At 44.4% G+C, this 72,089-nt stretch overlaps 2 protein-coding genes across 2 annotated transcripts; both read right to left on the bottom strand.

The window, feature by feature from the left end:
• Window positions 1-18,876: 18,876 nt before the first annotated feature.
• On the bottom strand, window positions 18,877-22,479 carry LOC138666576 (oocyte zinc finger protein XlCOF7.1-like). Its single transcript, XM_069754779.1, has 5 exons — window positions 22,449-22,479; window positions 21,935-22,039; window positions 19,933-20,145; window positions 19,765-19,869; window positions 18,877-19,655 (listed from the first exon to the last, which is right to left on the bottom strand). Exons 1-5 carry the CDS (start codon window positions 22,477-22,479, stop codon window positions 18,877-18,879), a joined length of 1,233 nt encoding a protein of 410 aa, XP_069610880.1.
• A 6,726-nt stretch (window positions 22,480-29,205) lies between these two features.
• On the bottom strand, window positions 29,206-69,381 carry LOC138663844 (zinc finger protein 665-like). Its single transcript, XM_069750196.1, has 6 exons — window positions 69,248-69,381; window positions 68,939-69,118; window positions 68,735-68,858; window positions 68,554-68,651; window positions 51,737-51,827; window positions 29,206-31,983 (listed from the first exon to the last, which is right to left on the bottom strand). The coding sequence occupies exons 1-6, from the start codon at window positions 69,311-69,313 to the stop codon at window positions 30,215-30,217; spliced, it is 2,328 nt and encodes a 775-aa protein (XP_069606297.1). The 5' UTR covers window positions 69,314-69,381; the 3' UTR covers window positions 29,206-30,214.
• Window positions 69,382-72,089: the final 2,708 nt, after the last annotated feature.

Below are 72,089 nucleotides of genomic sequence, written 5' to 3'. Positions count from 1 at the left end.
CATCCTGGTCGGCCTGGGGGCTCTGGTGAGGGTTCGGTGACCCCTCCTCCAGGGGAGGGTACTGTTGTGAATTCTGTGGCAGAGTTCACTCCTGTGGTCACAAGTGGTACTTCGGCTGATTCTCTCTGGGATCTTCCGTTTGTGGAGGAAAGTGGTACTGCAGCTTCTGAGTTTCCTCCCTCAGGTGATCTGGTGAGCTCATTAGCTTCTTCTCTACTTAACTCCACCTGATGCTTTGATCTATGCTTCCTGTCAATGTTTCAGTGTGGGACTTGTTTTTTCCCTGGATCATTCCTGTGGCCTGCTGCTCTGCAAAGCTAAGTTTTGCTTATGTTATTTTGTTGCTATTTTTCTGTCCAGCTTGCTTTGTTTTTCTCGCCTGCTGGAAGCTCTGAGACGCAGAGGGACCACCTCCGTACCGTTAGTCGGTGCGGAGGGTCTTTTTGGTCCCCTCTGCGTGGTTTTTTATAGGTTTTTGTGCTGACCGCTAAGTTATCTTCCCTATCCTCGTTCTGTTCAGCTAGTCGGGCCTCACTTTGCTAAATCTGTTTCATCTCTATGTTTGTGTTTTCATCTTACTCACAGTCATTATATGTGGGGGACTGCCTTTTCCTTTGGGGAATTTCTCTGAGGCAAGGTAGGCTTATTTTTCTATCTTCAGGATTAGCTAGTTTCTCAGGCAGTGACGAGGCGCCTAGGTTCTGGTCAGGAAAGCTCCACGGCTACCTTTAGTGTGGTTTGATAGGCTTAGGGATTGCGGTCTGCAGAGTTCCCACGTCTCAGAGCTCGTTCTATTATTTTGGGTTATTGTCAGTTCACTATATGTGCTCTGACCTCCATGTCCATTGTGATTCTGAATTGCCTTTCATAACAGATAGGACAGGATGGAATACTGTGCGGTCAGTATAAAACACTACAAAAATCCACGCAGAGTTTACAAAAAATCTCCACACCTGACTAAAGGTGTGGAGAGCAAATCTGCCTCCCAGAGCTTCCAGCAAGACAGAAATAATTCACACTGATAAGCTGGACAAACACAGAAAGCACAGAAATGATAAGTCCACAATCTATGGACAGAAAAGAGCAAGCAAAAACTTAGCTTTGCTGAACTGGTCAGGATAACAGGGAACTCCAAAGAGATGTGAATCCAACCAGGAACCATTTACAAGTGGCACTGACTGAAGAAAGAGCCAGGCCTAAATAGCCGAGCAGAAGAGACGATAAGTGGAGGCAGCTGAAGACAGCTAACTCCAAGGAGCAGCCATACCACTAGAAACCACAAGAGGGAGCCCAAGAGCAGAACTCACAAAAGTGCCACTTACAACCACCGGAGGGAGCCCAAGAGCGGAATTCACAACACTGTCCCTCGCAGGGGCATCTGTTATGATCCGGTGACCTTGGAGCCGCATGAAACTTTCTCTGGAATAGGTGGAAACTGTACTGACCGCAAATCCTGAACTGACATTGCAACTAGAAGTAGCCGTGGGGTGTGCCTAACAAACCCTAGACACCTCGACACAGCCGGAGGACTAAATACCCCTATAGATGGAAATAGGAATTCTACCTTGCCCCCCACAAATATTGACTGTGAGAAGGAGAGGAAAGACACACGCAGGCAGAAAACAGGATTTAGCAAAAGAGGCCACTCTAGCTAAATAGGAAAGGATAGGACAGAATACTAAGCGGTCAGTATTAAAACCCTTCCAAAAATATTCACAGCAGATAATAGAAAAAATTCCACCATCTAACTAAAGACGTGGAACGTATATCTGCAACTCCTGAGAATCCAACAAGACTGAGAAAATACTGACACAATCTAAGCTGGACAAGAAAAAACAAATAAATAGCACTGAATTATCAAGCACACAGCCTGTGTGCCACAGAAACAAAACCAGACACTTATCTTTGCTGATTTGACAGCAAGGCAGGAGGAACCAGACAAAGGTCCAAAACCTCCCAACAACCATGGACAACTGGCAAGGACTAATGAATCCTGCACACCTAAATACCCCAGTCAGAACTGCAATCAGCAGATACACCTGACCAGAACTGCAATCCAGGGACAACTGCATTACCACCTACAACCACCGGAGGGAGCCCAAAAGCAGAATTCACAACAGGCATCGTCTCATGATGTTAAGAGTCTGTAAATGATGTCGATGTTCATGGACCCGAGTGAACACCCCTGTCCATGGGTAGTCCTCCTCTGGGTCCCAGTCCAGCTCAGTGATCTCTCACCCTTTTCGGCTGAACAGTAGGGTGTATGGCGTGTATCCAGTTGTGCTATGCACCTGGTTGTTGTACACCCAAACAAATTCAGCCACATACTCAGGCCAACAGACTTTCCTGTCCTTCTCCAGTTTTCTCAGCATCTGAATCAGCGTCTGATTGAAACGCTCACAGGCTTCATTTTCTTGTGGATGGTAGGGTGTCGTTCTGGACTTCTCAATCTGATATAGGAGAGGCAGTTCTTTCATCACTCGTCCTTGGAAACAGGCGCCTTGGTCAGAGTGGATTCTCTTTGGACAACCGTATACTCGGATGAAGTCTCTGCAAATGGCCTGTGCCGCCAATTCGGCAGTCTGATCCCGGGTCAGAGTTACCACAGCAAATTTGGTAAAATGATCGGTCATCATCAGTGTTCATATCCTAGATGAGCTGGACCCACAGTCAAGTAGTCGATCATCAATATCTCTAGGGGAACAGAAGTCATGATGGTCTGCGTAGGGGCCCTCTGTTCCGTTGGCTTGGCTAGTTCACAGTTCCTGCATCTGTGACAAGCTTCATCTACTGCAGTCTTTAGCTGAAGATGGTAGACCAACTTCTGCAGCCACTGGAATGTCTTCTCTGGGCTAAAGTGGGCCCCTCTCTCATGAGCTTTGGTGGACACCTCACTGATCAGCTTTTCAGGGGGCACCACTTGCCAGGTGACTCCCAGCTCTCATGCTAACTGCACGCTCCGATACAAGCCATATTTCAACTGGAGCCTCTCCCACTGCTGGAGGATCTGCAGTGTTCCTGGGGACAGGGACTTTCTCTCCCTTTGGCTGGGAAGTTGGTTCAAACCCACTCATTGCCTCATCTGAGCGAGTTCCCTATTCTCCTGCTGAAGCCGTACCCAGTCATCACAGGATCATACCAGGTGTGTGTTCTCCAGATGCCTCCCCGATCTGTGCCTACATGGCCGCCAATGTCCTGGCGGGGTTCTGAAATCCAGCGATCTTTTCAGCCTCCAGCTCTTCATCCCAGTTACGCCCAGGTCACTCGTGAGTTACTCTGGATAGAGCATCGGCATGTGTATTCTCAGCTCCTCTCCGATATGCGATCTTGTATCGGTACTTTGCCATACGGGCCACCCATCTCTGCTCTAGGGCCCCCAGTTTTGCTTTTTTTAGGTGAGCCAGAGGATTGTTGGTGTGTACCAAGACTTCAGACCTGGACAGGTACTCAGTGAATTTCTCAGTCATTGTCCACACTAATGCCAGCAGTTCCAGCTTGAAAGAGCTGTAATTATCTGGATTTCATTCGGAGTCATGGAGAGACCTGCTCGCATAAGCAATCACTCACTCTTTTCCATCCTGCATCTGAGACACTACAGCTCCTAGTCCCTGTAGACTTCCATCGGTATGGAGAAGGAAAGGTTGAGAGAAGTCTGCATAGGCCAGTATGAGTGCTTCAGTCAGGGCCATTTTCAGGACTCGGAATGCTTCTTCCTGGCTATCTCCCCACTGGATGGTCTGATTCTTTACACCAGACAAACTCCCTTCAACAATTCCAGCAGTGGATTACCAAGTGAAGTTTTTTATGAACCGTCGATAGTATCTGGTAAGTCCCAGAAAGGCCCGGACATCCTTCACAGTCTTCGTAGTGGGCCACTGCTGCTATCTTCTCACGTGCCAGCCTCACCCCTTCAGCGGATACGACATGTCCTAGATATTCAATCTGCTCGTGGAAGATATGACACTTCCGAGATTTCACTTTCAGGCCGACTCAACACCTGTTCCAGCCATTGCAGGTGCTCATCAAAGGTGGTGGCATAAACGATGATGTCATCTAAATAGATAAGGGTAGCTTCAAAGTTCAGGTCCCCCAAACATCTCTCCAATCGCTGAAAGGTCCCGGGTGCATTGGTAAGGCCAAAAGGCATCCGATTGAATTCGAACAATCCCATGGGCAGTATGAATGCTGTCTTCGCCCGGTCTTGCTCAGACATGGGCACTTGCCAATAACCACTGGCCAGATCCAACGACGAGAAGAACGTTGCTTTTCCCAGGGCAGACAATGACTCTTCAATTCTTGGTAGCGGGTACGAGTCTCGCACAGTGCAGGTATTCAGCTTCCAGTAATCTACACAGAAATGCAGGGTCCAGTCCTTCTTTCATACTAAAACAATGGGAGCAGCCCACAGGCTTTGGCTCTTTCGGATGACCCCACTCTGTACCATATGCGTCAACATCTCTTTCACCTCCTGGTACATCTGTGGTGGGATTTGTTGATATTGTTCCCGAATGGGTGTGGTGTTTCCTGTTGGAATCTCATGGCTGTGGTGCAGCTGAAATCATCATCATGGTGGGCAAAAACGTCCTGGTATCGCTCTAGCACTGCTTCCATCTGTTGTACCTGTTGTGGTGAGAGTTGCGTTAGTTCAGCCCGCATCTGCTCTAGGATTTGGAGTCCTTCCTTAAAGTGATTAGGTGGTGGCTCAAAGGACACCGCTATCGCCATTGTCCAGGGATCCCCGTTTTACCATCAATTAAACGCGCTCTGGTAATGTCAACTCTTCCGGCATACCCATTATCTGTGCTACTTCCCTTTTGGGCGGGAGCATAAAATTGTCCTCTTCTAGGTTGACACATCGCACCGGCACATTACCATCATGAACAGTGGCTAACATCCGTGCAATGAGTAGCCCTGGAGGTAGTTGTTGCATCAGTGCTGGCTCTATCTGGACTTCTACTGCTTCAAGAGGGGTGCAGGCTCGGATGGGCAGAGTGAGCAGTCTGTCCTGGTGGTAAAATGAGGTTGGCAGCAGCTGGAATGACCACCTTCCCCAATGTTTTTCCTTCACTCGATGTCTCTTGGGCCTGGGCCACCTGTATCAACTGTTGAAACACTTTTTTCTTGGGGTGTGAGGGCTCCATCGATTCAGGAACACATCTGCTGACTCATTGACCAGGTTGCTTCCAACTTCTTTCAACACGTTCATTCCAAGAGTTACAGTGGGAACATTGCCAGGGTCCCCAGCGGTTAACACGACTCCTTTCCGGCCCACAACTTTGGTGCACACAGTGATTTGCATCCAGGCCACCCCAGCGACCGGGATGGGCAATTGATTGGCCGCTGTTAATTTGATCACTGGGCCCCATTCAGGCCGTATCACCTCGGGAAAATGACGTCTGAAATAAGTCTCGGGCATAGTGGTTACTTGAGAGCCGGTATCAACTAAACATCCATTTTAGCCCATAAGAGAGGACTCAGAGAAATTAAATTTATGGGACTTCCTCTTCTCCTTTTTGACTGCTCAGGCTCCGGGCGGCGGCCCCCAGCCATGGAGCCCACTAGTTTAATGTATGGCGGTTGAGGGATCTTACCCGGCATGTGCATCTTCGGGCATAATGTTCAATGTCTCCACATATGAAACAGATCGGCTGTCTTTCTGTGCAAGGTTGTCTCTTCTCCTGGTGAGGCTCGGGAGCAGTTCTGCCTCCGGAGGGGTCCAGGGTTATGTGAAGTTTCTTCCTTAAGTCGGACCATTCTTCTCACATGTTCTGGATTTCCTTCCAGATTTCACTCACCCAACTTGGTTCAGTTGCAAGCAGAACAGATACCGCACCGCTCCGGACATTCAATGCCGGGGCTGTCACCCCCTGCTCTTGCTCATGTGCGTGCACCTTCGCCCCCAACCTCCAGAAAGGACATACATGGATTAACATGTAAGCACTCCTGCAGAGCCTGTTTAAGCAGCGCATCTCTAAAGCCTGCCACTAGCTGGTCTATCAGAATTATATCAAGAGCTCCTACGCCTGTCATCCCGCTTAGCGATCGCAGTGTGGAACTCCTGCAGTGCATTCATGTATTGGATCACTGACTCCTTCTTCCTTTGGACATGACTAAACAAGCGTATGAGCAATTCCCTGATGTCTGCAGGGTCCTCATGCATTTCCTCTAGGATTTGTAACACCTTGGTGAAGGTGTTTCGCTCATGCAGGAGCCAAAACATGAGAGCACCTTGCTTCTCCGTCCATGGCCATCAAGGCAATCTTCCATCTGCATCGTGGGGGTCATGGGTGTTGTGAATTCTGTGGCTGAATTCACTTCTGTGGTCACAAGTGGTATTGCAGTCTCTGGGCTTCCTCCCTCAGGTGTTTTGGTGAGCTCGTTGGCTGCCTTGCTATTTAGCTCCACCTGAGTCTGTCTTCCTTGCTCCTTGTCAATGTTCCAGTGTTGGATCTGAGCTACTGCATCTTTCCTTGGGCCTGCTGCTCTGCTAGATAAGTGCTTCTAGTTTGTTTTCTGTTTTTTCTGTCCAGCTTGCTATTAACTTTTGCTGGAAGCTCTGAGAAGCAAAGGAGTGCACCGCCGTGCTGTTAGTTCGGCACGGTGGGTCTTTTTGCCCCTTTGCGTGGTTTTCGTTTTAGGGTTTTTTGTAGACTGCATAGTTCTCTTTGCTATCCTCGCTCTGTCTAGAATATCGGGCCTCACTTTGCTGAATCTATTTCATTCCTACGTTTGTCTTTTCATCTTGCTAACAGTCATTATATGTGGGGGGCTGCCTATTCCTTTGGGGTATTTCTCTGAGGTAAGTCAGGCTTGTATTTCTATCTTCAGGCTAGTCAGCTCCTCAGGCAGTGTCGAGTTGCATAGGTAGTGATAGGCGCAATCCACTGCTGTTTATAGTTGTGTGAGGATAGATCAGGTACTGCAGTCTACAGAGATTCCACGTCTCAGAGCTCGTCCTATTGTTTTTGGTTATTGCCAGATCTCTGTATGTGCGCTGATTACTGCACGCTGTGTTGCCTGATTGCCAGCCATAACAGTACAAGGAGCCACACCAATGATTCCCAATAGAGGGAAAAAAGAAATCCTGACATCATTTTTTTTTCTTAGCTCTGTCTTCAGTCTTTTTTTTCCCCTAGACATTAGAGTGCTTCAGGACACAGCTGTGGACATGGATATTCAGGCTCTGTGCTCCTCAATGGATAATCTCGTTGTAAATGTACAAAAGATTCAAGATACTATTGATCAGAAATCGATGCTAGAACCAAGAATTCCGATTCCTGATTTGTTTTTTGGTGACAGAACTAAGTTCCTGAGCTTCAGAAATAATTGTAAGCTATTTTTGGCCTTGAAACCTCATTCTTCTGGTAATCCTATTCAACAGGTTTTGATTATTATTTCTTTTTTGCGCGGCGACCCACAGGACTGGGCGTTTTCTCTTGCACCAGGAGATTCTGCATTGAGTAATGTTGATGCATTTTTCCAGGCGCTGGGATTGCTTTACGATGAGCCTAATTCAGTGGATCAGGCTGAGAAAAATCTGCTGGCTTTATGCCAGGGTCAGGATGATGTAGAAGTATATTGTCAGAAATTTAGGAAGTGGTCAGTACTCACTCTGTGGAATGAATCTGCACTAGCGGCTTTGTTCAGAAAGGGTCTCTCTGAAGCTCTTAAGGATGTAATGGTGGGATTTCCTATGCCTGCTGGTTTGAATGAGTCTATGTCCTTGGCCATTCAGATCGGTCGTCGCTTGCGCGAGCGTAAATCTGTGCACCATCTGGCGGTATTGTCTGAGAGTAAACCTGAGCCTATGCAGTGCGACAGGACTATGACTAAAGTAGAACGGCAAGAACACAGACGTCTGAACAGACTGTGTTTCTATTGTGGTGATTCTACTCATGCTATTTCTAATTGTCCTAAACGCACTAGGCGGTTCGATAGCTCTGCCGTTATTGGTACTGTACAGTCCAAATTCCTTTTGTCCATTACCTTAATGTGCTCTTTGTCATCGTATTCTGTCATGGCGTTTGTGGATTCAGGCGCTGCCCTGAATCTGATGGATTTGGATTATGCTAAACGTTGTGGATTTTTCTTGGAGCCTTTGCGGTGTCCTATTCCATTGAGAGGAATTGATGCTACACCTTTGGCCAAGAATAAGCCTCAGTACTGGGCCCAGCTGACCATGTGCATGGCTCCTGCACATCAGGAAGTTATTCGCTTTCTGGTACTGCATAATTTGCATGATGTGGTCGTGTTGGGGTTGCCATGGCTACAAACCCATAATCCAGTATTGGATTGGAACTCTATGTCGGTAACCAGCTGGGGTTGTCAGGGAGTACATGGTGATGTTCCATTTTTGTCTATTTCGTCATCCATTCCTTCTGACATCCCAGAGTTCTTGTCGGACTTTCAGGATGTATTTGAAGAGTCCAAGTCTGATGCCCTACCTCCGCATAGGAATTGTGATTGTGCTATCGATTTGATTCCTGGTAGTAAATTCCCTAAGGGTCGTTTATTTAATTTGTCCGTACCTGAACACACCGCTATGCGCAGTTATGTGAAGGAGTCCCTGGAGAAGGGACATATTCGCCCATCGTCGTCACCATTGGGAGCAGGGTTCTTTTTTGTAGCCAAGAAGGATGGTTCGCTAAGACCGTGTATTGATTACCGCCTTCTTAATAAGATCACTGTTAAGTTTCAGTATCCCTTGCCATTGATTTCTGACTTGTTTGCTCGGATTAAGGGGGCTAGTTGGTTTACTAAGATTGATCTTCGTGGTGCGTATAATCTGGTGAGAATCAGGCAGGGAGATGAATGGTAAACGGCATTTAATACGCCCGAGGGTCATTTTGAGTATCTGGTGATGCCGTTCGGACTTGCCAATGCTCCATCTGTTTTTCAGTCTTTTATGCATGACATTTTCCGTGAGTATCTAGATAAATTCTTGATTGTTTACTTGGATGACATTTTGATCTTCTCAGATGATTGGGAGTCTCATGTGAAGCAAGTCAGAATGGTTTTCCAGGTACTGCGTGCTAATTCCTTGTTCGTGAAGGGATCAAAGTGTCTCTTCGGTGTGCAGAAAGTTTCATTTTTGGGGTTCATCTTTTCCCCTTCTACTGTCGAGATGGATCCGGTTAAGGTTCAGGCCATCCAGGATTGGACTCAGCCGACATCTCTAAAAAGTCTGCAGAAATTCCTGGGCTTTGCTAATTTTTATCGTCGCTTCATCTGTAATTTTTCTAGCATTGCCAGACCATTGACCGATTTGACCAAGAAGGGTGCTGATTTGGTTAATTGGTCTTCTGCTGCCGTGGAAGCTTTTCAGGAGTTGAAGCGTCGTTTTTGCTGTGCCCCTGTGTTGTGTCAACCTGATGTTTCTCTTCCGTTCCAGGTCGAGGTTGATGCTTCTGAGATTGGTGCAGGGGCGGTTTTGTCACAGAGAGGTTCTGGTTGCTCAGTGTTCAAACCATGTGCTTTCTTTTCCAGGAAATTTTCTGCTGCTGAGCGTAATTATGATGTGGGCAACCGAGAGTTGCTGGCCATGAAGTGGGCATTCGAGGAGTGGCGTCATTGGCTTGAGGGTGCTAAGCATCGCGTGGTGGTTTTGACTGATCATAAGAACCTTACTTATCTTGAGTCTGCCAAGCGCTTGAATCCTAGACAGGCCCGTTGGTCGTTATTTTTTGCTCGTTTTGATTTTGTGATTTCATACCTTCCGGGCTCTAAAAATGTGAAGGCGGATGCTCTGTCTAGGAGTTTTGTGCCCGACTCTCCGGGGTTATCTGAGCCGGCGAGTATCCTCAAGGAAGGAGTCATTGTGTCTGCCATCTCCCCTGATTTGCGGAGAGTGTTGCAGAAATTTCAGGCTAATAAACCTGATCGTTGTCCGGCCGAGAAACTGTTCGTCCCTGATAGGTGGACTAGTAAAGTTATCTCTGAACTTCATTGTTCGGTGCTGGCCGGTCATCCAGGAATCTTTGGTACCAGGGAGTTGGTTGCTAGATCCTTCTGGTGGCCATCTCTGTCGCGGGATGTGCGTGCTTTTGTGCAGTCCTGTGGAATTTGTGCTAGGGCTAAGCCCTGCTGTTCACGTGCCAGTGGGTTGCTTTTGCCCTTGCCGGTCCCGAAGAGGCCTTGGACACATATTTCGATGGATTTCATTTCTGACCTTCCCGTTTCTCAAAAAATGTCGGTCATTTGGGTGGTCTGTGATCGCTTTTCTAAAATGGTCCATCTGGTGCCCTTGGTTAAATTGCCTTCCTCCTCTGATTTGGTGCCTTTGTTCTTCCAGCATGTGGTTCGTTTACATGGCATTCCTGAGAATATTGTTTCTGACAGAGGTTCCCAGTTTGTCTCGAGGTTCTGGCGAGCCTTTTGTGGTAGGATGGGCATTGACCTATCTTTCTCCTCGGCCTTCCATCCTCAGACTAATGGCCAGACCGAACGAACCAATCAGACCTTGGAAACATATCTGAGATGTTTTGTTTCCGCTGACCAGGATGATTGGGTGTCATTTTTGCCGTTGGCTGAGTTCGCCCTTAATAATCGGGCCAGCTCGGCTACCTTGGTCTCTCCATTTTTCTGCAATTCTGGGTTCCATCCTCGTTTCTCTTCAGGACAGGTTGAGTCTTCGGACTGTCCTGGTGTGGATTCTGTGGTGGACAGGTTGCAGCAGATCTGGACTCAGGTAGTGGACAATTTGACCTTGTCCCAGGAGAAGGCTCAGCTTTTCGCTAATCGCAGACGCCGTGTGGGACCCCGACTTCGTGTTGGGGATCTGGTTTGGTTATCTTCTCGTCATATTCCTATGAAGGTTTCCTCTCCTAAATTTAAACCTCGTTTTATTGGTCCGTATAGGATTTCTGAGATTCTCAATCCGGTGTCTTTTCGTCTGATCCTCCCAGACTCCTTTTCCATACATAATGTATTCCATAGGTCGTTGTTGAGGAGATACGTGGCACCTATGGTTCCATCTGTGGAGCCTCCTGCCCCTGTTTTGGTGGAGGGGGAATTGGAGTATATTGTGGAGAAGATTTTGGATTCTCGTGTCTCTAGACGGAAACTCCAGTATCTGGTCAAATGCAAGGGTTATGCTCAGGAAGATAATTCCTGGGTTTTTGCCTCTGATGTCCATGCCCCAGATCTTGTTCGTGCCTTTCATGTGGCTCATTCTGGTCGGCCTGGGGGTTCTGGTGAGGGTTCGGTGACCCCTCCTCAAGGGGGGGGTACTGTTGTGAATTCTGTGGCTGAATTCACTTCTGTGGTCACAAGTGGTATTGCAGTCTCTGGGCTTCCTCCCTCAGGTGTTTTGGTGAGCTCGTTGGCTGCCTTGCTATTTAGCTCCACCTGAGTCTGTCTTCCTTGCTCCTTGTCAATGTTCCAGTGTTGGATCTGAGCTACTGCATCTTTCCTTGGGCCTGCTGCTCTGCTAGATAAGTGCTTCTAGTTTGTTTTCTGTTTTTTCTGTCCAGCTTGCTATTAACTTTTGCTGGAAGCTCTGAGAAGCAAAGGAGTGCACCGCCGTGCTGTTAGTTCGGCACGGTGGGTCTTTTTGCCCCTTTGCGTGGTTTTCGTTTTAGGGTTTTTTGTAGACTGCATAGTTCTCTTTGCTATCCTCGCTCTGTCTAGAATATCGGGCCTCACTTTGCTGAATCTATTTCATTCCTACGTTTGTCTTTTCATCTTGCTAACAGTCATTATATGTGGGGGGCTGCCTATTCCTTTGGGGTATTTCTCTGAGGTAAGTCAGGCTTGTATTTCTATCTTCAGGCTAGTCAGCTCCTCAGGCAGTGTCGAGTTGCATAGGTAGTGATAGGCGCAATCCACTGCTGCTTATAGTTGTGTGAGGATAGATCAGGTACTGCAGTCTACAGAGATTCCACGTCTCAGAGCTCGTCCTATTGTTTTTGGTTATTGCCAGATCTCTGTATGTGCGCTGATTACTGCACGCTGTGTTGCCTGATTGCCAGCCATAACACATGGGGTGCATCCTCAACATGCCCTTGACCCGCTCAGTCCAGTCCCATAATAAAGTGTTGCTCCCTGTGAACTTTGGAAGGTTGCTCAGCATGGCTCACAGTGGTATGCTGGCCCTTGGGGCACCCATGGCCGCTTGGTCTGTCTCTTTCAAGCCTGTGGACTGCATCGTGCTAACTACACCAAGTGTGAGCAGGGTCGGAATGCAGTGACAGACAGGAGGCAGAGCAAGGTTTAACAATTTTTTACTGTTTTAATTCAACAGGGTGTTCACTCCTCGCAGGGATATGAAGGGTTAAACAAGGGAATAAACAGTCAAATTGCAAAGGATATGCAGAGTTAATGAACAAGGTAACGGCAGTTATTTTTGGTACACTTATCGTGTCAGAAGTTCCTCAGACTGCAGATACTACTTGGGGGTTAGTAGCGCCAACGACGGCTGGCATGGTGCTTGTCCAAGAAGGTTGTTAGTAACAGTGGTCCGTCTTATGGTGGCAGTGGTCAGTCCCCGGGATCTTCTGCTGAGCCCCTGGTCCATAAGTATATGCGGCCGGAACAAACAAGGCCACAGCACTATCAGGGTCCAACGTCAGTGGGCAGGTATACACTGGTAAGGTGGGCCGCAGACGTCTGTCCAGTACCCGGATTTCTCTATGCGGCGCATGCGCTGTACTCACGTCGCGAAGTGCACGGCATGGCCAGCTACAAGGCACACTGCACTTCCTTCTCTGGAATCCATGCTGGTGACGGCAGGAGTACACGGATGCAGGTCGGCACAGTTCCCTTGCTCCAGGGATGGAGCACCTCTCTCTCTATGCTGCGCGCTGCCTGTTTCCGCCAAGACTGACTGCTTCCGCGCTCACTGTGGCTGCTGCCGCTTAGCCACACCCCCAGCTTTCGAGTGCAAAGGTCTGTCTGGTCTCCTACTCTTTCCCCCGGGACAACAGAGGAGACAGTCCCGACATTTCCAGACCCGGCACAGGACAGGTACCCACGGCTCGCTTCTCTTCCTTGCATATACACATACCCATTCAGAGATATCTACACATGCAGGCATATTTGAAGACTTACATACAAAAAATTCAAATCAACAGACACATATATGTACACATATTAGGAGAGATGGTTTTTTTACTTTCCTCCTACTTGTCTCCCACATGACCCACATGCCCCTTTGAGGCTCCTCTCTAGTGGGAAGATGACATTGCAGAGCACACTGCATGATATCACTTTAGCAGACACAGCTGCGCCCAGGGCCGTTTCTGCTAGTTGTGATGCGGACGGGCCATCACACAAACAAGATTTAAAGGCGTGCTGGGCTGCCTGAAGAAGTAGCCAGTCTTGTGGACCTGCAGAGCTCCTGAGAGAGCAGCTCAGGAGGGCATAGGGCCCTCTACCCCCAACCCAGCTTACCGCTGCTGTTTAGGTATGAATGGATCTCCTCCAGCATGCACTGTCATTGCTGCTGCACTGCGTGCTTGTGTCTTGCTAACCTAAAGCACTCATCAGCGTGGTCATTAGCTCTGCTGCTAAGTTACCACAGGAGAGTGCCATCGGTTGTGGCAACTCTGAGCTCTGCTTGGTGCCACATAAATCCTGATCACCCACATCAAGCACGCCATAGACCAACTGCTGAACACTGCTTCAGAAGAGAAGCAGTGTTCAGCAGTCAGTCTGAGCCCGATGCAGGTGCTCAGGACATGAGCGGCGCAAAAAATAGCTCGGAGTTGCCACGATGGGGCACTCAATAGATTGGTTTGGAAAGCTTTACGAGCTGACAGTGCACTAGCATAAGTCAGCATTATTACCAGTTGATCGCTACACTCATCAGGAGGGCGTTAAACTAGAAGAAGAGGGGACAGGAAGAAAAACATTAGACTCAAACAAAGAAAACCCAGGAAAACATACTCAGAAGGGAGGTAAGAACATTTCTAAAACAATCCACAGCGAGGAGATTGGAACAAAACAAAATCCTCTAAACTGCATGCTCGCAAACGCCAGAAGCCTGACAAACAAGATGGAAGAACTAGAAGCAGAAATATCTACAGGTAACTTTGACATAGTGGGAATAACCGAGACATGGTTAGATGAAAGCTATGACTGGGCAGTTAACTTACAGGGTTACAGTCTGTTTAGAAAGGATCATAAAAATCGGAGAGGAGGAGGGGTTTGTCTCTATGTAAAGTCTTGTCTAAAGTCCACTTTAAGGGAGGATATTAGCGAAGGGAATGAGGATGTCGAGTCCATATGGGTCGAAATTCATGGAGGGAAAAATGGTAACAAAATTCTCATTGGGGTCTGTTACAAACCCCCAAATATAACAGAAACCATGGAAAGTCTACTTCTAAAGCAGATAGATGAAGCTGCAACCCATAATGAGGTCCTGGTTATGGGGGACTTTAACTACCCGGATATTAACTGGGAAACAGTTCACAATTGGTGCAGAATCCAACCAGAGGAGCAGCACTTTTAGACCTAATACTATCTAATAGACCTGACAGAATAACAAATCTGCAGGTGGTTGGGCATCTAGGAAATAGCGACCACAATATTGTACAGTTTCACCTGTCTTTCACTAGGGGGACTTGTCAGGGAGTCACAAAAACACTGAACTTTAGGAAGGCAAAGTTTGACCAGCTTAGAGATGCCCTTAATCTGGTAGACTGGGACAATATCCTCAGAAATAAGAATACAGATAATAAATGGAAAATGTTTAAGAACATCCTAAATAGGCACTGTAAGCGGTTTATACCTTGTGGGAATAAAAGGACTAGAAATAGGAAAAACCCAATGTGGCTAAACAAAGAAGTAAGACAGGCAATTAACAGTAAAAAGAAAGCATTTGCACTACTAAAGCAGGATGGCACCATTGAAGCTCTAAAAAAACTATAGGGAGAAAAATACTTTATCTAAAAAACTAATTAAAGCTGCCAAAAAGGAAACAGAGAAGTGCATTGCTAAGGAGAGTAAAACTAATCCCAAACTGTTCTTCAACTATATCAATAGTAAAAGAATAAAAACTGAAAATGTAGGCCCCTTAAAAAATAGTGAGGAAAGAATGGTTATACATGATGAGGAAAAAGCTAACATATTAAACACCTTCTTCTCCACGGTATTCACGGTGGAAAATTAAATGCTAGGTGAAATCCCAAGAAACAATGAAAACCCTATATTAAGGGTCACCAATCTAACCCAAGAAGCGGTGCGAAACCGGCTAAATAAGATTAAAATAGATAAATCTCCGGGTCCGGATGGCATACACCCACGAGTACTAAGTAATGTAATAGATAAACCATTATTTATTATTTTTAGGGACTCTATAGCGACGGGGTCTGTTCCGCAGGACTGGCGCATAGCAAATGTGGTACCAATATTCAAAAAGGGCTCTAAAAGTGAACCTGGAAATTATAGGCCAGTAAGTCTAACCTCTATTGTTGGTAAAATATTTGAAGGGTTTCTGAGGGATGTTATTCTGGATTATCTCAATGAGAATAACTGTTTAACTCCATATCAGCATGGGTTTATGAGAAATCGCTCCTGTCAAACCAATCTAATCAGTTTTTATGAAGAGGTAAGCTATAGGCTGGACCACGGTGAGTCATTGGACGATTTTTCCAAAGCGTTTGATACCGTGCCGCACAAGAGGTTGGTACACAAAATGAGAATGCTTGGTCTGGGGGAAAATGTGTGTAAATGGGTTAGTAACTGGCTTAGTGATAGAAAGCAGAGGGTGGTTATAAATGGTATAGTCTCTAACTTGGTCGCTGTGACCAGTGGGGTACCGCAGGGGTCGGTATTGGGACCTGTTCTCTTCAACATATTCATTAATGATTTGGTAGAAGGTTTACACAGTAAAATATCGATATTTGCAGATGATACAAAACTATGTAAAGCAGTTAATACAAGAGAAGATAGTATTCTGCTACAGATGGATCTGGATAAGTTGGAAACTTGGGCTGAAAGGTGGCAGATGAGGTTTAACAATGATAAATGTAAGGTTATACACATGGGAAGAAGGAATCAATGTCACCACTACACACTGAACGGGAAACCACTGGGTAAATCTGACAGGGAGAAGGACTTGGGGATCCTAGTTAATGATAAACTTACCTGGAGCAGCCAGTGCCAGGCAGCAGCTGCCAAGGCAAACAGGATCATGGGGTGCATTAAAAGAGGTCTGGATACACATGATGAGAGCATTATACTGCCTTTGTACAAATCCCTAGTTAGACCGCACATGGAGTACTGTGTCCAGTTTTGGGCACCGGTGCTCAGGAAGGATACAATGGAACTAGAGAGAGTACAAAGGAGGGCAAAAAAATTAATAAAGGGGATGGGAGAACTACAATACCCAGATAGATTAGCGAAATTAGGATTATTTAGTCTAGAAAAAAGACGACTGAGGGGCGATCTAATAACCATGTATAAGTATATAAGGGGACAATACAAATATCTCGCTGAGGATCTGTTTATACCAAGGAAGCTGATGGGCACAAGGGGGCATTCTTTGCGTCTGGAGGAGAGGTTTTTCCACCAACATAGAAGAGGATTCTTTACTGTTAGGGTAGTGAGAATCTGGAATTGCTTGCCTGAGGAGGTGGTGATGGCGAACTCAGTCGAGAGGTTCAAGAGAGGCCTGGATGTCTTCCTGGAGCAGAACAATATTGTATCATACAATTATTAGGTTCTGTAGAAGGACGTAGATCTGGGGATTTATTATGATGGAATATAGGCTGAACTGGATGGACAAATGTCTTTTTTCGGCCTTACTAACTATGTTACAATGTTACTATGTAACAGAGGTGGGGAATCTCCGGCCCCTCAATGACAATTTAACTGGCCCCCTAGCAGATTCCTGAAAACCACGGTACTTGGGCCGGCAGCTGTATTTTGATATCCGGCCATACATTAATTTCTTCTTGCTCTGGGATCACGCAATGTTCACTACTGAGCGCTGAGGCACAAGCAATGAAAGATCATTTCCTGACACCAATGCTAGCATCAAATCATACTTTGTGGGCAGAGGTAGCGGGCAATTTGTCCAACTTCCTAAGCATTGTATAAATATACAACTGGCCCTTGGCAGAAAAAAAACGATGCCCCACCCATGGGTTAGAACTTCTTTTACTGATGTTTAGTGCTCACACCGAGTGCGAACAACAATATAGATATCTAGGGAATGAGGTCAGTAGATTCCCATTACACTTTGAGGACTTGAACCTACAACAGTTGTTACAAAGGCTAAAACAATGAATCATTACAAGGAAGAAATAATGTGTATCTGTAGTGGGAAGGCTGAACCTGATAAAATGGTGATAATGCCACAGGTACTGCACATAGAACATAATGCTCCTATTTGGCTCCCACTTAATCGTCTTCACCATGCCATGCCTTTATACGAATGCATATAATCAGTTTTGCTATGCTTTGTATTGAACTGTGGTGTATTGTGATAACTTATCCAACAGCGCCATCTATTGACAACGTTCTCATTACAGTTTACTTTCTGTTTCATTGCTTACTGTTCAATTTAATCTTTAAGACTCATCAATGCTTCCGTAGTTTCCCTTCAGTCTTTGCATTAGCCTTGCCCCCTACTTCTCCAGCAGCCATTTTGGCCTCATAGATACAGACATGCTGATTATAACCCAATAGATAGATACAGAGTATCTTAACACACCACTCAGAAAGAGAGGTAAAAAAGTAACAAATTTTATTGAAATACAATTATTACAAATTTATATAAGACTACAAATGAAGAGGAAAGCATTTTTACCCAAGTATAGTGCACAAAATAGGATAGAGGTGATAAGTAACTCAGGCTCTGGGATTATGTGAATATGTGGGAACATCAACATAATAACATGCATAAAGAGCATAGCCAAACTGGCCTTAAAGTGCATAGTGCAAATGCATGAAGAGTTAATAGCCGCATAATAACCAAAACATACACATATAGTACGCCTGTCCTCAGTCACAAAAGGCCCCGAAGCGCATTTCGCGTACCGCTTTATCAGGGGGAAACGCGCGTCGGGGCTCTTTGTGACTGAGGACAGGCGTACTATATGGGTATGTGTCGGTTATTATGCGGCTATTAACTCGGTATAATGAGACTCTGATCTTGTTCATAAAAAGAGCATTTGAGAATAATATAAGCTGCCTAAATATAAGGACCTTGTCTGATCTATATGTCCTTGTATAAAGAACTATGGCGATAGAGCTATTCTTCTGTATAAAATATGTGATGTTGCTGTAGCCCTAATATTTCTGTACAGGGATCTCTGAATAAATCATCTTGCCCCAGAGTTACAAATTGAGATAATGGAGACAAGGAGAAGGAAACATTACATTTTAATTGCAATGGATCACAATAGACGTTCCAAAAAAGAAGGAATAGATCATATATGTAATTAGTAATTTACAATATAAACATGTTTATTATCGCAGTACAGAGATTGATGAATGGCAGATTGCTGAAATTGGGGGTTAGGAAGAAGAGGGAGGAAGAAATGTTGGGTATTTTGGGGAAGTTTAAGGGGAGGTGTAGCAATACTCTTATCCAATTAGTGAAAATATAAATATATAACTGAGAAATATTCAATGAATATGGAATATTGCATTTAATTTGCATATTAGGGTATCACTCCTAGAATACTTCTGTCATCATTGGACAGAAAAGTATTCACATCGATTTGCATATTAGATAACAGATGTTTGTTGGTAACTGCATATGTTTTAATTCAAATGTAAGTTCTCAATTGCTTTCTCATTTACATATTTGTTATTACTTTAACTCTGTTATGTGTTTTCTTGTACAGTTTGTCAAAAATATATGATTCTGCCCTGTGTGACTTTTCTGGTTAACAAAATGTGATTTTTCAGTAAAATATGTCCAAAATTCTAAATATGACTTATCTCTATGTGAGATATTTGATGTTTAGAAAGACTCCTTTTGTTGGTAAAACATTTCTCACATTCTGAACATGAAAATGGCTTCTCCCCTATGTGAGTTCTCGGAAGTGACACAAGAGCTGATTTATCTGAAAAACATTTCTCACACTCTGAACATGAAAATGGCTTTTCCCATGTGAAATCTCTGATGGGCAATTGTGATTTTATTGCAAAACATTTCCCACATTCTGAACATGAAAATGGCTTCTCCCCTGTGTGAGTTCTCTCATGTCTATCAAAATGTGATTTCCGTGCAAAACATGTTCTATATTCTGAACATGAAAAGGGCTTCTCCACCATGTGTATTCTCTGATGTCTAACATAATTTGATTTATCTGTAAAACATTTTCCACATTCTGAACATGAAAAGGGCTTCTCCCCTGTGTGAGTTCTCTGATGTGAAACAAGCGATGATTTATCTGAAAAACATTTCTCACACTCTGAACATGAAAATGGCTTTTCCCCTGTGTGAAATCTCTGATAGGCAACAAATTGTGATTTTATTGCAAAACACTTCCCACATTCTGAACATGAAAATGGCTTCTCCCCTGTGTGAGCTCTCTGATGCATAACAAAACGTGATTTATTTGCAAAACATTTCTCACATTCTGAACATGAAAATGGCTTCTCCCCTGTGTGACTTCTCTGATGTGTAACAAGATTTGACTTACTTGTAAAAGATTTCTCACATTCTGAACATGAAAATGGCTTCTCCCCGTGTGAGTTCTCTGATGTATTAAAAGATTTGATTTCTCTAAAAAAAATCTCCCACATTCTGAACATGAAAATGGCTTCTCCCCGTGTGACTTCTGTGATGTGTAACAAGAATTGGCTTACTTGCAAAACATTTACCACATTCTGAACATGAAAATGGCTTATCTCCTGAGTGAGTTCTCTGATGCATAACAAAATGTGATTTATTTGCAAAACCTTTCTCACATTCTGAACATGAAAATGGATTCTCCCCTGTGTGACTTCCCTGATGTGTAACAAGATTTGACTTACTTGCAAAACATTTCCCACATTCTGAACATAAAAATGGCTTCTCCCCTGTGTGAACTATTTTTTGGCTAACATGCTCTAATTTCTGGTTTAAATTTTTCCCATACTCTGAAGAAGAAAATCTTTTCTCCTCTATGTGAATTTTTGGATGTGTAACAAAAGACGTTTTGAGGGAAAAACTTTTTTCACATTCTAAACTTGAAAATTGCTTGTTTGCTGTAAGAACAGTTAGTTTTTTAATGCCTCTTTTGTGACTTATTTTTCTTAATACAACCCCTGGCAAAAATTATGTAATTTCCGGCCTTGGATGATGTTCATTCAGTTGTTTAATTTTGTAGAAAAAAAGCAGATCACAGACATGGCACAAAACTAAAATCATTTCAAATTGCAACTTTCTGGTTTAAGAAGCACTAAAAAAAATCAAGAACAAAAAATGTGGTAATCAGTAATGGTTACTTTTTTAACCAAGCATAGGGGAAAAATTATGGAATCACCTTGTAAATTTTCATACCCAAAAATAACACCTGCATCAAATTAGATCTGCTCATTAGTCTGCATCTAAAAAAGAGTGATCACACCTTGGAGGGCTGTTGCACCAAGTGGACTGACATGAATCATGGCTCCAACATGAGAGATGTCAGTTGAAACAAAGGAGAGGATTATCAACCTCTTAAGAGAGGGTAAATCATCACACAATGTTGCAAAAGATGTTCGTTATTCACAGTCAGCTGTGTCTAAAACCGGGACCAAATACAAACAACATGGGAAGGTTGTTAAAGGCAAAAATACTGGTAGACAAAGGAAGACATCAAAGCTTCAAGACTGGAAACTTAAAGCAATGTCTCCAAAACAGGAAATGCACAACAAAACAAATGAGGAACGAATGGGTGGAAACTGGAGTGAACGTCTGTGACCGAACTGTAAGAAACTGCCTAAAGAAAATGGGATTTACATACAGAAAAGCTAAACGAAAGCCTTCATTAACACCTAAACAGAAAAAACAAGGTTACAATGGGCTAAGGAAAAGCAATCATGGACTGTGGATGACTGGATGAAAGTCATATTCAGTGATGAATCACGAATCTGCATTGGGCGAGGTGATGATGCTGAAACTTTTGTTTGGTGCCATTCCAATGAGATTTATAAAGAGGACTGCCTGAAGAGAACATACAAATTTCCACAGTCATTGCTGATATGGGACCGCATGTCAGATAAAGGCACTGGGGAGATGGCTGTCATTACATCTTCAATAAGTGCACAAGTTTATGTTGATATTTTGTACACTTTTCTTATCCCATCAATTGAAAGGATGTTTGGGGATGATGAAATAATTTTTCAAGATGATAATGCATCCTGCCATAGAGCAAAAACTGTGAAAACATTCCTTGAAAAAAGACACATAAGGTCATTGTCATGACCTGCAAATAGTCCGGATCTCAATCCAATTGAAAATCTTTGGTGGAAGTTGAAGAAAATGGTCCATGACAAGGCTCCAACCTGCAAAGCTGATCTGGCAACAGCAATCAGAGAAAGCTGGAGCCAGATTGATGAAGAGACTGATTGATACACATTAAGTCCATACCTCAGAGACTACAAGCTGTTATAAAAAGCCAGAGGCAGTGCAACAAAATACTAGTGTTTTGGAGTGTTTTTTGTTTGTTTGATTTTCATGATTCCACATTTTTTTCCTCAGAATTCAGCGATTCCATAATTTTTCCCCTATGCTTGGTTAAAAAAGTAACCATTACTGACTACCACATTTTTTGTTCTTGATTTCTTTTAGTGTTTTTTAAAGCCAGAAAGTTGCCATTTGAAATCACTTTAATTTTGTGCCATGTCTGTGATCTGCTTTTTTTCTACAAAATTAAACAACCGAATGAACATCCTCCAAGGCCGGTGATTCCATAATTTTTGCCAGGGGTTGTAGTCTGTGATGAATCAGAAGATGGGACTTGTTTAAAAGGATCAGATAATAGATCTTTGCTGTGAAAGGATGATGGTATACCTGAAATAGTGGCATATACATTGGTCATATCTTGATTTACATCAAGGTCATCTAATTTAAAAGTTGAAGATTTCAATTGTTCTTCTGATCTCCTGGTACAGTCATCTGCCAAGAATAAAGATTGTTTTTGAATTAATTATTACATTTTAGTAACATTTCTAAAATACCCATAGATATGGTAAGTTATGAAAAAAAATTCCAATATTTGCTAAAACAAAAACATTTTAAAAATCTAACAGTAAGCCTAGAAAAGCAACATGGCTTCCATAAATAAATCAATCCAGCAAAATCTCCATTCTCAAAGCCAAATGTGCTCCTCGATCCTGAGCCTTACAGTGTGCCTAAAAACTGTTAGCGTTCACATGTTTAGCATTGCAGTAACAGGAAAAACCCACTTAAACATTTACAGTATGCTTGCCTCCAGAAATGGTATATTTGCAATTGTCATTCTCCAACATCCACTGTGTGCTAGTTTGCAGAGAATACCTGTGAAGTCAAAATAGTCACTACCTACCTACTAATATTATGCCTGCATCAACATTCATCGTGTTCAGGGGCACACCTATCATGAGGCAAGTTGAGCACTTTGCCTCATGTGGCAGTGTGTCCCTGAAAGACAGGGGGCGGCAGAGCGGCAGTCAGAACACGTGGTGCCGACTCATTTGCTGACAGAGTGACACTCGTTCGGTGAGCGCAGAGTCATGTCTGGACTGGAAAGTGACTAACGGTGCTGGCCGGGACTTGCAGAGCTGCAGTAGAGTAAGAAAACATTATCTGAGTCCTGCTCGTGTGCTCCCTGCTGCATGGCTCCATCACTCACCGGGGGTCTGCGGGGCTGTGTGTGTGTGTGCAGAGTCTGCCTTTGCAGACCTGTTATCGAGCACTATATGGCCACTTCCCTCCCCCCACTCCACCGTACTGCCTCCCTCATGGACTCGTCTTAGGCGATATTCTTCTCATTCAGCAGCAGTCCTTTTGCTGTACCTTTTTGGGAGGATCTCTGCAGAGCAACTTACAGGCTTTATAAAGATATATCTATGGTTTTGTGGTGGCTCTTTTTGCCATGTGATTTTCATTCATCTGACTCTTGGTGCTGTCTGTGTCACTGGTTGACAGTTGGCTTATGTGTATTTATTCATACTAACACGTGGTCTGTACTATTTTATTACATTTGTTACATGATCATTTATGCTAGTTTATTTCATTATTGTTAGTACTATCTATTTTCTATTAGCATTGGTGCTGTCCATGTTTGCATTACCAGCATGGCGGAAAGGGATTTAGTGTTTTACTTATGTTTTAACCAATTGTTGTCAATAAAGTTCTTTCTTTTTTATATTAATATTACTATGGTGTGCTCTATGTACAGTGATTCCTTTTTTTCTCCCCTCTTTCTGTGTGTGTGTGTGCGCGGCTGTGTGTGTGCAGACATGTGCGTGTCTGTGTGCGGGTGTCTGTGTGCGTCTGTGGTGGTCTGTGGGGCTGTGTGCGTGCGGAGCTGTGTGCGGAGATGTGTGTCTGTGTGCAGATGTCTCACATAGCACAGTCGGTGAGTTATTTTCCCCTTGTTAGAGCTCACCATATTGTATTATGTAGTTACTCTGTTCCATGTTAATTTATATCAACGTAGATTTTTGATATTACAGATAATTATACTACCGCCATGTTGTGTAGTAACACTGTGAATGTACTGTATCATACATAATGCTATGTATTTAGATGTTTTATGCCTTGTACTGAGTACTTTCATTTTTTCTTATAGTTTTACACTATTCTACTAATAAAAGTTGGAAAGGACCCCCTGCATCTACCTCAATGCATCGATAGGAAAGACTTTGGCTGTCTGTCAACTCGCTTTTCTTAAAGGGACACTGTCACCTGAATTTGGAGGGAACAATCTTCAGCCATGGAGGCGGGGTTTTGGGGTTTTTGATTCACCCTTTCCTTACCCGCTCGCTGCATGCTGGCTGCAATATTGGATTGAAGTTCATTCTCTGTCCTCCATAGTACATGCCTGCGCTGTGCAAGATTGCCTTGTGCAGGCATGTACTACGAAGGACAGAGAATGAACTTCAATCCAATATTGCAGCCAGCATGCAGCCAGCGGGTAAGGAAAGGGTGAATCAAAAACCCAAAAACCCCGCCTCCATGGCTGAAGATTGTTCCCTCCAAATTCAGGTGACAGTGTCCCTTTAAGCACAAAGTTGAGGGTGCCAGAACACCATATAAATGTGTATTTCACAGATCTGACTTGGAGCAGAGGTCAGCAGAGACCATAACTATAAGTGTTATGAAGGGCTAAGGATGATAGAGGACTGGCACTTCCAAACCTGTGGCTCTATTACCTTGCAGCAAAAGCCAGAATTTAACCCCTTAATCCCATATGACGTACTATCCCGTCAAGGTGACCTGGGACTTAATTCCCAGTGACGGGATAGTACATCATATGCGATCGGCCGCGCTCTCAGGGGGAGTGTGGCCGAGTGTCAGCTGACTATTGCAGCTGACATCCGGCACTATGTGCCAGGAGCGGTCACGGACCGCCCCGGCACATTAACCCCCGGCACACTGCGATCAAACATGATCGCAGTGTTCCGGCGGTACAGGGAAGCATCGTGCAGGGAGGGGGCTCCCTGCGTGCTTCCCTGAGACGATCGATACAAGGCGATGTGCTCACCTTGTACCATCTCCTCCCTGCAGGTCCCAGATCCAAAATGGCCACGAGGCTACTTCCGGGTCCTGCAGGGAGGTGGCTTACCAAGTGCCTGCTCAGAGCAGGTGCTGGTAAGCCAGGAGCCCTGCATGTCAGATCGCTGATTTGACACAGTGCTCTGCAAAGTGTCAGATCAGCGATCTGTCACTATACAGTGATGTCCCCCCGGGACAAAGTTAAAAATGTAAAAAATAAAATAAAATTAAATGTGTAAAAAAAAATAAAAAATTCCTAAATAAAGAGAAAAAAAACATTGTTCCCATAAATACATTTCTTTATCTAAATAATAAAAAAACAATAAAAGTACACATATTTAGTATTGCCGCATCCGTAATGACCCGACCTATAAAACTGTCCCACTAGTTAACCCCTTCAGTGAACACCGTAAAAAAAAAAAAAAAAAAAAACGAGGTAAAAAACAACACTTTATTATCCTATCGCCGAACAAAAGTGGAATAACACGCAATCAAAAAGACGGATATAAATAAACATGGTACCGCTGAAAACGTCATCTTGTCCCGCAAAAAACAAGCTGCTATACAGCATCATCAGCAAAAAAATAAAAAAGTTATAGTCCTCAGAATAAAGCGATGCAGAAATAATTATTTTTTCTACAAAATAGTTTTTATCGTATAAAAGCGCCAAAACATAAAAAAAATAATGTAAATAAGGTATCGCTGTAATCGTACTGACCTGAAGAATAAAAATGTTTTATCCATTTTACCAAAAGTAGAACGGTATAAACGCCCGCCCTCCCCCCCCAAAGAAATTCATGAATAGCTGGTTTTTGGTCATTCGGCCTCACAAAAATCGGAATAATAAGCGATCAAATAATGTCACATGCCTGAAAATGTTACCAATAAAAACGTCAACTCGTCCCGCAAAAAACAAGACCTCACATGACTCTGTGGACCAAAATATGGAAAAATCATAGGTCTCAAAATGTGGTAACGCAAAAAATATTTTTTGCAATAAAAAGCGTCTTTTAGTGTGACAGCTGCCAATCATAAAAATCCGCTAAAAAACCCGCTATAAAAGTAAATCAAACCCCCCATCATCACCCCTTTAGTTAGGAAAAATAAAAAAAATAAAAAATGTATTTATTTCCATTTTCCCATTAGGGTTAGGGCTAGGACTAAAGTTAGGGCTAGGGCTGGGGTTAGGGCTAGGGTTGGGGTGGGGCTAGGGTTAGAGTTAGGGCTAGAGTTAGGGTTAGGGTTGGGGCTAAAGTTAGAGTTAGGGTTGGGGCTAAAGTTAGGGTTTGGATTACATTTAGGGTTGGGATTAGGGTTAGGGGTGTGTCAGGGTTAGGGGTGTGGTTGGGGTTATGGTTCGGATTAGGGTTAGGGGTATGATTGGGATAGGGTTTCAGTTAGAATTGGGGGTTTCCACTGTTTAGGCACATCAGGGCTCTCGAAACGCAACATGGCGTCCAATCTCAATTCCAGCCAATTCTGCGTTGAAAAAGTAAAACAGTGCTCCTTCCCTTCCGAGCTCTTCCTGTAGTGGAACACTTGGGGGTTCAAAGTTCTCACAACACATCTAGATAAGTTCCTTGGGGGGGTCTAGTTTCCAATATGGGGTCACTTGTGGGGGATTTCTACTAGGTGCATCAGGGGCTCTGCAAATGTAATGTGATGCCTGCAGACCAATCCATCGAAGTCTGCATTCCAAATGGCGCTCCTTCCCTTCCGAGCTCTGCCATGCGCCCAAACGGTGGTTCCCCTCACAAATTGGGTATCAGCGTACTCAGGACAAATTGGACAACAACTTTTGGAGTCCAATTTCTCCTGTTACCCTTGGAAAAATACAAAACAGGGGGCTAAAAAATAATTTTTGTGTGGAAAAAATGATTTTTTATTTTCACGGCTCTGCGTTATAAACTTTACAATCCACAATAAGTCTCAAATTGCCATAAAACGCAACCAGACTCATTACACAATGCACCACGATGCTTAGATTCAATAATATTTATTAATAATTCACATAAAATTTGACAACGGTAATTATATATGAGAAAACCTCCAAATGTAATGGAGCGGATTTATTCACATAACATCTACAAGAAAACCAATATGAGAAATCAATAGCCAAAAAAGCCCACATACAGAAAAAACTGCATTGTCAGAGACCTGAACCTAGCCGAACGATAAGGTTTGTATACAATAAAGGCTCCATGAATGCCAGGTGACCCAATCAATGGGACTTTTTAATTATCACTGCCACATGGCATGTATATATACTGGCGCTTACCACCTTTAAAGATACACTTATAAAAATACCATGGCCGGTCCAAACAAATAATCATAAGGTATGGACAAGCTGACAATAACTTACATGTGGTAAGATGTCTGTGTCTCCGTTCCTTTACCCCGACGCGCGTTTCGTAACATTTCCTCAGGGGGCGTCATAAACTGCGTTATAAACTGTAGTGAAACACTTGGGGGTTCAAAGTTCTCACAACACATCTAGATAAGTTCCTTGGGGATTCTAGTTTCCAAAATGGTGTCACTTGTGGGGGGTTTCTACTGTTTAGGTGCATCAGGGGCTCTGCAAATGCAATGTGACGCCTGCAGACCAATCCATTGAAGTCTGCATTCCAAATGGCGCTCCTTCCCTTCCGAGCTATGCCATGCGCCCAAACGGTGGTTCCCCCCAACATATGGGGTATCAGTGTACTCAGGACAATTTTTTTAACAACTTTTGTGGTCGAATTTCTCCTGTTACCCTTGGGAAAATACAAAACTGGGGGCTAAAAAATAATTTTGTGGAAAAAAAAAAGAATTTTTATTTTTACGGCTCTGTGTTATAAACTGTAGTGAAATACTTGGGGGTTCAAAGCTGTCAAAACACATCTAGATAAGTTCCTTAGGGGGTCTACTTTCCAAAATGGTGTCACTTGTGGGGGGTTTCAATGTTTAAGCACATCAGGAGCTCTCCAAATGTGACATGATGTCCCATCTCAATTCCAGTCAATTTTGCATTGAAAAGTAAAATGGCCCTCCTTCCCTTCCGAGCCCTGCCATGCACCCAATCAGTGGTTTACCCCCACATATGGGGTATCAGCGTACTCAGAACAAATTGTACAACAACTTTTGTGGTCCATTTTCTCCTATTACCCTTGGTAAAATAAAACAAATTGGAGCTGAAGTAAATTTTTTGTGAAAAAAAGTTAAATGTTCATTTTTTTTAAGCATTCCAAAAATTCCTCACGAGAAAACAATGTCAGAATCGCCAAGATCCGTTGAAGCGTGCCAGAGTTATAACCTCATAAAGGGACAGTGGTCAGAATTGTAAAAATTGGCCCAGTCATTAACGTGCAAACCACCCTTGGGGCTTAAGGGGTTAAAGGGGTATTCCAGGTAAAGTATTCTCCTGAACAAACCATCATGAGCTATAGAACTGATATCCATAGCGCTGTTTCTAATTCTGACAGTATCTGCTTTTCACAGCGATGGCTCTCCATTCTGGGACGTTATGTCACAGATCAGTGGGCATGGCCTCCTCCTGTAAGAGGCAGCCTACTGACATTTAGCATGAGATCAGGGTGTGTGGTCGGCCTCTGACCAGCCACAGTCATTTGTCTGTGCTTTGGTTGCCCTCCCCTTTCCGGATGAATTTTACCTCCCTCATAGATGTTTTTATCAAAATATCCAGGTCCAGACCAACTTTGATACACAGAACAGGATTTTGTGGAGCAAAGTTATTACAATAGTAAAATCATAATCAGCAGGTTTAGCTGGAGATTCCATGTGTCTTTTTTTTATTAGGCAACATAGAGGAACTGACACTGGACACACACGGTAAAACTGTGGTAGGACGTTTATTGTTTTTCGCACATAAATTTTTAACATTTAGATGGATTTAGACAAACTCTCCTACAAAACATAACAAAGTCATTACTACAGGACTGCATGATAAAGTGATTTATTCTAAAAGAAATGCTAGAGCTAAAAATGAGAGAATCCTGGCCCTGTGGCTGGAGACTCCGGGCCTGGCCTTCAGCTTGTTAGTACAAGACAGGATCTTTGTCCCTGGAGCTTATCTACTCTGTATAAAGGTACCGTCACACTAAGCGACGCTGCAGCGATACCGACAACGATGTTGATCGCTGCAGCGTCGCTGTTTGGTCGCTGGAGAGCTGTCACACAGACAGCTCTCCAGCGACAAACGATCCCGAGGTCCCCGGTAACCAGGGTAAACATCGAGTTACTAAGCGCAGGGCCGCGCTTAGTAACCCGATGTTTACCCTGGTTACCAGCGTAAACGTTAAAAAAACAAACACTACATACTTACCTTCAGCTGTCTGTCCTCCGGCACTCTGCTTTCCTCTGCACTGTCAGCGTTGGTCAGCCGAAAAGCAGAGCGGTGACGTCACCGCTGTGCTTTCTGGCTGGCTGGCGCTGACACAGGATGCAGGAGGAGTGCAGAGAAGCACAGCGTCGGGGACAGACAGCTGAAGGTAAGTATGTACTGTTTGTTTTTTTAACGTTTACGCTGGTTACCAGGGTAAACATCGGGTTACTAAGCGCGGCCCTGCGCTTAGTAACCCGATGTTTACCCTGGTTACCAGTGAAGACATCGCTGGATCGGTGTCATACACGCCGATCCAGCGATGGCAGCGGGAAGTCCAGTGACAAAATAAAGTTCTGGACTTTTCTCAGCGACCAACGATCTCCCAGCAGGGGCCTGATCGTTGGTCGCTGTCACACATAACGATTTCCTTAACGATATCGTTGCTACGTCACAAAAAGCAACGATATCGTTAACGATATCGTTATGTGTGACGGTACCTTAATGAGACTCTGATCTTGTTCATAAAAAGAGCATTTGAGAATAATAAAAGCTGCCTAAATATAAGGACCTTGTCTGATCCATATGTCCTTGTATAAAGAACTGTGGAGATAGCTATATTCTTCTGTATAAAATATGTGATGTTGCTGTAGCCCTAATATTTCTGTACAGGGGTCTCTGAATAAATCATCTTGCCCCAGAGTTACAAAATGAGATAATGGAGACAAAGAGGAGACATTATATTTTGATTGGAATATATCACAGCAGATATTCCAAAAAAGAAGAAATTGATCATATATGTAATTAGTAATTTACAATATAAACATGTTTATTATCGCAGTACAGAAAAGTGAAAGATGTTTGTTGACAGTCGCGGATTGTGAATTGAAAGAGATTGATGAATGGCAGATTGCGGAAATTGGGGGTTAGGAAGAAGAGGGAGGAAGAAATGTTGGGTATTTTGGGGAAGTTTAAGGGGAGGTGTAGCAATACTCTTATCCAATTAGTGAAATATAAATATATAACTGAGAAATATTCAATGAAAAGGGAAAATTGTATTTAATTTACATATTAGATAGCAGATGTTTGTTGGGAACTGCATATGTTTTAATTCAAATGTAAGTTCTCACTTGCTTTCTCATTTACTTATTTGACATTACTTTAACTCCGTGTGTTTTCTTGTACAGTTTGTCAAAAATATATGAATCTGCCCTGTGTGACTTTTCTTTTCTGGTTAACAAAATGTTATTTTTCACTAAAATATGTCCCAAATTCTAAATATGACTTATCTCTATATGAGATATTTGATGCTTAGAAAGACTCTTTTTGTGGGTAAAACATTTCTCACATTCTGAACATGAAAATGGCTTCTCCCCTGTGTGAGTTCTCTCATGTGTATCAAAATGTGATTTCCGTGCAAAACATTTTCCACATTCTGAACATGAAAAGGGCTTCTCCACCATGTGGGTTATCTGATGTCTAGAGAGACCTGATTTATCTGTAAAACATTTTCCACATTCTGAACATGAAAATGGCTTCTCCCCTGTGTGAGCTCTCTGATGTGAAAAAAGATGTGATTTCTGTAAAAAGCATCTCCCACATTCTGAACATGAAAATGGCTTCTGCCCTGTGTGAGTTCTCTCATGTCTATCAAAATGTGATTTCCGTGCAAAACATTTTCCACATTCTGAACATGAAAAGGGCTTCTCCCCCATGTGTATTCTCTTATGTCTAACATAACTTGATCTACGTGAAAAACAATTTCCACATTCTGAACAAGAAAAGGGCTTCTCCCCTGTGTGAGTTCTCTGATGTGAAACAAGAGATGATTTATCTGAAAAACATTTCCCACACTCTGAACATGAAAATGGCTTTTTCCCTGTGTGAAATCTCTGATGTGCAACAAATTGTGATTTTATTACAAAACATTTCCCACATTCTGAACATGAAAATGGCTCCTCCCCTGTGTGAGTTCTCTGATGCATAACAAAACGTGATTTATCTGCAAAACATTTCTCACATTCTGAACATGAAAATGGCTTCTCCCCTGTGTGAGTTCTCTGATGTATAACAAAACGTGATTTATTTGCAAAACATCTCCCACATTCTGAACATGAAAATGGCTTCTCCCCTGTGTGGCTTCTCTGATGTGTAACAAGATGTGACTTAGTTGCAAAACATTTCTCACATTCTGAACATGAAAATGGCTTCTCACCTGTGTGACTTCTCTGATGTGTAACAAGATTTGACTTACTTGCAAAACATTTCTCACATTCTGAACATGAAAATGGCTTCTCCCCCGTGTGACTTCTCTGATGTTTAACAAGAATTGTCTTACTTGCAAAACATTTCTCACATTCTGAACATGAAAATGGATTCTCCCCTGTGTGGATTCTCTGATGTGTAACAAGATGTGACTTAGTTGCAAAACATTTCTCACATTCTGAACATGAAAATGGCTTCTCACCTGTGTGACATCTCTGATGTGTAACAAGAATTGGCTTACTTGCAAAACATTTCCCACATTCTGAACATGAAAATGGCTTCTCCCCTGTGTGACTTCTCTGATGCATAACAAGATTTGACTTATTTGCAAAACATTTCCCACATTCTGAACATGAATATGACTTCTTCCCTGTGTGAACTATTTTTTGGCTAACATGCTCTAATTTCTGGTTAAAATTTTTCCCATACTCTGAAGAAGAAAATCTTTTCTCCTCTATGTGCATTTTTGGATGTGTAACAAAAGACGTTTTGAGGGAAAAACTTTTTTCATATTCTAAACTTGAAAATTGCTTGTTTTCTGTAAGAACAATTAGATTTTTAATGCCTCTTTTGTGACTTTTATTTTTCTTAATAGTCTGTGATGAATCAGAAAATGGGACTTGTTTAAAAGGATCAGATAATAGATCTTTGCTGTGAAAGGATGATGGTATATCTGAAATAATGGCATATACACTAGTCATATCTTGATTTACATCAAGGTCATCTAATTTAAAAGTTGAAGATTTCAATTGTTCCTCTGATCTCCTGGTACAGTCATCTGCCAAGAATAAAGATTATTTTGGAATCAATTACATTTTTATAACATTTCTAAAATACCCAAAGATATGGTAAGTTATGAAGAAAAATTCCATTATTTACTAACACAAAAACATTTTAAAAATCTAACAGTAAACCTTGACAAGCAACATGGCTTACATAAATAAATCAATCCAGTAAAATCTGCATGCCCAAAGCCAAATGTGCCCCTTGATCCTGAGCCTTACAGTGTGCCCAAAAACTGTTAGCATCCGCATATTTACAATTGCAGTAACAGGAAGAACTTGCTTAAACATTCACGGTATGCGTGCCCCCAGAAGCAGTAGTTGGGCACCACTTATTGGATGCAAAAATGGTATATTTGCGATTGTCATTCTCCAACATCTACTGTGTGCTAGTTTGCAGAGAATACCTGTGGAGTCAAAATAGTCACTACCCCTAAAGATAAATTCACTGAGGGAGAATTAATCAATTTTCCACTGCTTTATCTGCCATCCTGACACCTTAAGTGATCTGCAAATTGTTAATCACAAAAGTCCAAAAGAGGTTATTCAAAATGGCACTTCTCAAATAATTACAAAACAAGTTTTAGCCAAAGATTTGAGGCCAGAAAAGAGACACATCAAAATAAAGAAAAACATAGTTATAAGGTGCTATCAGTGATTAGAACCCTTGTCAGTAGTGAAGTCATACCTTCTGATGCCGAGGAGTGAACTCCCAGATATAGCGCTTGTAGATGCCCAGTGTAGGGGTTGATCACTCCTTAGCATCAGAAGGTATGACTTCCTACTGACGGGGGTCCTAATCACTGATATGGCCAAAACTTGTTTGAATCTGCAAATGGTGCCTGAAACTATTCATGCAAAGTCTGTATTCTCACAGCCAAATGGCAATCCCTTCCTTCTGAGCCCTGCCATGTGCCCAAGCAGTATAATACTGTCTGATCTAGGAGAAGTAGGTAAATATATAGTGGTGTCCGTTTTCTTTTTTTTCTCGCAAAATTGTAAAAACTGGGCCTGCATCAACATTCGTAATGATCAGGGGTGCACCTATCATGAGGCATGTTGAGCACTTTGCCTCATGCGGCAGTGCGTCCCTGAAAGACACGGGGCGGAAGAGCGGCGGTCAGAACACGTGGTGCCGACTCATTTTCTGACAGAGTGACACTCGTTCGGTGAGCGCAGAGTCGTGTCTGGACCGGAAGGTGACTAACGGTGCTGGCCAGGACTCGCAGAGCTGCAGTAGAGTAAGTAAACATTATCTGAGTCCTGCCTGTGCGCTGCCCATGGGGTCTGCGGGGCTGTGTGTGTGTGTGCAGAGTCTGCCTTTGCAGTCCTGTTATCTGAGCACTATATGGCCACTTCCCTCCCACGCCTCCACCGCACTGCCACCCTCATGGACTCGTCTTAGGTGATATTCTTCTCATTCCGCAGCAGTCCTTTTTCTGTACCTTTTTGGGAGGATCTCTGCAGGGCACCTTACAGGCTTTATACAGATACAGTATATCTATGCTTTTGTGGTGGCTCTTTTTGCCATGTGATTTTCATTCATCTGACTCTTGGTGCTGCCTGTGTCACTGGTTGTCTGTTGGGTTATGTGTATTTATTTATACTAGCACGTGTTCTGTACAATTTTATTACATTTGGTACATGGTTATTTATGTTCGTTTATTTCATTATTGTTAGTACTATCTGTATTGGACATGTCTATACTGTACATATGTATATTATTTTCTACAGTATTCGCATTGGTGCTGTCCATGTTTGCATTACCAGCATGGGGAAAGGCATTTAGTGTTTTACTTATGTTTTAACCCATTGTTGTCAATAAAGTTCTTTCTTTTTTATATTAATACTAGCTGTACTACTCGGCTTCGCCCGGGTTAATAACTGCTGTTAGCAAAATAGAATGTGTTAACAAAAATTTATTCTGCACACAAAAACCACAAAACAAATAGATAGAAATGTAATTATTAAAAGGCAAAAACTAAGCTAATAGAAGCACTTCACAACATACATTTCAAATACCAGAGATATTCCACACAGATTTAACTAAATTGGCCAAGTAATGTGAAGTAATCTTCTACTACTTATTTCGAGCGCCTTTTGATAAACGACATTCTTAGTTTTTTCTTCAGGTGCAAAGACGAACAGATTTTTGGCTGTTCCAACTCTTGAACAGGCCACATAAAGTTGACGATGAGAAAAGCATGGAGATTGTAAATCGATTCCAACTACTTTCAAGGGCTGTCCCTGAGCCTTGTTGATGGACATAGCAAATGTCAGTCAAACAGGAAACTGGAGGCGTTTACAATCAAAAGGCAAATCAGATGGAATGAGAAGAATTGTTGGAATGAAAACATCTTCTCCTGTGGCACATCCTGTGAAAATGGTTGCCTCAATTACATGTGGAAACAGGTTCTTAATCAAGAGTCTTGTTCCATTACACAGCTTTGGTGGATCCAAATTTCTCAATAGCAGAATAGGTGCTCCAGGTTTTAGAAAGAGGTTGTGAGGAGCAATTCCTTGTGGCTCCAAGGAATTGAGAGACTCAGTTGGATAAAATAATTCTTGAGCAGGGTCTATTACTGTATCCACGGACTTGTAGGTTGTGCACACACCTGGAAGGAGATTTATAATTTGAAGATTGATCTTGTTGACACTGTCATTTTTGGGAGCTAGAATAGCCCTTTCACACAGCCAGCCAGAATTTTTGAAGTGGAGTTGAATGTTTGGAAAAACGTTTGTTTTCAACTCAATGGAAGTCACAATGCAACAAAAGTTGCTTGGGAACGTGATCTGTCCAGTGGTTGAGTTTACTGGTGCCTTGCCATCTCCAATAGTCAACAGCTGGCTCGAAAAGTCCAGCAGAAACATCGCCTGTCATGTAGACCCTCAAGTTTGTGTTCAGGGACTTTTTTTTACTTTTCTCCAAAGGTACGATGCTTTGAGACAGGCATTGAGTTTGTCTGCAGTGGTTGATCTTGGAATAACAGATAGTGTTATGATATATTTGTTGCTACACAGGTCTTGCAGCAGTCTGACCACTGCTTCCAGAGCCCTTTTTTTGTGACATGGTGCATTCATCCCAAATGATGGCATTGCTTTTTTGAAGCAATTTGGCCAGTCCTGATCCCTTGGCAATATTACACACGGGGCTGTCACTATGAGACAGTTTAAGTGGTAGTTTCAATGTCGAATGTGCTGTCCTGCCACCTTCTAAAAGCGTAGCTGCAATTCCAGAAGATGCCACTGCAAGTGCAATCTTTTTTTGTTGTCGAAATTTTGCCAGGAACAAGTTGATTACAAATGTCTTTCCTGTTCCACCTGGAGCATCAAGGAAGACAATCCCACCTTTGTTGGTTTCACTGAAACTTAAAATGTAGTTATAGGCGTCACTTTGATCTGGTACCAATATTGGCTTGTTCTGAGACAGAAATGCGGTCAGTTCATCAATATTGTAGTTTGTTTCTATGAAAATCTCCCTACACATTTGGATGCCTTCAGGATTTCTTATTGGAGTAGGCAAACCAAGCAACTGAAAGGCTTTTCCTGACATTGCTATGCACTGATCTTCAAGGAGCATTAAAGTTTCATTGAACATTTCCTCAGTGAAGTTGATGAGTTGCTGAGGATTTTCCCTTCTAATTTGCATGAGGATGTCCTCACTGAGATCAGTTTTGTACTTTGTCCAAATCTCAAGAGGATTTGAAATGCTACAGGTTGTTAGAATAATAGCAAAGAGATGTCTTCGTCACTTTGGGGTTTGTGTGGCTGCTGCTTCACTGAGGGTCATGTCCCAGTGTCCATCATTTTCCAGAAGTCCTTGTCTTTGGCAAGCTTCCCTGAATGTTTCACACACATGGCCTCCGACGGTCTTCAGGTCAGAAAATGATGTAGGGCCTTTGACAACATGAAGTGACATGCGCAGGTAGAAGCACTCTGCATTTGACGGATGAACAGTGTAGACGCTACCAAGAGTATCAGTTGCTTTCACCCCTGGATAGCCTTCAATATCAAGCCCCATTTCCTCCGTTCCAGTGTTTTTCTGGAGGCATTCCAAGTGTAGTAGTTTGGTAAATCACAGTAGAGAATTGTTTTTGCAAAAGGGTCTTGTTGACACAGCTCAAAAAATGCCAAGAGGATGGTCGTAAGGTACCGTCACACTTAGCGACGCTGCAGCGATACCGACAACGATCCGGATCGCTGCAGCGTCGCTGTTTGGTCACTGGAGAGCTGTCACACAGACCGCTCTCCAGCGACCAACAATGCCGGAAACCAGGGTAAACTTCGGGTAACTAAGCGCAGGGCCGCGCTTAGTAACCCGATGTTTACCCTGGTTACCATCCTAAAAGTAAAAAAAAACAAACACTACATACTTACCTACAGCCGTCTGTCCTCCAGCGCTGTGCTCTGCACTCCTCCTGTACTGTTTGTGTGAGCACAGCGGCCGGAAAGCAGAGCGGTGACGTCACCGCTCTGCTTTCCGGCTGACCGACGCTCACAGCCAGTACAGGAGGAGTGCAGAGCACAGCGCTGGAGGACAGACAGCGGTAGGTAAGTATGTAGTGTTTGTTTTTTTTACTTTTAGGATGGTAACCAGGGTAAACATCGGGTTACTAAGCGCGGCCCTGCGCTTAGTTACCTGATGTTTACCCTGGTTACCAGTGAAGACATCGCTGAATCGGTGTCACACACGCCGATTCAGCGATGTCTGCGGGGAGTCCAGCGACCAAATAAAGTTCTGGACTTTCTTCCCCGACCAGCGACAGCACAGCAGGGGCCTGATCGCTGCTGCCTGTCACACTGGACGATATCGCTAGCGAGGACACTGCAACGTCACGGATCGCTAGCGATATCGTCTAGTGTGACGGTACCTTTAGGTGGTGTTAGGAGCTGCTGCTGCAAGTTTGCTGGGTTACACTAAATTCTCTGTCCATTTTCCAAGTGCACACTCAGATGCAAAACTGGTGGGTAGCGCTCATGAATGGAGAATCCTAGTATTCTCCAAACAGCTTCATTGCTGCTTATGTACCTGGCCATCTGGAATGCCTCCACTTCATCAATAATAGGTCCTTTTTTCTGGATTTCAAAAACTGGTTGATCACTTCCTTTGTGGACATATTTGCTGACATACTTGATTGACTTCACAGAGTGGCAAGATTCGACATTTACAGTACAGACCAAAATATTGGACACACCTTCTCATTCAAAGATTTTTCTGTATTTTCATGACTATGAAAATTGTACATTCACACTGAAGGCATCAAAACTATGAATTAACACATGTGGAATTATATACTTAACAAATAAGTGTGAAACAACTGAAAATATGTCTTATATTCTAGGTTCTTCAAAGTAGCCACCTTTTGCTTTGATTACTGCTTTGCACATTCTTGGCATTCTCTTGATGAGCTTCAAGAGGTAGTCACCGGAAATGGTCTTCCAACAGTCTTGAAGGAGTTCCCAGAGATGCTTAGCACTTATTGGCCCTTTTGCCTTCACTCTGCGGTCCAGCTCACCCCAAACCATCTCGATTGGGTTCAGGTCCGGTGACTGTCGATGCCATGTCATCTGGCGTAGCACCCCATCACTCTCCTTATTGGTCAAATAGCCCTTACACAGCCTGGAGGTGTGTTTGGGGTCATTGTCCTGTGGAAAAATAAATGATGGTCCAACTAAACACAAACCGGATGGAATAGGATGCCGCTGCAAGATGCTGTGGTAGCCATGCTGGTTCAGTATGCCTTCAATTTTGAATAAATAGTGTCACCAGCAAAGCACCCCCACATCATCTCACCTCCTCCTCCATGCTTCACGGTGGGAACCAGGCATGCAGAGTCCATCCGTTCACCTTTTCTGCGTCACACAAAGACACGGTCGTTGGAACCAAAGATCACAAATTTGGACTCATCAGACCAAAGCACAGATTTCCACTGGTCTAATGTCCATTCCTTGTGTTCTCTAGCCCAAACAAGTCTCTTCTGCTTGTTGCCTGTCCTTAGCAGTGGTTTCCTAGCAGCTATTTTACCATGAAGGCCTGCTGCACAAAGTCTCCTCTTAACAATTGTTGTAGAGATGAGTCTACTGCTAGAACTCTTGAAGCTCATCAAGAGGATGTCAACAGTGTGCAAAGCAGTAATCAAAGCAAAAGGTGGCTACTGTGAAGAACCTAGAATATAAGACATATTTTCAGTTGTTTACAATTTTTTTGTTAAGTATATAATTCCACATGTGTTAATTCATAGTTTTGATGCCTTCAGTGTGAATGTACAATTTTCATAGTCATGAAAATACAGAAAAATCTTTGATTGAGAAGGTGTGTCCAAACTTTTTGTCTGTACTGTAAATGTCGAATCTTGCCACTCTGTGAAATCAATCAAGTATATCTACAAATATGTCCACAAAGGAAGTGATCAAGCAGTTTTTGAACTCCAGAAAAATGGACCTATTATTGATGAAGTGGAGGCATTCCAGATGGGCAGGTACATAAGCAGCAATGAAGCTGTTTGGAGAATACTAGGATTCTCCATCCATGAGCGCTACCCACTAGTTGTGCATCTGAGTGTGCACATGGAAAATGGACAAGGAATTTACTTTAACCCAGTAAACTTGCAGCAGCAGCTCCTAACACCACCCTCTTGGCATTTTTTGAGCTGTGTCAACAAGACCGTTTTGCAAAAACAATTCTCTACTGTGATTTACCAAAGTCATGAAAATACAGAAAAATCTTTGACTGAGAAGGTGTGTCCAAACTTTTGGTTTGTACGGTATGTTTGCCTGAAAGATTTTTGAGAGCAAAGGGTTGTAAGGCACTACCCACCTGTTGTCAATTTCTATCTCTTGGAATGATGATCCAACACGCATTTTGAGCTTTGCTGTGAAACCACCATCCCCTGGCTTTCTTCTTCGGTAGACTGGATATCCATCTTGTCCTGTTTGGGACTCTTGGACCAGGGAATGTGGGGTAATGCTTTGAACACCTGCCATCAATCATACAGGGAGAATTTTTGTTGAGACTCCCACACGGACCATGGATCATGTTTTTTGTGATGGTGTCAAACAACAATGGGTCAATCTGAAGGTCTGGCAATTCGACACTGATGATATTGTCAATTTCGGTAGGCTGTATTTTTTGCTTCAGCCAGATCAAGATGTGGGCGTGAGGAAGGCCTCTTTTTTGTCATTCAACTGAATGCAGCACTGCTTCTCATCATAAATATGTGATTTTGTGATCAGAATAGTCATTTTTGAAAGTTTTTGCTTGAAAACCCGAGCAATAAGGTCATGGCGATTCACTGTTTTTTGGCCCGGCAACAGGTGCCTTCCAATTTCCTCCCAGGCAGGATTGCAAGTAAAGGTGATGAAAAGATCTGGACGGCCATACTTTCTCACATAAGTCATTGCATCCTGTGTGTATTCATGCATGTGTTGTGGGCTTCCAGTGACAGTTGATGGAAGAAAAAACATTTTCCCCAACTCTTTTGGATCAGCATCATTTGCAACAGCATCTCTAAGGTGAATATATTCCTCGGCCCTGAGCTTCTTTTGATTTAGTCAGATATATAAAAGATGTTCACTCTCAATCTTTGCATACATGTCAATAATAAATTGATGGAAGAGGTGTTTGCATTTCAAGATGTGATGTTCCCCTGCAAATCTTGTCATGATCCTATATGCATAGAAGTCTGTTGTGAATTCTGTGATCAAGCTCCCTCCTGTGGTCACGAGTGGTACTGCGGCTTCTGAGTTTCCTTCCTCAGGTAACGAGGTTAAGTCGTTAGGTGCTGCTCTATTTAACTCCACCTAGTGCTTTGATCCTGGCCTCCAGTCAATGTTCTAGTATTGGTCTTGCTTCCTCCTGGATCGTTCCTGTGGCCAGTCTGCTCAGCATAAGCTAAGTTCTGCTTGTGTTACTTTGTTGCTATATTTTCTGTCCAGCTTGCTATATTGGTTTTGCTTGCTTGCTGGAAGCTCTGAGACGCAGAGGGAGCACCTCCGTACCGTTAGTCGGTGCGGAGGGTCTTTTTGCCCCTCTGCGTGGTTGTTTGTAGGTTTTTGTGCTGACCGCAAAGCTATCTTTCCTATCCTCGGTCTATTCAGTAAGTCAGGCCTCACTTTGCTAAATCTATTTCATCTCTGTGTTTGTATTTTCATCTTAACTCACAGTCATTATATGTGGGGGGCTGCCTTTTCCTTTGGGGAATTTCTCTGAGGCAAGGTAGGCTTATTTTTCTATCTTCAGGACTAGCTAGTTTCTCAGGCTGTGCCGAGTTGCATAGGGAGCGTTAGGCGCAATCCACGGCTACCTCTAATGTGGTTTGATAGGTTTAGGGATTGCGGTCAGCAGAGTTTCCACGTCTCAGAGCTCGTCCTATGTTTTGTGGTTTTTGTCAGGTCACTTGTGTGCTCTGAACTTCAAGGTCCATTGTGGTTCTGAATTACCTATTCATAACAGAAGTCCACGGCAGACACTTTTTTCCTGAAGGGTTGCCTGTTGTAGGATCTGTCTGAGGTATTCCAAAGTGATAGCCATCCTGTCCCTGCCAAAAGATGATTGCATATTGCAGACCATCATAGGACCTGTGATTTTCTGCTACTCGTTGCAAACTATTGTTCCTTTTCTGAAGCACAATGTCACGGCTTTGAAAATCATTACCTACAATCAAGATGGCTACCTCATCAAACGTGGGAGCATTGAAACGTCGCTGATGTTCACCTTGTGGTGTTTTCTCAGCTCGAATGACAACCTTGTAATCGTCATTTGGCATGCATTCAAGTGCAGTCTTGAAAAGTTGAAAAGTTGAACATATGGATTGTTGGAGTGAAGAAACTGCTGCAAAATAGTGACAATATCAAGGCAAGTGTTAGGAATTAAAGAGCATCTCCGCTGAGCCTCTGCTTCTGCATTTCCCATGAAGAAGAGTTGAAGAAATTAAGGTTCTTCCCCTTGTAATGGAAGCAGTGAGCCAATTTAGTGGTAAACCTGTCCTTGAACTTTAAATGTCGGCATAAATCCTGTTGTAAACATTTCTTTTGTTGCACCAAATGATGCCATTTGGAAGCAGGAGTTGTACTTCTTGATGTTGTCCAAGAAATGCTTTGATATTGTACTGGTACCTGTCATGAGAGACTTTAGGGGATATGGTGGTGACAGGAGAGGTGGAAGTTTTATCTTGCCATTTGCACAGCATAAACCTGGCCGTTCATCTTTCCATTTCAGGGCACTGCAGTACATGCAGACCACATCCATTTTTCCTATCTGAACTTTAGGATTATCCTGATAGTTTATGTCTGACTGATAACAAAAGGCAGCATGTTTCAAATCTCCAACCATTTCCTGTGCCCTGGTGGAAGAAATAACAATTCTCTTAGGGTACCGTCACACTAAGCGACGCTGCAGCATACCGACAACGATGTCCATCGCTGCAGCGTCGCTGTTTGGTCGCTGGAGAGCTGTCATACAGACAGCTCCCCAGCAACCAACGATCCCGAGGTCCCCTGATAACCAGGGTAAACATCGGGTTACTAAGCGCAGGGCTGCGCTTAGTAACCCGATGTTTACCCTGGTTACCAGCGTAAACGTAAAAAAAAAAAAAACACTACATACTTACCTTCAGCTGTCTGTCCTCCCGCGCTCTGCTTTTCCTCTGCACTCTGTAAGCACAGCGGCCGGAAAGCAGAGCGGTGACGTCACCGCTGTACTTTCCGGCCGGCTGGCGCTCACAGCCAGTGCAGGGAAGCACAGCGCCGGGGACAGACACCGGAATGTAAGTATGTAGTGTTTGTTTTTTTACATTTACGTTGGTAACCAGGGTAAACATCGGGTTACTAAGCGCGGCCCTGCGCTTAGTAACCGGATGTTTACCCTGGTTACCAGTGAAGACATCGCTGGATCTGCGTCACACACGCCGATCCAGCGATGTCAGCGGGAAGTCCAGCGACAAAATAAAGTTCTGGACTTTCCTCAGCGACCAACGATCTTCCAGCAGGAGCCTGATCGTTGGTCGCTGTCACACATAACGATTTCCTTAACTATATCGTTGCAACGTCACCAAAAGCAACGATATCGTTAACGATATCGTTATGTGTAGTGCTTAGTAATCTGATGTTTACCCTGGTTACCAGCGTAAACGTAAAAAAAAAAACACTACATACTTACCTTCAGCTGTCTGTCCTCCCGCACTCTGCTTTTCCTCTGCACTCTGTAAGCACAGCGGCCGGAAAGCAGAGCGGTCACGTCACCGCTGTGCTTTCCGGCCGGCTGGCGCTCACAGCCAGTGCAGGGAAGCACAGCGCCGGGGACAGACACCGGAATGTAAGTATGTAGTGTTTGTTTTTTTACATTTACGTTGGTAACCAGGGTAAACATCGGGTTACTAAGCGCGGCCCTGCGCTTAGTAACCGGATATTTACCCTGGTTACCAGTGAAGACATCGCTGGATCGGCGTCACACACGCCGATCCAGCGATGTCAGCGGGAAGTCCAGCGACAAAATAAAGTTCTGGACTTTCCTCAGCGACCAACGATCTCCCAGCAGGAGCCTGATCGTTGGTCGCTGTCACACATAACGATTTCCTTAACTATATCGTTGCAGCGTCACCAAAAGCAACGATATCGTTAACGATATCGTTAAGTGTGAAGGTATTTTTAGTGGCAAGTCAGCCTTTTCTCTGCTGAGATGACTCATTGGCCCTTGAGGAAGCAGTTCTTGTTCTCTTATCTGCAAGCCTCGCTTCCCTCTCCTCAGAAAGTTCATTGGCCCTTGAGGAAGCAGCTCTTGTTTTCATGTCTGCAAGCCTCGCTTCCCTCTCCTCAGAAAGTTAATTGGCCCTTGAGGAAGCAGCTCTTGTTTTCATGTCTGCAAGCCTCGCTTCCCTCTCCTCAGAAAGTTCATTGGCCCTTGAGGAAGCAGCTCTTGTTTTCATGTCTGCAAGCATCGCTTCCCTCTCCTCAGAAAGATCATTGGCTATTGAGGAAGCAGCTTGTGTTTTCATGTCTGCAAGCCTCGCTTTCCTCTCCTCAGAAAGTTCATTGGCTCTTGAGGAAGCAGCTCGTTTTCATGTCTGCAAGCCTCGCTTCCCTCTCCTCAGAAAGTTCATTGGCCCTTGAGGAAGCAGCTCTTGTTTTCTTGTCTGCAAGCCTCGCTTCCCTCTGCTCAGAAAGTTAATTGGCTCTTGAAGAAGCAGCTGCTGTTCTCATGTGTGTCAGCCTTGTTTCCCGGTCTTCACATTTTTCAGTGGCCCATAATGCAGCTTTTCTTTTCGCATCAGCTGACATTCGTGCCATGGAGGTCCGTCCCTCACTAGCGCAGATCGGGGATCTCCGCTAGCGGGGACGGCGAACGCGGACCAAAAAGAAACATTGCGTTAGCGCAATGTTATGAACTGGTGATTCAGAAACACAATAGACCTGGTGGTTAAGAGCACACAAAGTGACCTGATAGTTAATAATAACATAGGACGAGCTCTGGGACGTGGGAACTCTGCTGACCGCAATCCCTAATCCTATCACACAACACTAGAGGTAGCCGTGGAGCGCTCCTGACCAGACCTAGGCGCCTCGGGCACAGCCTGAGAAACTAGCTAGCCCTGAAGATAGAAAAATAAGCCTACCTTGCCTCAGAGAAATTCCCCAAAGGAAAAGGCAGCCCCCCACATATAATGACTGTGAGTAAAGATGAAAATACAAACACAGAGATGAAATAGGTTTTAGCAAAGTGAGGCCCGACTTACTGAATAGACCGAGGATAGGAAAGATAGCTTTGCGGTCAGCACAAAAACCTACAAACAACCACGCAGAGGGCGCAAAAAGACCCTCCGTACCGACTAACGGTACGGAGGTGCTTCCTCTGCGTCCCAGAGCTTCCAGCAAGCAAGAAAAACCAATATAGCAAGCTGGACAGAAAAAATAGCAAACAAAAGTAACACAAGCAGAACTTAGCTTATGCAGTGAAGACAGGCCACAAGAACGATCCAGGAGAGAGCAAGACCAATACTGGAACATTGACTGGAGGCCAGGAACAAAGAACTAGGTGGAGTTAAATAGAACAGCACCTAACGACTTAACCTCGTCACCTGAGGAAGGAAACTCAGAAGCCGCAGCCCCACTCACATCCACCAAAGGAAGCTCATAGACAGAACCAGCCGCAGTACTACTCATGACCACAGGAGGGAGCTTGACCACAGAATTCACAACAGTACCCCCCCCCCTTGAGGAGGGGTCACCGAACCCTCACCAGAGCCCCCAGGCCGACCAGGATGAGCCAAATGAAAGGCATGAACCAGATCGGCAGCATGAACATCAGAGGCAAAGACCCAGGAATTATCTTCCTGACCATAACCCTTCCACTTAACCAGGTACTGGAGTTTCCGTCTCGAAATACGAGAATCCAAAATCTTCTCCACTATATACTCCAACTCCCCCTCAACCAAAACCAGGGCAGGAGGATCAACGGATGGAACCACCGGTGCCACGTATCTCCGCAACAATGACCTATGGAATACATTATGGATGGAAAAAGAAGCCGGAAGGGTCAAACGAAAAGACACAGGATTAAGAACCTCAGAAATCCTATACGGACCAATGAAACGAGGCTTAAACTTAGGAGAGGAAACTTTCATAGGAATATAACGAGACGACAACCAAACCAAATCCCCAACACGAAGTCTGGGACCCACACAGCGCCTGCGGTTAGCGAAACGTTGAGCCTTCTCCTGGGACAATGTCAAATTGTCCACTACATGAGTCCAAATCTGCTGCAACCTATCCACCACAGTATCCACACCAGGACAGTCTGAAGACTCAACCTGCCCTGAAGAGAAACGAGGATGGAAACCAGAATTGCAGAAAAATGGCGAAACCAAAGTAGCCGAGCTGGCCCGATTATTAAGGGCGAACTCAGCCAAAGGCAAAAAGGACACTCAATCATCCTGATCAGCAGAAACAAAACATCTCAGATATGTTTCCAAGGTCTGATTGGTTCGTTCAGTTTGGCCATTTGTCTGAGGATGGAAAGCCGAGGAAAAAGACAAATCAATGCCCATCCTAGCACAAAAGGCTCGCCAAAACCTCGAAACAAACTGGGAACCTCTGTCAGAAACGATGTTCTATGGAATGCCATGTAAACGAACCACATGCTGGAAAAACAATGGCACCAAATCAGAGGAGGATGGCAATTTAGACAAGGGTACCAAATGGACCATCTTAGAGAAGCGATCACAAACTACCCAGATGACCGACATCTTTTGAGAGACGGGGAGATCCGAAATAAAATCCATAGAGATATGTGTCCAGGGCCTCTTCGGGACTGGCAAGGGCAAAAGCAACTCACTGCCACGAGAACAGCAGGGCTTAGCCCGAGCACAAATCCCACAGGACTGCACAAACGAACGCACATCCCGCGACAGAGACGGCCACCAAAAGGATCTAGCCACCAAATCTCTGGTACCAAAGATTCCAGGATGACCAGCCAACACCGAACAATGAACCTCAGAGATAACTCTACTCGTCCATTTATCAGGGACAAACAGTTTCTCCGCTGGGCAACGGTCAGGTCTATTAGCCTGAAATTTTTGCAGCACCCGCCGCAAATCAGGGGAGATGGCAGACAAAATCACCCCCTCCTTGAGAATACCCGCCGGCTCAGGTAAACCCGGAGAGTCGGGCACAAAACTCCTAGACAGGGCATCCGCCTTCACATTTTTAGAGCCCGGAAGGTACGAAACCACAAAGTCAAAATGGGAGAAAAACAGCGACCAACGAGCCTGTCTAGGATTCAACCGTTTGGCAGACTCGAGATACGTCAAGTTCTTGTGATCAGTCAAGACCACCACGCGATGCTTAGCTCCTTCAAGCCAATGACGCCACTCCTCGAATGCCCACTTCATGGCCAGCAACTCTCGATTGCCAACATCATAATTACGCTCAGCAGGCGAAAACTTCCTGGAAAAGAAGGCACATGGTTTCATCACCGAGCCATCAGAACTTCTTTGCGACAAAACAGCCCCTGCTCCAATCTCAGAAGCATCAACCTCGACCTGGAACGGAAGCGAAACATCTGGTTGGCACAACACAGGGGCAGAAGAAAAACGACGCTTCAACTCCTGAAAAGCTTCCACAGCAGCAGAAGACCAATTGACCACATCAGCACCCTTCTTGGTTAAATCAGTCAACGGTTTAGCAATACTAGAAAAATTATTGATGAAGCGATGATAAAAATGAGCAAAGCCCAGGAACTTTTGCAGACTCTTCAGAGATGTCGGCTGAGTCCAATCATAAATGGCCTGAACTTTAACAGGGTCCATCTCGATAGTAGAAGGGGAAAAAATGAAACCCAAAAATGAAACCTTCTGAACACCAAAGAGACACTTTGACCCCTTCACAAACAAAGAATTCGCACGCAGGACCTGGAACACCATTCTAACCTGCTTCACGTGAGACTCCCAATCATCCGAGAAGACCAAAATATCATCCAAGTATACAATCAGGAATTTATCCAGGTACTCTCGGAAGATGTTATGCATAAAGGACTGAAATATTGATGGAGCATTAGAAAGCCCGAATGGCATAACCAGGTACTCAAAATGGCCCTCGGGCGTATTAAATGCTGTTTTCCACTCATCGCCCTGTTTAATACGCACAAGATTATACGCACCACGAAGATCTATCTTGGTGAACCAACTAGCCCCCTTAATCCGAGCAAACAAATCAGACAGCAGCGGCAAGGGGTACTGAAATTTGACTGTGATTTTGTTTAGAAGGCGGTAATCAATACAAGGTCTCAGCGAACCATCCTTCTTGGCCACAAAAAAGAACCCTGCTCCCAATGGCGACGATGACGGGCGAATATGACCCTTCTCCAAGGATTCCTTTACGTAACTCCGCATAGCGGCGTGCTCAGGCACAGATAAATTAAACAGTCGACCTTTAGGAAACTTACTACAAGGAATCAAATCGATAGCACAATCGCAATCCCTATGCGGAGGTAGGGCACTGGACTTGGGCTCATCAAATACATCCCGGTAATCCGACAAGAACTCTGGGACCTCAGAAGGGGTGGATGATGAAATAGACAGAAATGGAACATCACCATGTACCCCCTGACAACCCCAGCTGGACACAGACATAGATTTCCAATCCAATACTGGGTTATGGACTTGTAGCCATGGCAACCCCAAAACGACCACATCATGCAGATTATGCAACACCAGAAAGCGGATATCCTCCTGATGTGCAGGAGCCATGCACATGGTCAATTGGGTCCAATACTGAGGCTTATTCTTGGCCAAAGGCGTAGCATCAATTCCTCTCAATGGAATAGGATACTGCAAGGGCTCCAAGAAAAACCCACAGCGCCTAGCAAACTCCAAGTCCATCAAATTCAGGGCAGCGCCTGAATCCACAAATGCCATGACTGAATAGGATGACAAAGAGCAGATCAAAGTAACAGACAAAAGAAATTTCGACTGTACCGTACCAATGGTGGCAGACCTAGCGAACCGCTTAGTGCGCTTAGGACAATCGGAGATAGCATGAGTGGAATCACCACAATAAAAACACAGCCCATTCCGACGTCTGTGTTCTTGCCGTTCAGCTCTGGTCAAAGTCCTATCACATAGCATAGGCTCAGGTTTATGCTCAGATAATACCGCCAAATGGTGTACATTTTTACGCTCACGTAAGCGTCGATTGATCTGAATGGCCAAAGACATAGACTCATTCAGACCAGCAGGCATAGGAAATCCCACCATGACATCCTTAAGGGCTTCAGAGAGACCCTTTCTGAAAATTGCTGCCAGCGCACATTCATTCCATTGAGTGAGCACAGACCACTTCCTAAACTTCTGACAATATATCTCTACCTCATCCTGACCCTGACACAGAGCCAGCAAATTTTTTTCTGCCTGATCCACTGAATTAGGTTCATCATACAGCAATCCGAACGCCAAAAAAAACGCATCAATATCGCATAATGCAGGATCTCCTGGCGCAAGGGAAAATGCCCAGTCTTGAGGGTCACCACGTAAAAAAGAAATAATAATCTTAACTTGTTGAACTGGGTCACCAGAGGAGCGGGGTTTCAAAGCCAGGAACAGTTTACAATTATTTTTGAAATTCAGAAACTTAGCTCTATCTCCAGAAAATAAGTCAGGAATAGGAATTCTAGGTTCTAACATAGATTTCTGAACCACAATGTCTTGAATATTTTGTACTCTTGCAGCGAGATGATCCACACAGGAAAACAGACCTTTAATGTCCATCACTACACCTGTGTCCTGAACCACCCAAATGTCTAGGGGAAAAGAAAGGCAAAACACAGTGCAGAGAAAAAAAAATGGTCTCAGAACTTCTCTTTTCCCTCTATTGAGAAGCATTAGTACTTTGGGCCTCCAGTACTGTTATGAACTGGTGATTCAGAAACACAATAGACCTGGTGGTTAAGAGCACACAAAGTGACCTGATAGTTAATAATAACATAAGCCGAGCTCTGGGACGTGGGAACTCTGCTGACCGCAATCCCTAATCCTATCACACAACACTAGAGGTAGCCGTGGAGCGCTCCTGACGAGACCTAGGCGCCTCGGGCACAGCCTGAGAAACTAGCTAGCCCTGAAGATAGAAAAATAAGCCTACCTTGCCTCAGAGAAATTCCCCAAAGGAAAAGGCAGCCCCCCACATATAATGACTGTGAGTAAAGATGAAAATACAAACACAGAGATGAAATAGGTTTTAGCAAAGTGAGGCCCGACTTACTGAATAGACCGAGGATAGGAAAGATAGCTTTGTGGTCAGCACATAAATCTACAAACAACCACGCAGAGGGCGCAAAAAGACCCTCCGTACCGACTAACGGTACGGAGGTGCTTCCTCTGCGTCCCAGAGCTTCCAGCAAGCAAGAAAAACCAATATAGCAAGCTGGACAGAAAAAATAGCAAACAAAAGTAACACAAGCAGAACTTAGCTTATGCAGTGAAGACAGGCCACAAGAACGATCCAGGAGAGAGCAATACCAATACTGGAACATTGACTGGAGGCCAGGAACAAAGAACTAGGTGGAGTTAAATAGAACAGCACCTAACGACTTAACCTCGTCACCTGAGGAAGGAAACTCAGAAGCCGCAGCCCCACTCACATCCACCAAAGGAAGCTCATAGACAGAACCAGCCGCAGTACTACTCATGACCACAGGAGGGAGCTTGACCACAGAATTCACAACAGCGCAATCCGCTAGCGCTATGCGCTTAACGGATTGCCCTAACGCAATGTGAACCTAGCCTAAGGATGAAAAAGGGCTCCGACGTGCGGTGCGCTGGTGCGGGGTCTTGTGCTGGTGCATGTCCGGTCCTGCTGCGGCAGATGTCTCTGGGTGCCCGGCGGTTGCTGGCTGGTGCTGCGGGTGTCTCCGGTGCCCAACGGTGCTGTGTGGGTGTTCGGCGCTGCCAACATTTTGCAACAGGCCAGAGCCCCGGTAATTCCACGGTTCCCTGTGCGTGTGCAGTGGACTTCGGGAATATGGCCGCCGCCAGGGGCGGCGCATGCGTAGATGGTGATCTCGGGACCAAGATCTCGAGATGAAATATCACATCTGAAATCTCATCTCTCGAGATCTTGGTCCCGAGATCACATCTGTGCATGCGCTGCCCCTGGTGGCCATATTCCCGGAGTCGACTGGACACGCACAGGGAACCTTGCAATTACCGGGGCTCTGGCCTGTCGCAAAATGTCGGCAGAGCCCCGGGTAGCGCCGGACACCCACGCAGAACCGCTGGGCTCTGGAGACACCCGCAGCATCAGCCAGCAACCGGCGGGCACCCAGAGACACCTGGACACCCCCTCATCCCAGCGTGTGGCCTACACCCACAGTATCGGTATAATGCACCCTCATTAGGCAGCCTGTATAGTATAATGCACCCCCATTAGGCAGTCTGTGTAGTATAATGCATCCCCATTAGGCAGCCTGTACAGTATAATGCACCATTAGACAGCCTGTATAGTATAATGCCCCCCCATTAGGCAGCCTGTATAGTATAATGCACCCCCATTAAGCAGCTTGTACAGTATAATACACCCCTATAGGCAGCCTGTACAGTATAATACACCCCCATAGGCAGCCTGTATAGTATAATGCACCCCCATTAGGCAGTCTGTATAGTATAATGCATCCCCATTAGGCAGCCTGTACAGTATAATGCCCCATTAGACAGCCTGTATAGTATAATGCACCCCCATTAGGCAGCCTGTATAGTATAATGCACCCCCATTAAGCAGCTTGTACAGTATAATAAACCCCTATAGGCAGCCTGTACAGTATAATGCACCCCCTTAGGCAGTCTGTATAGTATAATGCACCCCCATTAGGAAGCCAGTACACCCAATAAAAAAAAATTCAATACTCATCTCTCCTCCTTGTTCACGTGGTGCTCTGAGCGCCCGCTCATCTCCTGACAGCGGGTGCTGAGTACTGACGTCATCGCGACCCCGTCAGTGTCGGCGTCGGTGACGTCAGACGCCAACAGAGGGATGATGGGAGGAGCGTAATGCTCCCTCTCTCACCAATGCGGTCAGCTGTATCTGCATGTAGCCGATACACCTGACCCTGCGATCACAGGCAGGGGGGCCACTGCTGGCACAGGGCCCCTTCCACCGCCTCCTACGGAGCCCCATAACCGCAGAGCCAGGAGATCGTGTCTCCCTGCTCTGCCGCAGACTGTAACGGTATCGGCACGCTGGGAACGCCAATACAGTTACATAGCGTAGCTCCGGGTGGGCCCCCTCAGCGCGCAGGGCCCTGGGCGACCGCCCCCTCTGCCCTGGGTAGCTACGCTACTGTGAAGGACCATTGGAGCTCCTATAAGTCCTGACTAGAAAGGTAGAAAAAGTACTAGTGCTCCCCGTTTCAGAAGAGATGATATGATGATATGGAGTCATTAGAGCCATTAACCAGCTTAGAGAGATATGCAATATGTGTAAGTTTTTTTCACGTAGTTTATCGTGAACCTCTTTGAAGTTATACAGTTCTTTTCTCACAGAAACTGAAAAGTCTTTATAAATATTTTTTCCAGCAATATGCACTCCTGAAGGATGAGAATGGAACTCGATACTCTGATTCAAGGATGATTTTTATTTCAAACTAGAACACAACCGGTTTCGACTATTCTTAGAGTCTTCCTCAGGTATAATGTCATACAGTGTTATTGCCTATGAAAGAACTGTCCAGTGCTCTCATCAAATCTCTGCAGCAAACTGAATGGAAAGAGGAATGGAGTGATCCGTGGATTGGATCTAGACGCAGTATCTCAAGACACCAAGAAATGAGTGGAGTCACACTGAGTATATACCTTTGGAGACTAACTACTACGCTCAGACGCCTGCGCTTCCCCTTACTCTCTCTATAATCCCCTCTTGTTTTATAGAAACTGAAAAGTAAAATTAATGGGATACTCTTCTGTTATTGTACAGAAATTCGCATTTGGTCAAGATTAAAAATTATCAAATTTAATTTACTCTACTAATAAGGAGGAATTTTTATGTTCTGGCCTCATAGATTCAACCATGAATGACTCCAGTAAATGTTCAAACTAATGGGGACAGTTTGGGGTGGAGGAGCATGCAGTGGTCTAGCAGGAGAACGGTGACCTTTAATTGTGATATTACCAGACAACACCACTGATAAAGCAGTGCCAGCTAGTGATGAAGTAAGAATAGTAATGAAAAGATTCTGTGACTTCTTTGCATTTAGTGGTTACTACTCACCTGGGCGGTTATCTATAGGAATTTCCTCTTCACACCGCTCATCGCCCCTCACATATGTCTCTATAGTATTAATATGGGTCAGATCTTCACCCTGAAACAAATAGTGTAAAAGTCACAGACAGACGGAGACGTCACATCTACGATCATCTCTAATCCTGTAATCTCTGCTGTTTTCATTACACAAGTATAAAACATATAATACTTAGGAAGCTGAGCCACAAAATGTGATGAGTCATTACACATGGACAAGTTGTGAGACAGGGTAGTCAAGAGGTCCAGGGTCAGATGCCAAGAGAGCTCATCATAAATTATTGGGGTAAGAGAATGGCTTAGTCAGGTAACAGTCCGAGGTCAGAATTCCAGGAAGATAGTGAGACAAATGGGCTAGGCAAACAAATAAATGGTCAAAGGCAAGGACGAAGGTCAGGCAGGCAAAGAACAGAAACAAAGCCGTAGAAAACGAGGCAGACACACACCACCGAGCTAAGGTTAGTTACTGTCAACCAGCTAAACGTCCAGGTATTCATCCACAACGGGAGACACCTGAAAGAAGCCAAGCATGCCCCTACCTTGATTGGCGTTTGGACTGTCACCCACAAGACTGAAAACTCAGGAATACCCTGATTCTATTGGGCGGCTGGGCTGTCACTTACTGCATCAAGGACACAGTGAATGGTGGAATCATGACTATACCCCCTTTTCTAGAGGGGCCACCAGACTCCCAGATTTCCCAGGAAACCTAAGATGGAAGCCCCTGATCAAGTGGTCAGCCTTTACAGAACGAGCCAGAGCCTGGATCTCTCCTCGGGTCCATATCCCCTCCAATGAACAAGATATTTGATGGAATTTGGGCCCGTCCGAGAATCCACGATCCTCTGCACCTCGTGCTTCAAACCTTCATCAACAGAAACCGGAGGAGGAAGAGACGAGGGAGACCATACCTAAGGGACAAACTCTTAACAGGGATCTGTGGAAAACAATTCTGAATGCAAAGAGACAGAGGAAGTTTTAATCTAAAGGACAATGGATTGACTACCTCCAGAATCTCATCAGGGCCAATAAATTTAGGACCCAACTTTGCTGATGGTATTCTCAGCTTAATATTTTTAGATAACCAAACTTTATCACCTACTTTGAAGACAGGACCTGCCGAACGTTTCCTATGGCTTTTCTTTTTTTTGACAAAGCCGAGCCTCCCCAATATTCTTTTGAACCTCCCTCCAAATATCCAAAAGTATCTGTATGGCAATATCCACACCAGGACATGGAGAACTCATCCTAGAAAATTCACCAAAATGGGGATGAAAACCATAATTACAAAAACGGGAGGTTCCAGTAGACTCATTGACCCAACTGTTTTAAACGGAACATGCCATCAAAAAAATTTTTTTCCAGCAACTGAAAAAAATGTAAAGGATTAATGTTTACATTTTCTTAAAAATATTATCACCTGTTTATAATTTAGTAAAATATGAAAAATAATTTTAAAAGGTTTGGTATTTCCACTTTTAAACACTAGGGGGAGCAGCTACTGAAATTTGACAAAAACATAGTGTACAACTAGCTCACATTACTGCACTGCAGTAAATATGGGCTGAATCTGCTCATGTGTGTGATGTCTCCTCTCCTCCCTTCTGGGTGTTTGCTAAGAGATAAGAGAGGATGACATTTAGGGACACAATGTGGAGCCAGGCAGGCAGGAAGGATTCTGGGAGATATATGGTGGAGGGAGCAAGGTGACAGCAGCACAGAGTATTTCAGGAGAGCAGTGTGCTGGTCTATGGGGGTCACAGAGAGAGATATATGGTGGAGGGAGCAGGGTGACAGCAGCAAAGAGTATTTCAGGAGAGCAGTGTGCTGGTCTATGGGGGGGGGTCACAGAGGGAGATATGTGGTGGAGGGAGCAGGGTGACAGCAACCCAGAGTATTTCAGGACAGCAGTGTGCTGGTCTATGGGGGTCACAGAGGGAGCTATATGGTGGAAGGAGCAGGGTGACAGCAGCACAGAGTATATCAGGACAGCAGTGTGCTGGTCTATGGGAGGTCACAGAGGGAGCTATATGGTGGAAGGAGCAGGGTGACAGCAGCACAGAGTATTTCAGGACAGCAGTGTGCTGGTGGTCTATGGGGGTCACAGAGGGAGATATATGGTGGAGGGAGCAGGGTGACAGCAGCACAGAGTATTTCAGGAGAGCAGTGTGCTGGTCTATGGGGGTCACAGAGGGAGATATATGGTGGAAGGAGCAGGGTGACAGCAGCACAGAGTATTTCAGGGGAGCAGTGTGCTGGTCTATGGGGAGTCACAGTTGGAGATATGTGGGGGAAGGATCAGGGTGACAGCAGCACAGAGTATTTCAGGACAGCAGTGTGCTAGTCTGTGGGGGGAGTGTGCTCACACTCACGCTGATCCACACTCACACGATGTCACTCACACGCTGATGCTCACACTCACACGCTGACGCTCACACACTCACACTCAGCCTGACACTGTCATTACTAAGTCGGTAAGTAAACAAAAACACACACAAACCTACACACACACACACACACACACACATATTGCCACCAGTCTATGTAGCAGCTTTAACAGAACGAATGGACATAGGCTGTAACCAGACAGCAACTGTTAATTTTAAAGAAAAAAGAAAATAAAATTGTGTGAGCTCCCGTGTAATTTTAATAACCAGCACAGGGAAAGCCGACGGCTGGGGGCAGATGTTTATAGCCTGGGAATGTGCTAATAGCCACGGAGCTTCCCAGGTTATTAATATCAGTTCAGACCTGTATATTTGTCCTTTACCGGCTATTAAAATGGGGGACCCCAACAAAAATGACGTGGGGTCCCCCCATAATTAATAACCAGCAAAGGCTATGCTGACAGCTGTGGGCTGATATTAATAGCCTAGGAAGGGGCCATGGATATTGGCCCCCCCAGGCTAAAAACATCAGTTCTCAGCCATCCCAGAAATGGCTCATCTTATAGATGCTCCAAGTCTGGCACTTAGCCTCGCTCTCCCCACTTGCCCTGCAGCGGTGGCAAGTGGGGTAATATTTGTGGGGTTGATGTCACCTTTGTATTGTCCGGTGACAATAGAGACATCTATAAGACACCTATCCATTACTAATCCTATGGTTATATGGTAAATAAAGACACAGCCAGAATAAAGTCCTTTATTAATCTTAATTAAACCATACTTACCGAACGCCTAATCTCCAACTCCCTCATCTCCTGCAACAAAAATCTTAATACTTACCTTGTAATGTCTTCACATCCTGTTCCATCCAGATGTGTCCGGATCCCAGAATTCCAAGTGGCGGAAGTTCACCGACCTCTATGTTGGGACACCCAAGTGATGGGTGTCTCAATATGGAAACTGCTAGTGATGGTACCAGCAGCGGAACACCGTCGCACCACACACACACACACTGTATACGTCATACGCACCACACACACTGTATATGCCGTACGCGCCACACACACACACACACTGTATATGCCGTACTCAGCCTCTTGCACGGTACCACCAGCGGAACACGCAAATTTACACAAACTCACCGCCGGGATCAACCAAATGATTCACTGACTGTTCTGTCTCCGCCATCTAATATTGTTACCCTGATTATTTGCTTGCATAATTGCAGTTTTCTCAGTATACAGTATTGATATATTCATGCCTTTATTCATCTGTGATGCTTTGGCTCCCTCTAGCGGTCAGAGTTATGTTGGCAGTTCAATCTTGTTTTTGTATTATCCATGTCTGATTCTCCTCCTCCTTTGCAATGCATTATGGTAGCTCAGCCTCCATTTCCCTCCATTTTTCCTTTCACTTTCTTCGGTTTGCCTTCAAGGAAAGACGCTTCACTTCATCCCCCTTGCGATTGCATTGCCGGTATGTCTTTATGCTTCCTATAGATATTTCTGCTCTATATTAGCTTAGTTTAACCAGTTGTACTCCTAGTTTAGTCACTAGCTTTCTAAATGTTATGCATAATGTATATCATGTGTATTATGTATCTGTTCTATGCCATGCACTGATTCTATGTATATTATTGTTCACAGTTTCACCGCATCAATATACCACTACGTTTAATAAAGCACAGACTCAACCACAGTCTCCTTATTGGACCCCGGTATAGCGGTTTAGCTGACTGTATAGCTACGTATGAGCCTGCCTCAGCTAGTGAGGACAGAACAGTGAAACGGCAATCATCCAACTAGTGGGATTCAACAGTGAAACGGCAGCCATCCAACTAGTGGGATTCAAGTCACCGGCTACACAGAGACTGAATACAGCTGCAGCAATCTCTGCACAGCCAAGCACTTTCCCAAGACACCATGTCTCACAAATCACATAGGACAAGATCTGTTACTTCCGTCTCCTCAAAGACAACATCCATCAGCAGCGCGGTCGCCATTGCCCGCGCAAATGCTGAAGCCGCCAAAATACGAGCGAGCTTTGCTGACCAAGAGATGCAACTTAAATTAGAAAAAGCACGCCTAGATGACGAAGAGAGAAGGTCACTCTTAGAGAGAGACGAGCAAGAGAGAAGGTTGCGCTTAGAGAGAGACGAGCAAGAGAGAAGGTCACGCTTAGAGCGAGACGAGCAAGAGAGAAGAATGCAGTTAGAGAGAGCCGACCAAGAGAGAAGAACGCAGTTAGAGAAGGCACGCATGGATGCCGCCTTAGAAAGCCTAGCAGCAAAAAGGGAAGCTGCCGCAGCTCTCGCCGAAGCAGAATCGCTAGAAGCCGTGCAAAATCCAAAGCTGTATGTCGAGTCTGGAGTTCCCACTGCAAGACTCACCACAACGCACATCTCAGTATGTTAATGAACTTCCTGATCCAAACTATAACCCTGAACCAGTACCAAAACCAGAATACGACACCTCCAGCGAAGTGAGCGAGAGTCGTCACGAGGCTCAGGACAGAAACAAACTCGAAAATGTGAGGCAAAACAACTCTGCTAATGACTACCCTGCCCCTCATCAGGTAACCAACGTGAATCACCTTGCTGACACACCTTACGTCAGACCGAAGCAATACGACACCGGCTGGCGCCACCATGAGGACACTAACAGGTACGAACGCACCTCACATCACTATCAGGGCGACCAGTATACTCTGCTGACAACCGGTTCACGACAGAATTTGCCAAGTTCTTCACACGACGTGAACTGGTTGCCAAGGGACTCATGAAATTCACTGACCGAGCTGAAGGTTACAGAGCTTGGAAAGCTTCCTTCCAAAATGTCATTAGAGACTTGGGGCTACAACACAGGGAAGAGATAGACCTGTTAGTCAAATACCTGGGAGAAGAGTCAGTCAAACACGCAGTAAGGATCAGAGACATTAATATAAACCGCCCTGAGACTGGCCTCAAAGAGATCTGGAAAAGGCTGGATGAGTGTTACGGCTCAGCAGAAGTAATAGAAAGAGCCTTGTTCAAAAGAATCGATGACTTTCCTAAAATATCTAACAAAGGTCTCCAGAAACTTAGAGAGCTAAGCGACTTGCTAAAGGAAGTCCAAGTTGCCAAATACGAGGACGACCTACAGGGACTTGCATTTCTCGACACAGCCAGAGGTGTTAACCCTATAGTCCAGAAGTTGCCCTACAATCTACAGGAGAGGTGGCTCACACATGGTTCCACGTACAAATACAAACACAGCGTTCCATTCCCTCCCTTCTCCGTTTTTGTAGACTTCATACACCAACAAGCGAGAATTAGAAACGATCCCAGCTTTGACTTTGCAATACCATATGCCACACCATCACCACCTGCAAATCCACGCAGAACATCTGTGGCAGTACACAAGACTTATGTTTCTTCTTCAGATTCTAATTACAGGTCTGCTGGCTGCTCCCAATCAGAGACAAAGGTGCAGGACCCTGACAAGCAGTGCCCACTTCATCAGAAGCCTCATCCTCTCCTGAAATGCAGAGCCTTCAGAGGAAAATCTATGCCAGATCGCAGAAGCTTCCTGAAAGAAAACGGTATCTGCTACAAGTGCTGCTCGTCCACAGCTCATCTCGCCAAGGATTGCAAGGTCAGTGTAAAATGCACAGAATGTGGCACCACAGATCATAACACTGCTCTACACCCCGGCCCAGCTCCATGGAGTACACAAAACACGCCAGCTGACAGTGAGCATGGCGGGGAGGAAAGGAACACTGATACAGCTACGCCAGAGATCACTTCACAATGTACCAAGGTCTGCAAAGGGACAATAGACAGTAGGTCCTGTTCAAAAATATGCCTCGTCAAAGTATACCCGAAGGGCCATAGAGACCAAGCTGTAAGACTGTATGCTATCTTGGATGATCAAAGTAATCGATCCTTGGCTAGATCAACGTTCTTTGACCTATTCAACATCAAAGGGCCAAGCACTCCCTACTCCTTAAAGACGTGTGCAGGTACTGTGACAACAGCAGGCAGGAAAGCTACTGACTACCAGATCGAGTCTTTAGACGGACAATTCTGCCTACCGCTACCTACGATCATCGAATGTAACCAGATCCCAGACAACAGATCTGAAATCCCTACGCCAGATGTAGCAATCCATCACGCTCACTTAAAACAAATAGCACACCTCATACCGGAACTCGACCATCAGGCCCAGATAATTCTGCTGTTGGGGAGAGATATCCTACAGGTTCATAAAGTGAGACGTCATATCAATGGACTTCACAATGCTCCCTATGCCCAAAGGCTAGACCTAGGATGGGTCATAATTGGCAACGTATGCTTGGGACGCATGCACGCCCCATCTTCTGTGACAAGCATGCTGACAAATACTTTGGATAAAGGATGTCCATCTCTGTTTCAACCTTGTAACAATGAGTTCCATGTCAGGGAACTGCCACACAGCATCCAACTGCCCAACCATCTAATAGACTTTACTCACGACAGCAGTATAGTGTCGGGAAGCTATGAGGATCAGTTAGGGTGCACAGTCTTCCAGAGAACTAAGCAGGACAACCAAGTGGCAATGTCGGTAGAGGACAAGTTGTTCTTAGCGGTAATGGACAAGGGACTCGTTAAAGATGAGACCAACAGCTGGGTCGCCCCTCTTCCCTTCAAAACCCACAGACCACGTCTACCGAACAACAGAAATCAGGCATTACAACGTTTCTCCTCTCTCATTCGTAATCTGCAAAAGAAACCAGAGATGAAAGATCACTTTTTCTCCTTCATGTCAAAGATTTTTGAAAACCGTCACGCAGAACTAGCTCCCACTCTCAAAGACTCTGAAGAATGCTGGTTCCTACCCATGTTCGGAGTATACCACCCTAGAAAACCAGGCCAGATCAGAGTCGTGTTTGATTCCAGTGCTAAGTTTAATGATGTCTCCCTGAATGACGTTCTGCTGACAGGACCAGACCTCAATAACAAACTACTGGGTGTACTTATGCGCTTCCGTAAGGATTCCATTGCCTTCATCGCTGACATCCAGCAAATGTTCCATTGTTTCCTTGTGAGAGAGAGAGACAGGAACTTCCTAAGATTCTTCTGGTACAGAGACAATGATCCTACTAAAGAAGTCACAGAGTATCGCATGAGAGTGCACATCTTTGGCAACAGTCCTTCACCTGCAGTCGCCATTTACGGACTCAAAAGGTCAGCTCAGGAAGGAGAACCAGAATACGGAGCAGATGTCAGACAATTCATAGAAAAGGACTTTTATGTCGACGACTGTCTAAAAGCCATACCTTCAAATGAGACTGCCATCAGTCTTCTCAGGAGAGCTCAGGACATGCTTGCCTACTCGAACCTTAGGCTTCATAAAATAGCCTCAAACAGCCAAGAACTCATGGAAGCGTTCCCTTCTCAAGACCTATGTAATGGTCTCAGAGACCTGGACCTGGGGTCAGACCCCGCACCAATGCAACGCAGCCTCGGGCTTCTCTGGAATCTACAGTCAGACACTTTCACCTTTCAGGACAACCAGGAAGAAAGGCCTTTCACACGTAGAGGCGTCCTGTCTACCATCAACAGTCTGTACGATCCCTTGGGTTTCGCAGCTCTTGTTACTATACAAGGCAAGGCCCTACTAAGAGACTTAACTAGGGAAAAATTTGACTGGGATGCACCTCTGCCACCTGTGAAGAGGATCCAGTGGGAAGAGTGGAAGAACTCGTTAGCGGCACTCTCCAACCTGAATGTGCCGAGACCGTACACCCCTGTGCCATCTACTGAGATACAGAGCCAAAGACTGTACGTATTTGCAGATGCTTCTGTCAAAGCAATTGCCGCTGTTGCCTACCTCAAAACTGTAGACTCCAAATGTCAGTGCCACATTGGTTTCATCATGGGAAAGGCCAAACTCGCACCACAACCAGAGCACACTATACCCAGGTTAGAGCTTTGTGCCGCAGTCTTAGCCGTTGAGTTAGCGGAGTTCATCGCATCCGAAATGGATATCGACCTGACACAGGCCAAGTTCTACTCAGACAGCAAAGTAGTCCTGGGATATATCCACAACGAAACCAGGCGATTCTACGATTATGTCAATAACAGAGTGCTACGAATCAGGAGATCAGTTCATCCAAAGCAGTGGCATTACATACCCACAGACCAGAATCCCGCAGATCATGCAACTAGAGCAGTTGACGCAAGTCGACTAGGAAGCACAACGTGGCTCTCGGGACCAAAACTATTGTACATTGAGGAATGTTTTCCAGACACCTTTGAACTAGTAGGAGAGGACTCAGATGCTGAAATCCGCCCTCAGGTGTCTACACTACATACAATGACCTCTGTTATCCAGCTCAGATCTTGCAGGTTCGACAGATTCTCAAGTTGGAAGTCACGTACTCGAGCCATTACCTGCCTGACTCATATAGCTCGCTCATTCAGGACCACCAGAACTCGTGACATGGAAAAATGTAAAGGAGCAGCGAGGCTTACTCACGAAAGCCTAATCACCTTCATGGCTGAAGCTGCAACAATAATCAATGCAAGACCCCTCGTTCCAGTTCCTAACGACCCTGAGGAGCCTTTGTTATTGACTCCAGCTATTTTACTTACCCAGAAAACAGGACTGTCCAGTGCCCCTCCAGGAGGATTCGACGTGAAGGACCTCTACAAGCGCCAATGGAGACAGGTACAAAGTCTTGCAAATACTTTCTGGGACAGGTGGCGCAAACAATATTTGTCTACCCTGCAGCCACGGACGAAGTGGCAATCTACTAAACCTAATCTAACTGTAGGTGACCTTGTTCTTGTGAAAGACTGTCAGATTCACCGGAACCAGTGGCCACTTGGTCTAGTTACCGCAACGTTCCCGAGCAAGGACGGCAACGTCCGCAAAGTTGAGCTAAGGATGACCAAAGGGAATGAACCTAAGACATTTTCCAGACCGGTATCTGAACTGGTCCTATTGTTGCCTTCGGAAGAAAGGAGTAGTGACATCCGTTGATGCCAGACGGGGAGTGTTCTGTCTCCGCCATCTAATATTGTTACCCTGATTATTTGCTTGCATAATTGCAGTTTTCTCAGTATACAGTATTGATATATTCATGCCTTTATTCATCTGTGATGCTTTGGCTCCCTCTAGCGGTCAGAGTTATGTTGGCAGTTCAATCTTGTTTTTGTATTATCCATGTCTGATTCTCCTCCTCCTTTGCAATGCATTATGGTAGCTCAGCCTCCATTTCCCTCCATTTTTCCTTTCACTTTCTTCGGTTTACCTTCAAGGAAAGACGCTTCACTTCATCCCCCTTGCGATTGCATTGCCGGTATGTCTTTATGCTTCCTATAGATATTTCTGCTCTATATTAGCTTAGTTTAACCAGTTGTACTCCTAGTTTAGTCACTAGCTTTCTAAATGTTATGCATAATGTATATCATGTGTATTATGTATCTGTTCTATGCCATGCACTGATTCTATGTATATCATTGTTCACAGTTTCACCGCATCAATATACCACTACGTTTAATAAAGCACAGACTCAACCACAGTCTCCTTATTGGACCCCGGTATAGCGGTTTAGCTGACTGTATAGCTACGTATGAGCCTGCCTCAGCTAGTGAGGACAGAACACTGACCACCGCCATATCTGTACAGGAGGAGCGCATGCACAGTTTTAATGTGACCACCGCTATCAGTCTGCACAAAGATGGCGGTGGTCTGATTTACTGCACCTGTGCAAATTCCACGCAGGCGCAGTGAATCATTCGGCTGATCTCGGCGGCAAATGTGCGACAAGTCTACAGGCAGAGGAAGCCGGTCACATTAACGGGGTTTTCCCACGAATGAAAGTTTATTTTAAAAATGGTCTGTGTCTGACCGTGTACAGAACATACCACATCTCCTGGGCAGGGGAGGAAGCAAAAGACAATACTGACATTACAGCAGGGGATTTCTTTTGTCAGGTAAAATGTATCCTCTGCGATCTCCTGCTGTAATGTCAGTATTGTCTTTGAGGGGAGAACACAGCACAGGAAGGAGAAAGACAGCAGACAAGGGGGATAGAACATGGGGTAGACAGGTCAAAGAAGAGAGCACAGACGGGAGAAGTCAGCACATGGGGAAAGAGAGAGTGGATAGGTGGGTGAGCACATAGGTGGGGGAGAGGTTCTCAATGCTGCAAAGCCTGCCCGCATCGTGACATTACTGCCCTCCCGATGCGATAGCATTGGGCCTCCATCTAGTAAAATAATAAACCACAAATATTCCACCAGAAATATTCCTCACCTGTCCGACGACAAGATAATCCATGCCGTCCCATGACAATCCTGATCACTTTGAGAGCAGTCATATCAGTGATATGACTGCTCTCAAAGACAGCGGACGATACACTGACAGGAGGTAAGGTAGAGTTCACCAGAGTTCATTAGCTCCACTGCTCTCCCTTTATGGCACCACTGCTGCGTGGGAAAATTCTCACACAGCGGAGGTGCTGTAAGTGAGAGCACAGAGCTAATGAACTTCGGTGAACTCTCACAGCGGCGCAGTGATACACTGCAGGGGCGATCACCTCCGGTCAGTGTATCGCCGGAGGCCGGGTGGAGCGGTCACATCTCCCAATGTCACTGTTCTATACGTGAGGTCGCAGTGGGACAATCTGGACTACAGCGGACAAGGTGAAGGTGTATATGTTGGTTTATTATTTTATGTTACTTTTAGGAGACGAGGGTGTCGGGATTTGGAGTGAGGTGAGTATAATGGGTTTTTATTTTTCTGTGAATATGTATGAAATGTATACAATGTAACTTTTTTTTCCCTTTTTTTTTTAGCTGTGAGCACAGGCGCCGGCAGATGATACTACTCCCCCATCAGACACAGCCGATGGGAGCAGAAGTCTCATTGGTCTGTGCCTGATTTTTACCGCAGGTCACCGCTGCAGGTCACAGTCAGCTGCAGCATCCCGCTGACATATGCCAGCATGATCCTGCAGCGCTGTGACCGACAGTACTGGTGGTAGCGTTACCACGGGTGACAGTCACAGCTGAGGGGTAACACTGACATGTGACAGAATTACTCCGCAGCTCCTGTCATAGTACGAACTGTGCAGTGTGTGCAAAGACAGGGGAAAATAAAGCCCACAGCAAACGCTGTGGGCTACAACAAAATGGCCGCGATCTCCTCCCACAGCTGTGACCTGGACAGCCTAGGAGAGCGTGCCTAGGTCACAGCTAATGCAGATACAGTGTTATAGATAGGGTCGATATAGTAAATTTTTAAAATCGGTAGACATAAATCTGGTTCATACTGATTGATATCAATTCTGTATAACTGAGTACAATAGTGGACATTTTAATTTAGATAAATAAATAGAAAAAAAGGTGTCCAAACACAAGGATGTCAGCGCCATCACACGTACATACAAGAACAACACAGAAGTATACAGAACAAGGATCACTAATGGCAATGGTGGGCTTGGCACAAGCATACAGACACACAGTGATGGCTGGCAGAACTGTGGTCTTGTAGGCAGACACAGTCCTGCATCCTTATATCAAAGGAAGCAGAACTGATTGTCAACCTATTATCTCTGGCACACGCCTACAAAACTCTGGGCAGCTCCAATGTGGCCGCTGCCTGGCACTGACCAGTCAGACATTTCCACCATGCAGCACCGTCCACACACCACATGCAACGACCTGGAGTCTGAGCATCAACAAGCCGCCACTGCACAAAACTGGTAAAATGGTGCATCTTCCCCAACAGACCACGCCTCCTTCTCCCAAAATGCTTAGCCAATCACAAGCGCCGCACACGGGCCTGTCCGGAGCTAATAGTAGGGGACTTCCTATTGGGTTAAGGGATGTGGGAGCGGGAAGAGGGACGAGCGCCACCGACAAACCACTGCTCAGGAGAAACATGTGAGCGATTACCTGGGAGGTATAAAGGAGACAATATCCATAAGCACAACTATGATGGGGGCAACTCTCATTGGTCAGAGCTATGATGGGGATAACTCTCATGGGACACAGCTATGATGAGGATAACTCTCATGGGACACAGCTATGATGGGGGTAACTCTCATGGGACACAGCTATGATGGGGGTATCTCATGGGACACAGCTATGATGAGGATAACTCTCATGGGACACAGCTATGATGGGGATAACTCTCATGGGACACAGCTATGATGAGGATAACTCTCATGGGACACAGCTATGATGGGGGTAACTCTCATGGGACACAGCTATGATGGGGGTAAATCATGGGACACAGCTATGATGAGGATAACTCTCATGGGACACAGCTATGATGGGGTAACTCTCATGGGACACAGCTATGATGGGGGTAACTCTCATGGGACACAGCTATGATGGAGGTAACTCTCATGGCACACAGCTATGATGGGGATAACTCTCATGGGACACAGCTATGATGGGGTAACTCTCATGGGACACAGCTATGATGGGGTAACTCTCATGGGACACAGCTATGATGAGGTAACTCTCATGGGACACAGCTATGATGGGGGTAACTCTCATGGGACACAGCTATGATGGGGATAACTCTCATGGGACACAGCTATGATGGGGATAACTCTCATGGGACACAGCTATGATGGGGTAACTCTCATGGGACACAGCTATGATGGGGTAACTCTCATGGGACACAGCTATGATGGGGATAACTCTCATGGGACACAGCTATGATGGGGTAACTCTCATGGGACACAGCTATGATGGGGATAACTCTCATGGGACACAGCTATGATGGGGTTACTCTCATGGGACACAGCTATGATGGGGTAACTCATGGGACACAGCTATGATGGGGTAACTCTCATGGGACACAGCTATGATGGGGATAACTCTCATGGGACACAGCTATGATGGAGATAGCTCTCATGGGACACAGCTATGATGGGGTAACTCTCATGGGACACAGCTATGATGGAGATAGCTCTCATGGGACACAGCTATGATGGGGTAACTCTCATGGGACACAGCTATGATGGAGATAACTCTCATGGGACACAGCTATGATGGAGATAACTCTCATGGGACACAGCTATGATGGGGATAACTCTCATGGGACACAGTTATGATGGGGATAACTCATGGGACACAGCTATGATGGAGATAACTCTCATGGGACACAGCTATGATATGATGGGGTAACTCTCATGGGACACAGCTATGATGGGGTAACTCTCATGGGACACAGCTATGATGGGGATAACTCTCATGGGACACGGTTATGATGAGGTAACTCTCATGGGACACAGCTATGATGGGGATAATTCTCATGGGACACAGCTGCAATGCTTTAACCTTCATCAGGCTGCATAATTTTACAACGTTAACAGGCTGCAGAGGTACAATTGTACCTTCATATATACCTCCACTGTGATATTTGACTAATATATTCTGGACCAAAACTGCAGAGATGTCACGAAATTTCAGCTCTCTACGGCTTTTCGAAAAAAAAGTTATTGCAATTTTAAAACGGAATAGTTACAATTGTACCTACTCAGCTGGACGAAGGTTAAGGTCTCAAGGTTGAACCCAATCAGTTTTGGCCTGCACCTTTTCAGGATCCATCCTAAACCCTTCAGCCAATACAATGAACCCAAAGAATGATATTTCTTGACCAGAAAAGTATATTACTTTAATTTAGCAAACATAGAATTCTCTCTCAACTCTGGTAATACAAAGCAGATATGTTCATGGTACAAATCCAGATCGGGCAAAAAAAAAAATAGAACAGAATGGAATAGAATTAGGTGTTGGACAATAAACCTTCCAATACAATCAGAAAATATAAAATTAAAAAAATGTTGAAATACTGCTGGCACATTGGCCAACCCAAAAAGCATGAGAGAAGATTTTCAAATAGACCTTTAGATGTTAAAAAAGCTGTTTATCACTCATCACCCTTCCAGATACACATCAAATTATAAGCCCCTGTAAGATCAAGCTTAGAAAATCATTTAGCCCCGTAAGCCAATTGTACAGGTCGGGGATGAGTGGAAGTGCATATGTATTCTGAACCATTATTTTGTTTCATTCAAGGACAGAGGCCACCATCTTTCTATTTAACAAAGAAAAACTGAGCAGCTAACAGGCCAGGAAGAAGGACAGATGTGACCTTGGTGTAAACTTTTGTTTACATAGTCTTTCATGATGATGCGATCTGACACTGATGTTCCTTGAGCTTCTAGTTCCCCATTAATCTGTTTAGAAGTTTTTCTGGGCTCTTTTGTTACCATTTGTATTATCCGTCTCTTTGATTTGCCATCAATGTTTCTCCAGCGGCCACGTGCTGGGAGGATGGCTACAGTCCCATGGATCTTAAATTTCTGAATAATATGTACTACTATAGTCACAGGAACATGAAGCTGCTTGGAGATGGTCTGATAACTTTTACCTTTAACATGTTTGTCTATATTTTCTTTCTAATCTCCTGAGACAACGCTTTCCTTCGCTTCCTTTGGTCCATGTGGATTGTGATACACATCATGTCACCAAACAGCACAGTGAGGATCTGTAGCCCAATATACAGGCCACTCACTGATCCCAAGATTGTAGACACCTGTGATGCTAATTAGTGGACACACCTTGATTTAACATGTCCCTATTGTCATATTATTCTCAAGGGTACCATCATTACTGTCCAAGCCTATTTCATGAGTTTTATTTTTTATTTAAATTCTGTGGAAGCATGGTTGAAAAGCAATGTCTGACTTTCATTTGTTCATTTTCATAGATTTTTTTTATTTATTATTAATTTTGTTAGATTCAAGTTATTGCTGTGACCATTGTGGGTTTTTCTGTCATTAAATGAGGGGAACCAACAATTTTGACTATGTGTGTAGTTTACAGCTCTCCCTGAACACCCTGAACTCGTTTTTGTCCCCCCAAAATTTGTCAGGAAGGGTCACTACTGGTTTCGGAAAGACCAACTGCACGTCAGAAGGTACAGCCATCATAGCTATTGCATGATATGACTGCAGGATAGCAAGAGCTTTGGGCTTCAATTCCATCCCTCAAGCTAAGGGACCCTAGGCTATCCCTGTCTCCAGGATTATCCCTGATGGTGGGGACACCTGGGTCTCCTACCATGCTATTCTATTGAACTGTATAATCTGATCCCCTTCCCTCGCCCAGGGAAGAAGGGGCCAGAATTGCATGGGTTAACACAGACAAGACAGAAAGGGAAAACAGAATCTCAGTCACACAAAACTCAAACAGGAATAAACACTTTAGGATAAAAGTGAAAATCCAGTGAGGCATAGAAATTACATAAAATATCTAAGGAGAAAAGAAGGCTTTCATCAAAAACCGCACACCAATATCGAGCAACTACCAGAAATGCCTGGATATCACCACCTCTCCAGACGAGGTTAAGACAAGGTATAGTAGGCACTTACTGAAGAGTCCAGCTCTTATATATAGTTTAAAAGAAGATATAATTGGTTCTCCCAGAACATGTGACCAAAGAGTATTAACAACCTAGCCTAGCAGAGATTTAACTCCTGGTAACCAGTCTGGGAGCTACAAGTCTCTATATCGACACTCGAGTCTCATTGCGCTGATGACAGCCATTTGTGAAGTTACAAGGAAAAGTTCAAGAATCTAGAGACCCAGACGCCACCATGACAGTCGGCAACGTTTGTACAAATTTCATTGTAACAGCTACTGCCAGTAGTTTAGAGATCTAGGAAGCGCTCACTATGCTAAAATATAGTCCCAGCAGCGATTCTAGATTCTGGTGTTCCTTGGCCACCTGATTGCAAAGTGTACGAATTGTATCCATACTGCTTAGAAAAAAAGTACAAGGCCAGTCATAATGTGACACTGAGTCACAATGTGATACTTAATCACTATTAGTCAAAAGAGCGTAAAACAAAGGCATAGTCAGGTCACAGTCCGAGGTCAGAATTCCAGGAAGGTAGCGGATCAAGACAAAGGAGCTAAGCAAATGGATTATCAAAGGCAAGGTTCAAGATCGAGCAGCAAAAGAAAACAAAAAAAGCCCTGGAAAACAAAGCACACACACCACCGATCTAAGGCTATGACTGTCAATAATCAGTTACTAACAGCCACCTAAATCGACAGGTAATCACCTAGAACAGGTGACACCTGGAAGAAACCCAACACTCCACTGCCATGATTTGCGGTTGGACTTTAACTTACAATACTGACAGTTACTCCTGCCTCAAATTGGATGGCTGAGCTGTCACACACAAGACTGACAGATAAGCATGACCCTTATTCTATAGGGTGGCAGAGCTGTCACTCACTCACTGCTTCCTTGACACACTGAGTGGTGGAATAAAACAAGACCGAACACAAGATCTTTACAGCCTTCTACATATCTTAGTGAGATTTCATGACATCTCTCCATTTACCTGATGATCCTGAGGAACAACAGGAGTGTCTTGCATACAGTCCTGTGGAAGAAGAGGACGGGGACATCTCTCTGGCATTGTTCGCTTACTGGATAGAACTGGAGAAAACACAATCTGGGACTGAATTCATTCTTTACATACAGATAATTATAGGCCAAGTGTATTTAGTCCTGTCTATTACCTGGTGATGTGAGGGGCTGGGGAACCTCCATCATGACGTTCTTGTACAGATCTTTATGTCCTTCTAAATACTCCCACTCCTCCATGGACAAATAGATGGTGACATCCTGACATCTTATGGGGACCTGACACATACAATAATAGCATCACCCTGATCCCATTATAGCATTACTGTATAATATCCCAGCATTTCCAGCAGTGTCACCTCTCCAGTCAGCAGCTCAATCATCTTGTAGGTGAGTTCTAGGATCTTTTGGTCATTGATGTCCTCATGTATCAGGAGGTGAGGCGGAGGTCTTGTGATTGGGCTCATGGGTCTTCCCCATCCCTCAGACACAGGGTCCTGACAGCGCTTACTAGAGGTCTTCTTCACCACTGTGTAATCCTGGTTATGGAGAGACACATTAATAAATCCCACTACAGACATTTCCAGAGTCCTCACCTCTCCAGTTCAGTCCTTATGTTATTCCCATAGATAAGAATGATGTAATGTAACGTCATCAGAATCTCTCACCTCTCCAGTAAGCCGGAAGAGGATCTCTAGGGTGAGGTGTAATATCTTGTTGTAACTCCTATCCATCCTTGATGGGTCAATCAGGAAAATTCTTTTATATAGAACCTCTCCACTAAGAGGATCCGATATCGTAAGGACCTGAAAGGGAAGTAAAATATCCTGTGTAATAATACAATTACTGGAGAAAATAAGGGGAACATATAATGATATATAACGTGTAGATGTTGTATTCTCAGATTGTATAAACTGGAATGTCATAAACATCACCAACTTGTTGCACTTGTGAGTTGGATGAAAATGTAAAGTAGGCCTCTGCTTCTCACACTCACTCATCCATTCAATTGCCACAATAGGCTGATAATGAGCTAAGTGCACCATCGAACATTCAGGATGAGAAGATCCCAACAGAAACTAGGACAGATCTAATATTCATGTAGTCTCTCCTGTATCTGACAATGAGTTTTTCTGGAGGAGATATTGTAAAAAAGTCTCAAGTAAGATGGGGATGGATAATTGTATGCACAGAAAAATGGCGCAAAGACTTGATATTATATATCTGTGGTTTCCCGAGGCCATAAATCCTGGTAGATGAACCCACAAAAGGAAATTTGTCCCCAGATCACAGATACATCTCTGGATGGTGTTGATATCAGATTACTACTGATATATAAAATATATAACCTCCCTCATCCGGTATCTTTCCCTCCTCCTTCAGACACACCAGCATACACCCATTACGTATAATACCATCCCTCGGCCAGAATTGCGCTCTTAAACACAGACATGTCTCTATTCTCCCTTTCATCTGTAAACTCTTAAATCTGATGGTCACTACTCATTGTTGGTTCTCTTGGATTGCTCTGCTGCATTCGACACTGTGGATCACCAGCTCCTCCTCACTATGCTTTGCTCCATCGGTCTCAAAGATACAGCTCTCTTTTGCTTCTCCTCCTACCTTTCTATCCCCTCCTTCACTGCATTTTTTGCTAGCTCCTCTTCCATTTAATGTTTGGTTCTTCAGAGTTCAGTCCTAGGGCCCCATCTCTTCTCACAATACACCAACCCTATTGGACAAACCATCAGCCGATTTGGTTTTCAGTACTATATATATGGTTTAACTGTCTTTCCGCTGCCTCTAACATGTTCTCCCTCTATCTAAAACTGAATCTATCAAAAATTAAATTCCTTGTGTTTCCCATTCTCTACTAACCTTCTTAAACCCAATATTACCATTTCCAAGACTGGTTCTGCCATAACTCCCGAGCAACATGCCCAATTTCTTGGAGTCATATTTGACACAGATCTTTTCTTAACTTTCTACATCGAATTACTCACTCGCCCATGTCAGCTACACCTCAAGAACATCTCCAGAATCTGACCTTATCTCACCTTTGACTCTGTAAAATCTCTAACTGTTGCTCTTACTCATTCTCGTCTGGACTATTGCAACTCTCTATTAATTTCCCTCTTACTAAACTATCCCCTCTCCAATCCATCCTGAACATACCAGCCAGGATCATATTGCTGTCCAACCCATACACCGATGCCTCCAGTCATTGCACTAGTTGCCTAACCACTATAGAATACAATAAACGTCTCTGTCATACACAAAGCTCTCCAGAGTACTGCACCACCCTACATCTCCTCCCTCATCTCTGTTAATCATCCTACCTTAGACTAACATTCTTAATAATCTGAACCTCCCACTCCTGTCCCCAAGACTTCTATAGTGTGCTGTCCCATTTCTCTGAAATGCACTACCCCAGATAATTAGACTAAGTCAAAATACCCACAGTTTTAAGAGTGCCCTAAAAACACATTTCATTAGATTGGCCTATGCCCTCTCCTCACCTAACTATTCCCGTTTTGCCCTATGAAAATTTTCTTCCTAATCTAGTCCATCTTATCATTTATCTACACTCCATCTATACACTTACTAGCCCTCTGTATCTGTACTTGTACATATTGGGTGGTGACCGGTTCATGCAGTGTTATGTAAATATCCTATTTATTATAGTGATTGCTGGATCATACATGACAAGCAGAGTGACAGCAGAGTTATTGGTGGTTTCGAGTGGACAAACCCTTTAATCAAATTTAAAAACAAACTTTAAAGTGCCTAGTGCAGCAAACACATATATGTGAAGTATGGCATTCTCAGTGCATGGATAATGGCAGGAATGTTTTTTGAGACCATAAAAAAGTCAAAGTGCCTGGTGTGATAAATCCCTAAATGTAGCAGCAAAAAATACATCAAATTGTTGCATATGATATCTTGCCTAATTATCAGGCGGTATGTATATATAACACCCTTACTTAAACCTGTCAGCAGGATTTTGCTCAGTAAACTATTGACACTGTCAGGTTGGTGCTGTTATACTTATTAAAATGACACCTGGAAAATGATGAAATATGTCCTGTAGTTTAGTTAGATTAATCCTGTTGGCAGGTTTGCTTTAATAATCCAGCTAAAAGAAAAAAATAATTAAGGCACCAAGTGCAAAAATATAGGGAATTAATGTATGTTAAATTCATTAAGCATAAAGAGTAAACTAGGACTGAAAATATATTAATTTAAGTAATGAGGACCATCAAGTGGCCTGCCAAAATAAATTTCAAGTGAGGTACAGGATAAGACCCAGGCTTGTATGTACACTATATTTATCTAAGGCTCAATAGGCTACATAAACATACAATAACATGTAAAAGTTTCACAAAGTAACAGAAGAAAATGCACCATAAAATTTGTTGTGCTATTTCTTCGGTGTACACCGATACCCCATATGTGGAGGAAAACTATTGTTGGGCGCACGGCAGGGCTTGGAAGGAAAGGAGCGCCATT

The sequence above is a fragment of the Ranitomeya imitator genome, chromosome 2 (genome assembly GCF_032444005.1).
Source record: "Ranitomeya imitator isolate aRanImi1 chromosome 2, aRanImi1.pri, whole genome shotgun sequence".
Lineage (NCBI taxonomy): Eukaryota > Metazoa > Chordata > Amphibia > Anura > Dendrobatidae > Ranitomeya > Ranitomeya imitator.
The sequence above is the reverse complement of the archived record's forward strand: the minus strand, read 5'-3'. Positions and strand labels throughout refer to the sequence as shown.

Bases quoted from the DNA above. Each gene is read 5' to 3' on its own strand.
- LOC138666576 (XM_069754779.1), bottom strand. From the start codon at position 22,479: ATGAATGTTGATGCAGGCATAATATTAGTAG. The intron at 22,040-22,448 runs GTAGGTAGTGAC...TATTCTTGGCAG, and splicing joins TGCAGGCATAATATTAGTAG to ATGACTGTACCAGGAGATCA. The intron at 19,656-19,764 runs GTAAGCCAATTC...TTAATACATCAG, and splicing joins ATGTGGTAAATGTTTTGCAA to AGAACTCACACGGGGAGAAG.
- LOC138663844 (XM_069750196.1), bottom strand. From the start codon at position 69,313: ATGGATAGGAGTTACAACAAGATATTACACCTCACCCTAGAGATCCTC. The intron at 51,828-68,553 runs GTAAATGGAGAG...TATTTGTTTCAG, and splicing joins TTGTTCCTCAGGATCATCAG to GGTGAAGATCTGACCCATAT. The intron at 31,984-51,736 runs GTGAGTAGTAAC...TATTCTTGGCAG, and splicing joins TCCTATAGATAACCGCCCAG to ATGACTGTACCAGGAGATCA.